This window comes from Castor canadensis, chromosome 1 (genome assembly GCF_047511655.1).
Source record: "Castor canadensis chromosome 1, mCasCan1.hap1v2, whole genome shotgun sequence".
In the NCBI taxonomy this organism is placed as follows: Eukaryota; Metazoa; Chordata; class Mammalia; order Rodentia; family Castoridae; genus Castor; species Castor canadensis.
In genome coordinates, this window is record NC_133386.1 from 171,558,843 (window position 1) to 171,630,931 (window position 72,089).

The window sequence follows — 72,089 nt, forward strand, 5'->3', positions numbered from 1 at the left end:
ATTAAGCTGTACTCCATAAATATGTACAATTATTATGTCAATAAAAAGAATTTGTGTTTCCAAAGCAACTATATCACTATCTCTAATGGTAAATATGCAGTACTAGTCACACATGAAAATTAACTGTTAATAAACAGGACAGAATCCGACAACAGAATTAACTTCTTCCTGGGTCATGCAGCCTTGGCTCTTTGTGGAAATGAGATGTCCACACACAGACCTCCTTTGAAGCCTGTGAAGAGGGTTGAAAAAGAATTGGAAAAGGCACAGAGTTCTCACTCTGTAATTCAGTGTTATTCAATTCTAGGTCCACAAATCATCCAAAGCCACATCACTTAACAGCTGTAAATGTAAATACCACAGCATCAAAATGGAAGCTCCATGAGGACAGGGCTTTTTGTTTTGTTTTGTTTTAACTTTTCAACATCTGTGCGCTTACTGCTGTATTCCAGACCCTAGATGGGAGCCTGAAGTTCAGCAGGTGCTCACATATTTACTGAAGGTATGACTGTGGAAAATATGGACCTGATTGTTTCACTCTTTTCTTCTCTCCACCCTGAGAGACTGAATATGAAGTAGGGAGTATTCAACTGACCAAAAAATGTCTTGGTTCTTTGATTGAAATTCAGCTCTGTCCCAGCTTTGGCTTCTTCCTGATCCTTGGATGCACGTGTATCCGGCAGATCCACTGAGATCCTGGATGGGTAAGCACTTGAATGGGCAAGCACTTTGAAACTATAAAGCCTCTGCACAGAGAAAAAGTTGAGTTGATTGTAAGTAGCAGAAGAGATGTCCGATTGTGACCCCGATGGCGTCATTCATGCTTATGGCTGCTGTGTGAGAGACCCTCCAAAGCCTGACTCTAGAACCTTTGCTTTGTCCTCTTCTAACAGAGAACTTGGAGATTCCCATTTCTCATGAGCAGTCACACTGGTGAGACCAGATCTGAGTTCTACCATGCATTGAGAAAGGTGACCCAGGAAGGTGACACCATTTTCTCTGTGTTTATTTTTAGTAGAACCATTATTACAACGCTACTAATATTAATAATAATATTATTCTTATAAGTACAAGGAAACACCCATTTGTCTTTGACTAAATCAGTCTTGCCTGAAGGCAGGGGAATGGATTCAATGACCTCTTGAGCCTGATCTCAGCCTTTTGGTTCTATTACCAACTTGTAAACTTTAACGTGTTCTGTTTTTATTCCCAAGAAGTTGTGGTTAGAACCTGCCACAAATATCTCACAGTATACCTCCCAATGGTCATTATCTTTCATAGCATGCCTTTTACTCAAGGCTGAAGATTTTCCAGGCTATGACAAGAGAAGGAAGCCAACAACCCAGGTGGGGACTATTTGGAGGAAAGGTTCCCAGAAGAAGCTGTGTGGATTGAGACTTGAAGCATGAGTAGCAGTGAGCCAGGGAAGGAGGAGTAATGTGCTCTGGGCATGTGTGGTAGCATGTGTTGTTGTTTGGTTTGCTCATTTGGGGTACTGCAATATTGTAAAACATGTATGTAGTCCCATCTAGTTTCCTGGCATACAACTCTTGAAATCCCTGGGATCTCCAAAGTGATGTGTCTAAAAGATACTTATGCTAATGAATTGACTGATGTCTGGCCACCTCTAAGTTCCTTGAGGATGGAGATTGGTAAATGGAAAAATCAACCCTGTGCTCACAGAGTTGGAACTCAGCCCTGCTCCCCACCTCTGGCTGGAAGTTGAGTTGATCATCACTAGCTAATGATTTAATCAATCATATGGAAGCAATGCAGCCTTCATAAACTCCCAAAAGGCCTGAACTCAGGACTTTCTGGAAGGTGAGCTCATCTACATTCGGGGAGAGTAGCCGACCCCAACTTCACAAGAATGGAACCCTATATGCTAGGATCCTTCCAGACCCCACCCTATGTAACTCTTCATTGGGCTGTTCATGTGCATCCTTTAAAATGTATTTTATAATAAACTGGTAAAAATAAGTGAGCATTTCTCTGAGTTCTGTAAGCTTCTCTAGACGACTAATCAATCCTCAAGGAGGCAGTTTGGGACACCCTGAAGTATAGTTAATTGGTCAGAACCACAGGTTCTGGTAGCTCACACCTACAATCCTAACTACGCAGCAGGCAGAGATCAGGAGGATGGTGGTTTGAAGACAGCCAAGACAAACAGTGTGCAAGACCCTATCTCAAAAATACTCAACACAAAGAAGGGCTGGCAGAGTGGCTCAAGCGGTAGAGTGCCTGCCTAGCAAGCATGAGGTCCTGAATTCAAACCCCAGTACTACCAAAAAAGAAATTCCCTGGCGCTTATAATTGGCCTTGGAAGTGGGGGGCTGTTTTGTGGAACTGAGCCTTCAGCTTATGGGATCTGTTGCTATCTCCGGGTAGACAGTGTCAGAATAATTAGAGGACATCCAGTTGGTGTCCACTGCTACATTGCTTGCTTGGTGTATGGGGACAATCCTACACACATTTGGGCACAAATGTGTTCTGTGTTATGAGTCTGACAAACTGTATGTTATTTTACACAGGCACTAAAAGGAGACAATATTGGGAAGGCAAGGTGATACATGGAGAGAAGGATGGAGAAATAGCAGATGCCAGGTTTCAAAGGGCCTTCTATAAATTATGTTATGAAGGGTGAGCTTTACTCAAGGAGCATGGGAGTCAGGGAATGGTGTTAAACAAACAGACTGACATAGGAAGGTCTCTGGGATCTCCTCTCCTCTTGTCTGTGGCTCTGGGGACAGCTTCTTAAGGACTGTTGGGCAGATGTTCATGAGATATACATAAGAAGAGAGTGGTCTGGTGTGGCTTTTTTTTTTCTTTTTCAGTGCTGGGGATTGAACCCAAGACCTCACACATGCTAGGCAATACTCTACCACTGAGTTCCATCCCCAGCCCTAGATCTGTCTTCTCAATATTATTTTATGGTGCCAGATAGTACATAGCTTTTTTCTTCTCTTTTTTAAAAATTACTGCGACTTAAAGGGGTTTTAGTGTGATATTTCCATACATGTATATAATGTAGTTTGATCAAATTTGCCCCCTATTATTCTTTCTCATCCTTCCTCCCTCCCTTTTGAACAATTTTAATGATTTTCATTATTCTATTTCTATATATATTTATGAAGTACTTCAATCTTATTTGAACATTTTCCTATTGAATAATATACTAAAGTTCCCTTCAAGTTTTCATCATATATTTTTGTGGCCCTATGGGGGAAGTGTCTAGAAATGGAGTGTTGAGCCGAAGGATATGAACATTTTACATGTTGATAGATATTAGCAAATTGCTCTCCATAAAGATTATATAAATATGCCTTCCAATAAACAGAGTACCCATTTCCTAGACCTGAACCCCCATGAACGTTACTAGTTTTCTTGGTGAATTTAACACTACGAACCCCTTCTCCCTCAGCTAGCAATGTGGACACTGACTAGCTTCATCTCACTGCTCTTTGTCTGGCAAACCCAGTCTTTTATGGAACCAGTAGACTGAGAAATAATTTCTTGATTAAATGATGGGAACCAGGCCCTGGGGTATTTGGAAAACTTGCCATGAGGGCTAAATGGAATATCTACAAATATAAAATTTAGAAGCAATGGAGTAGTTGCTTTAATTACTTGAAGCAAGTGGCATTATACCTGGCACAATAAGTGATTACTATTGATTTTGTTGGTATAGAAAGTTCTGGCACACAGATCTTAGTTGTGTTTGAGGGCATAGCGGTGGGAGAGAAAAGGAAGATGTTACGAAGTTGAGGTGTTTTGAAAAGCATGTCTGTCCTTGTCAAGATCTGTCTGGACTCAGGTCCTGGTCATATGACCAGATGTTATAGGCCTTTGGTGTTACAAAATGCAAAACAACTGGTAACCAAATAGTATTTCCATGGAAAAAGCCAATGGCTTGTTGCTGTGTGCAGGTGAGATAGTGAGCACTCAGAAAGGGGAGGGCAACCAGAGTAGAGAGGGCAAGAAGAGGGCCTCAGCAGCTTCTGAAATTTAGAACAAAGGAAAGTTCTAGAACCCAGTTATTGACAACACAGTTACCACCTATGACATGTCTGGGATGAAGGGATGAATTAGGAGCATGAGATTGGGGTTGGTCCCCAATTCAACTGGCTGCACTTGAAAAATCCCCATAAGCAAGGTTTGGAGTCAAGTCAAAATGACTGTGAGGAGATTAGATCAATGGAAATTGGGTAGAACTGATGGCTAAGTTCTGGGGAAAGAGGAGGCAGAACTCAAAATTACAGGATTAATAAGTAAAATAACCAAGAAAAATAGTCTTTTACATGTATAATCTAATTTTGTCCCCATTCATAGCTCTCTAGAGTTAGTACTGTTAAGATCCCCACTTGAAAAAAAGGAAGCAGAAATCAATGAAGTCAAGTCACTCAACCAAGGTCACAAAGCCACAAGTAGCTGATCTGGAACACAAACAGGCCTTTCTAGTTATAAACAAAAATGCACTGTGTAGCTTCTACTTCAGCATGACTGGGTTTGACTTGAAGGTAGAGACTAGTATCCCAATTTGCTAGGATCAAAATGGAATGATTTTCACCCTGCTGCAAGATGACATGAAAACCCAGGACTTCCATTGTTTAACTGACATTCTGTGATGTTTGGGTACATTTGTCTGTATCAGATGAGTCTATCACACTCCCACCTTATAACTCTTTTCCACCATTTTTTGAAGATGTGGAGCCATTGAGGGCCAGCTCTGGGGGGTTCGGACATGGATGTATGCTGGAGGAAGGGCAAGGAGATCATGCAGTAGGACTTGGGGAGAGTCTTTATCTTTTGTTTTTTAAAATCCTAGTTGGGTACCCAGTGCCCTGGTGGAGCCTCTAGACCTCCTGGAAGTCTTTGAGGTTGTGATTTATGATCTTATAAAGTAGACTGTCCTTGGCCTTCATGTCGCCATTCCAGCCTGTAATTATCTTTGCCACAAGTGGCTACCTGGCTTTGTTCTGCAGTTAGATGCGCCTTCCTTGGTCCCTCTGTGTTCCTGAGTCACTCTCAAGCTCACATGTGCTCAGCCAGCCTGGTGATTCACCTGCCATCACCTTGGAGGGCAGAGCAGGTCGGGAAGGAGGAGGCGCTGCCATCAGGAGAGCTCCTCTCTCTTCTTCCTAGGCACTGGTGAAGAACAGTGTCTGAGAACTGTGGAGCAGAGTATACTGCTGGAAGGGACTTAGGAGCTGGGCTTTGCTCACAGTGTCACCCCATCGAAAACTTTGCAGCCCAGGTTATCAGGGATAGTATGCACAGATAAAGAGTTAGGTTCTCAGGTTAAGACAACCTGGGTTTTAGACCTTGCTCTGCCAGTTAACTAGATGTACAACTAGCTCAATTTCCTAACCTCTCTGAGCCTTGATTTTCTTAAGTATAAAGTAAGGATAAAAATAGTAACTGCATCAGAGGGCTTTTCAAAGAATTTCATACAAACATGCAACTATAGTGCTGAGCAAACCTTAAGCACTCCATGAATGGTGGTGGTGGAGGTGATGATGACAATGGCAACGATGAAGATGATGTTTCTTGGACCAACTTATACCCATTTTACAGATGGGAGAACTGCACCACATGTTGCCTGAGGTGACATAAGTAGTAAATAGTAGAGCTGGGGCAGGAACTCTTTCTGTGTAATACAGGAATTACTCTCTATATTGGTCTGTTGTGGGCTGAAAAAAACAATCTGCCCAAACTCTAATGGTAACGTTTGCTCAGATGGAGTCTATGTTTTCTGCTCAATCTGAAGCTGGAGTAACTTAATAAGATCATGTAAATATTAACTCAGGGTTCTGGGAAACCCAACTAAGTTTCAGGATAAGCCATCTCCCAGCAAGCAAGGGCTTGCCTGATAATTCCCCTTCCTTCCAAGACACTGATCAGATTGCCCAGTGCATAGTAAAATACTGATTTCCTTCTATTTGGAGAGGAGAAAGCTGTCAGTCCCTGCTGAGGCTGGGGGAGAGGATGTTATTTGTGCATGACCAGATGCTCTGAGGTTAGGCAGAGCTCGTTTCCATCTGTCCTTCCCAGCAATAACTTGGAAAAGTTACCTAATGTCTCTCAGCTTCAATTTCTGCATCCTCAAAATGGGACATTATGATACTACTTTGTAGGGACTTTGTGAGGAGCAAATGAGAACAGGTAAATAAAATACTTAGTGGGTAAAAGTAATAATGCAGAGCAGGGGAGATTGAGGGTTTAGTTTACATCACTTGCAAGCAGTCTCTAGTTTTCTACCATTTAGAGACCCCAAGAAGACTATGTCTGTTGTGACCACTCGATCCTTGGCATATCAGCCTCCAAAAGAGAGATGAGTGCTCAGCTGGCATTAACCAGCTCATAGGTTCTTTGATTCAGCTGGGACACTTACTTTTCATACTGCTTAGTCCATGTTCCAAAGTAATCAGTCACTGCAACCAATCATGGTGCACTAGTGACCCCCAAATACACATTATGTCTTTACTCCTAGCAGCAGTCCTTGAAGCGGTATTATTTTATTACCATTTGCAGATGAGAAATAGGGGCTCTGAGATGGTAGGTTATTACCCAAAGACACCTAGGTATCAGAGATCAGATTGGAGTTTGTGGTATGCTGCTGGGTTGACCAACTTCTATGAGTTCCCTGGGAACATGGGGTTTCCTGGGATGTGGACCATCAGGTGACAAAATGGGGGAAAGACCAGGGTGAGTTGGCTACTTTCATGTAGCCTTCCTGACGAGGCTTACCAGGGACTCTGAGAAGGGATGGAAGTGAGAGAAGAGGTACAGAGAGAGAACAGCAGAGACAGCACTGTATGGTTTTTGCAAAGCCTCTTGGCTTCCCCCTCTTGTGTTTTCAGATGTCCTCCCCTTTCCTGCAGTTACCATGTTGCCTTCCATGGGTTTGACTCCCAGTGAGAATTGTCTATGCCTGAAGGTATCTTACCCTGAAGCTTGAGCAGAGCTCTCATGATACCAAGAGTAGCCACGTGTAACTGTGAACTTGACCCCCTGACCCCTGTCTACCATGCACTAAGTTCATGACCTCTGGAAAGTCATGAAGCCCAATGGAGTCTTCATTCCAGTCATCTTGTCTGCATTTCATGTCTGAAGGACATGGTGGGGTCTAATGAAAGATATGGAGAGATGCAGAGGAAACAATTTTAAAGCACAGTAAACTCATGGAGTCTGTGACTGTTGTTGCTGTTTCTACTCACCAGGGCCCCAGCTTCAGCGTTTCAACCTTGAAGTGATGCTATCAGATTAAATTCATGAGGATGGTTGGAATCCCCTGATATCTGGTGTAGTTATCTGAGTCTTTTCTGGGACAGTACCTGAAGGACATGAAGAAGACTTGTCCAGATCAGCCAGGTTGGCTGAAAAAAGCAGTGCCCCAAAGCATCCTCACATGGCAGACCAGGAAACATACTATCACCTGCTTCATTAGAACTTATATTCCAGGATGGCAGAAATTATTCTTTTTCTCTCCTATGACTGAAGCCCCACTGCTTAGCATAGCTCCTGACGTGGTAGAAGTTCCATGAACATTTGATGAATGTTGAATGTTGAACAGTTCCAAGTCTAAAGGGTCTGGGGAGATACAGTTCAGCAGAAGGCACTTGGAGGATGAATGGAAGAATGGCTCTGGGTGATGGCTGGGGCGTCATCTTTACCTGGTCCAAGTGGTGGGATAAGCTGGGAGCAGAAAAGCACATGATGCTTGAATAGAGGTGACTTGGGTGCACCATGCCTGGGATGTGCCCTCTGAGGTAGGGTTGGAGACCAGCGGGTGGAGGTTTGTAGATGTTGTTCCCTGAGGCAGTTTGGAGTGTCTTTAAGCCATTTCTACCCAAATTTCAATCATTTTATTGTTACCATTTTTGCTATGTCTCTGTAGTTGCCTGTATTATTTACGTAACGATTTTTCTTAAGTGGACTCACTCTTTTACTTTGTTTTCTTACCAAACCCACATAATTGTTCAAATAAAAATCACTGTTTGTACTTAAAATCATCTTGTGTGCTGCCTGAGGAGGGTGTTCTTCCTTCTGAGAAACACAACTCCTGGAAATGGGGAACTGGAAAAGATTTTTTTGAATAAGGGAATGATCTAGTTGCTTTTGATATGTGAGGAAGTACAGAATTTGTGTGTGTGTGTGTGTGTGTGTGTGTGTGTCTAAAATTTGGATGCAATTGTGAGCAAAGTGGTAAGACATTTTGCCAAAATGAGTATGGGGGGCATTTCATAATCTCTGGGGTCACCATTATTATAAACCATGGAGGGAGAGACTGCTCTCTGGGCCTCCTTCTTTCTCTTTGTCACTTTAGTCACTTTCTCAACAGCTCTGTCCTGTGCTTGCTAACAGCTCTGAGGGACAGAGAGAAGGTGTATTTAGAGGAATGACTAGGTCCACTTCAATGAGGCTGTGGGCTGTGCAGTGACCCATGGAGCACTGGATGCCTGGCAATTATGTCCCTACTAGCATGGTGCTATGCCTTTCCAGGCTTGTCTTACCTAGTTCTTCAAAGAATGTTACTCTTAGCCAAGACCCAAGTTCACAGAGCTCTGGCCCATCCCCTAACAAGCAGCATATTTTCCCTAGCTGTGTCTTCAGTCTCCAAGTTAAGGTGACCTGCCAAGCTAGAAAGAAAAATGGATTAGCAAAAATCAGGTATTTGCCAAGGGCATCCCTCCCCCATTATAACCACACACAATTGTGAGATCTAAGATTAGACTCCCAGAGGTTTTCTGCCCTGGTGGTTCTGGAAACTCCTGGAGAACCACAGACCGATGAATCTAAGGACCATGAACCTGGAGTAGACTTTGACATGATTTGAAATTGGTGGAAAAAAATCCATCAATATTGGATTTCCATGTTAATGAAAAAAGTCCATAGAAAGCTAGGCATTCCCTTCTCTTACGTTCACCCTGTCAGTGTGGCTCCTGTCCCCTCGCCTCCTTATCCCATTCTTTTCAGGAGACCAGAGCTCAACGACTTTGTGTTTTTCACAGTAAGGAAGTAAGCAGACTGGATTGGTGCCTTTCATAGCAGGGCTATCCTCCTAAGAGATTTTTTTCAGCTGCACTGACTCTGCAGATTTGGGTTTGGCTTGCAGAAGAGTTCCTTATTTCAGTTTTACTACACCCACCTACACAATACTTTTTGGTTCTCAGAATTTCAGAGCTATTTACCTCTAACCTTAAATTAGGACTCTCATAAAATTTTCCTGGGGCACTGTCACGAAAGAAGCTAAGTCTCAGAATAGGACTATTTGGCCTGCAGTCCTTGTCCATAAAGAGAAATTGACTAATTCCAAACCCTGAACTGATACGTGGGTGCTAAGAATGGGGGTGGGGAGAGAGAGGAGAAAAATCATAAATGTGCCATGATACAAGTGGGGAGATTTCATCTGGGTTTCCCCCAAATATGAAATTATTCAGAAAGAATTCTAAGGGCTTCTTTCCTGACATTCCACTAATGTACAGGTGCATATGTTTTGCATGGACCGAATGGATAACTTATTTATGCAAATTACTTTTTTGCATAGTCCCAGTGGATGTGCTTGTCAACTCTTTGATATTGTTTTCAGGAGGTTTCTTTCTAGATGCAGTCTCTTTAAGGCATGAGCAGTACAGCGTTCATAATTTCTATCAGGTGGACATTTAGGGGTAGCAATGTGATTGGTTCCTTGAGACACTCTCAGTTGCCTGTGTAAGGAATGAGAATGGACTCCCATTGGGTAGTGATGCCCCACCATTCCCAACTGGGTTTCCCCAAGACCCTCAGTGTTCAGATTTAACTCCTTCATCCTCACAGCAGCTCTCTGCTCCGTTCCTTATTTTTGAATCCAGATGTCTGCGGACTTCTCACGTGGTATTTAGCCTGCTCATTGCTACTAAATCTCCTGAGTAGCAGGGTGACCTTTGTGTCAAAAGACCCTCATGACTTCCCAGGAAGGACCAAGTCACAACTTTTCCACTGGGTTTCCCCTCAATTTTTATTCTGAGCATTTAGCTTTTTAAATATTTGATATTGAATAGCAGTGAATGAAGACCGGCCTATACAATCTACACCAGTTTGCATATTTTATACTTTTTTTCTACTTTCCAATCTCACTCAAACACATTTCCAGTTGTCCTCCTGAGCTGATCTTGATTTTCCATATCTATGTAAGATATTTACAACACAATCTCATCAAGCTGCTGAGCTTCTCTGTTCTGGAGAGGACTGAAGTTGAGAGATGTTGTGTTGGAATGACACTGGCAGGTCTAAGCTCTACTTTCTTGCTTTTCTGGGTGACCTTGGAAACATTACCTTATCAAGGCTTATGAGGCTCAGTTTCCTCATCTGTAAAGTGAAAATGGTAACAGCACCTTTCTGATGGAGTTTTGTGAGGTTTACATGAGGTAATGCAAATTAAATTTCTAGTCCAGTGACTGGGACCACAGTAAACTTAATAATTAAATAATCATGATTCTCTCCCTTTTTTTCTATGACTCTCCAGCTTCTCCCACTTTTTCTTAGAATTGTGAAAGTTTAGATCTCTGCTAAGAGAAGCTGTTGGGGTTCAAGCTACACATTTAATGGAGGGGAAAGTAATGATTTCCCAAGAGCCCACCAAGCCCCAGCCTTTCTTTTAGTCCTCCACATAACTTCTCATTCAGATCCCAAATAGCTCATTGGCAACTTTAGTGTTCCCATAAACAGATGGGATAATCTGAGACCTACAGCTTAAGAAAATATGGCAAAATATGGCAAATAGTCCTAGTTCATTTGGCTCCAAAAGCTACATACTTTCTCCCACATCAAGCTGTTTCAGAGAAAGCTGAGCCATTTGGCTGTTTTAACACTTAAGTACCCTAGTCTTCCAACACCAATGGTTGTTCCAAATCATATGCATCTGGATGGAATCTGAGGAGTCCCATGGTCCCTGAGCAAAAAAGACCAGGTCAGCTCCATTAAAATGTCATCTTAGAGGGCAGTAATCAAGCTTCCTAGTTTATCAATACAAGAGCTGACACAAATATGACCAGAAGGTGACAAACATGAAACAGATAATCTTCTTTGCTGTCACCTCACCCTTGAGGTATGTGTTGATTGGTAGAAGTGAGGACGCACTCAGGAGACTGGATTCTGATTCACAAAGTTGACTCTGGTGTCTATTGGCTTAGAGCAAGGACACAGTAGGGAGGGCTTTGCAGCAGAGAAGGCTGGGTAACTGTGGGCCAGGGAAGGGAACCAAGCTACCCAGGCCCTTGCTACCTTACCTCCAACCCATATACAGTAGCAATTTTTAAACTGTTTTACCTTTCGGTGTTCCATGGTAGTGCATTTTTATTAAAAAAACAAACGAACAAAAAAGTATAAAAACAACAATTGGGCTGGAGATGAAGCTCGGTGGTAGAGCACTTGCTTAGCATGTGTAAGGCCCTGGGTTCAATCCTCAGTCACACAAAAACAAACAAAACAAAGTCCCTTCTCTCTACTAATTATACAACATGGTGACTGCAGTTAATAATAATGTATTGTGTACTTGAAAATTGCTACGAGAATAGATTATAAGTGTTCACACTACCACAAACAATCAGTATGTGAGGTAAAGCATATGTTAATTAGTTTGATTTAGCCATTCCACATGACCATATATCAAAGCACCATGTTATACACCATAAATAGACATAATTTCAACTTGTCAATTAAGAAAAGAGTTACATCACAGGGTATTACTATTGCTATAATTATAAGAAAGACGAAAATACTGCTCACAGGAAGTTCTCTGGAAGTGGTCAACTTTTGCCTGGTCTTCTCTCCATTTTTAAGACTGAGAAATGAACCTTTTCGAAGAGGCTGATGGAAATACTGTGGAGAAGCTCAGAGGTTTGATTCAAGGACAAAGTACTTATCTCAGCTGTGGAGTTGGCAGTAAGTCAGGACAGTGTATAAAGCTATTTGTGAAGAAAGACAAGGCCAGGAAGAGAATAGTAAGTGTGTGAGGCAGAAAGAATAAAGCAGGTGAAAGAGAGTAGAGAGGCAAAAGTGTAGGGGTTCTGAGAGTCAATAAAATATGAAGAGGGAGTTCAGAAAATTCTTCTTTGTTGCTTAGGTAGGGTTAGAGATATATTCGGATGCTAATTGTTTGTGTGTGAGTGTGTGTGTACCCAGTGGGTCATTTTTGCAGGAATGGTAGGCCCCTGAGGTTGTCTTCTAACTAGGCAATTCAGTGATGTGTATAGTTGGAAGGGCTTTTGCTCTGGATGTAGGCACACAGATGTGATGGCAAAAGACACAGAGTGCCCTATCTCTATGCAAATCTGTTAGGACAGCTCTCAAAAGGAATTCACTTACCACTTACAGAGCCCATGAAACTTCTCAGAGGAAGATCCCCTGGAATCTAATCTCATCCAAAATCTAAGAATTTTACAAATGTGGTCTTAAGAGGGCATAGGTAAGAGGCAAGATATTTTATGAACCCTAGCTCCTTATTTGACTATAGACAGGGAAATAGGTGATAATTCACTTCTATTTGACTCTCCCTCCCCTGTGAATTTTATAGGACCAGAGAGATTCGTGTTCCTGTCAGGCCTACATTAACATTCCTGTGTGCCTCTCAGCAGATAGTTGTCACAGCCTCCCCTGGAAGTAGTTCCATGTCATTAGGAGGGGATGATAGACAGACATATACATACACATTTGCTTTCAAAAATAAATACAGGCCTTGAGTTAAAAGGTACTAGGTAAAGCAAATGAGCATCTTTCTTGCAAAGCAAGTATGTAACTGCCATTGACTTTGTAGCCACAGCCAGTGTTGGTGCTAAGACTCAGATGGCTTAGAGCTTAATACTTGGTTTGGAGAGAGTCTTTGTCTTGGCTTTGATTTGGCAATCCCTAGGGTCCTTTGGCTTTGTGAAGCAGATCTTCTAATAGACAAACCAACCAACTCAAAGACTCCAGACCACTGCAGACAGCCTGTTGAAGTCTGTTTTGTCCTCTTTTTCTCTGTAGGAACCAGCATAAGGGCTTGACTCCAATATCCAAGTCTCTGCACATGTCTGAGGCAGTGACAGGGTTTTGACCTGTAGAGGAGACTAGAAAGGTTTCTATGCAGAATTACTTGGGTTTTTAGACTTGGTGATAGTTCTTGGTATTATCTTAAATATGATCTGTCTAATTACTATATTCACTTCTCCATGTCCTTATTGGTCTCCTAGAGAAATTTGGTGGCATTTACCAAATGATGAAGGTTGTGATGATAATGCGACTCTTGCCTGATTCTTCTTGAAGAACTTACAATGTATCCATATGTGGTATCTGCTATGTTTGAGATTTTCATAGTTACACTTTTAAATGTGTTACCATGAAGAATTTACTTGATATATCTGAGACTCTTGCAATAAAAGTCTTCATCATCAAATCCAATTTTCAGTATCAGCAGATAAAAATCAGCAAGTCCACCCCACCCTATTATCTATCTATCTATCTATCTATCTATCTATCTATCTATCTAATTTGATGCCAGCACTGTCTTGTTGAAGTTGATCATAAGAAAAAAGACCTCATACTCCAAAGGGAGTTCTCTAACTGACACAAAATAAATAATCTGCTTTTTTTTTTTTCTTTTCAGGGAAAGGAAATCTTGTCTTTGCTTCTTTTCCTCTAGGAGGTTCAACTAAGACCCAAGTGAAGAAAATAATCAGTATTTAAAGTACCAGACACATAATTAGGTACTTCAGGTACATAAAACTGCATAGATAAAGTGGCTTCTGAGTAGGAGGTAACATTTTTCTGTCCCCTCACCTCCTCAACAGTGCCCTGAAAGAACTTTTCTCAGGAGTGCTTTAGTGGAACTGTCCTGCCATGTAGCTGACCAGAAGGTGTGGAGAGAGCAAATTGGAAGTAGAACCAGAACTCTTCAGCTAGTGATTAAAAGGCAGCTGGGCCTAGTCCAGGGACCACATCACTTTTGGGTTGCATCTGAAGTTCACTACCTCAGGACCACATACCCCTTGCCCCTATTTCACCCTGCTGTGTCAGGTTAATTTCAGGCAAAAGTGTAAAGAAGGAGAAGTTTGCTTTCCTGCAGTCTTCCTGGCACTAATAACCTCCCTCCCTCAACACACACCTACAAATACCCTATGGTGGGTGGAGTTGAGCTACTTGGGCTATTCCTGATTCATCTTTTAAGCAAAACACCAGCAGGCTGTTCCCCCAGGGCTCTGCTCTCAGATCTGGAGCTGATAAACTAATTGGGGCTAATGTGATAATGGGCAATGATGACAGTTACTGTTTTTATCAGGCCCAGGGCATACATTTGCATGTTACGAGGGCCCTTGGCAAGTATACAAGGTGGAACTGGAGAGGAGGGCAGGAATGTTTGGTGGAGGGTAGAGAGGCAAATGGGCTTTACTAAGCTGCTAAACGTCACTACCCAAATCTTCAAGATCTTCTTTAAGACCAACCCAATTTCCAAGACACTACCATGTTCACCCTTACCCTCCCAGCCAGGTCTTTTACACTTTCAAACCCCTGTGCATTTCCGTTGCATGAATCAAGAAACTAAACAAGAAAGGAAACATCCAATTATACTCACTCACCCACCTTTGCCCTGTGCAGTGACCATTTGCTTTGTGTTTTAGTCACAGCCACCTTTGCTCCTAGGCCAACTTTGCCTTTTACACAAGGAACTTCTTGGTTTTGACCACAAAATCTTTATTTCTTTGTCAAAACTCAATTTCCCTTCCCTTTCCCACAAAGAGGAGGCCCTGTGAGTTCAAGAAAGCTGGCATGGCTTTGCTCATGCAAGATCCATGGTGTCTGGGGAGACCCAAGAGAGAAAGCTAATGGTTAGGGGTGGCATTTCTCCTTGCCACCCCAAATGTTCCTCCTTCTGGTGAAGGAACATTTGGAACCAAGAGAGACAAGAACAGAAAACTTCCTGTATGTTCTTGGCTCAGGGTGAGGGGGACATGGGTATTTGAAATCTGTACATTCTCCTCAACACAGTTTCAGCATCTTGGCCTCTTCTTCTGTAGCTCCTATAGGAAGTATCCGTAAACAGTCTAAAAGACCATGTAAGTGTTCAAAGGAAGTGAAGAACCTGGATACCCCAGCCAATCAGCTGTTGCATTGTTGAGAGCCAACTGCTGGACCTGGACATCTCATAGTCAACCCTTCCTCACAGGACTCTCCCTTTCAAACTTTCTCCCAACGTTCTTCCCTGGGAGAAATTGCCTTTTCAAAGTCCGGAGGTCTTTGAAATTGCCAGAGGTCACTATCAAAGAGGCAGCCATGATGATTGGGGAGAGAACTGGTTGGGAGCTTTCAAACCTGGTACCTGCACAGTCAGGGCTAAGATTTTGATGCCAAGGTAGAGTGGAGTAAATACAAGCTAGAAAATGACCTTGATGTTCAAGAGGACCCCATGCCCCTCTATCGTCATCTCTACCAGATTTGGACTTCCTCTCACTTTGCTTTTACCTTCTGCTTTCCCAAGGATGTTCTTGGGGAGCATGGTGCTTCTCACCTGAAACTGCCTCTAAGCCGAAAAGAACAGTCACTACCAAATCAATTCCTCATCCATTAACAGGTTGTCTCTGTTCTGGAGACACAAGCATAACCTGGTTAGACCTGTTTTGTTTGAACACTAACGTGTGAGTTGGCCAAATGCAAATGAGCCAATGTTTGTAATCCTTTATTTTATTTTTTTAAAGGGCTGGGCAGCCAATCAGAAGAGGGGGAAGTGACTTAGGGAATTCCCGGTTGGTGGCTTATTGCTTAACATCCTACAAAATGATTTTAAATTATTGTCATATGCATTTATCTTCACTCTGATGAGGGCTCAGATGTGATAGCACTGTAGTTCCCCATCCCCGTAGGAGCTGGCGTGATAGCTACCTGCTACCTCCTCTCCATTAGCCAGCGCTATTGGATTTCCCACCCAGAATCTTTAGGTAAATGAGGTAAGTCCTTATTTTTAAATCTTTTTTGACTCTGGAATTCAAACACCTGCGTGGAAAGAGAAGCCTGTCTTAAATCAGACAGATGAGAATAAAACAGACTCCCGGAGGCAGCTGGCAGGAAGTAAAGCTGGTTTTACCTGGGTTTACCTCACTGGGTATTATATTGTTAGAATTTTATTGGGGGAGGGGAGTGCAGCTGGACTGCTTTGGAGTTGATCTGTGATTTTCCTGCATTTTTTGGACTTCTAAACACTGGGAATATTAAAGCTCCCTGATTTTCCTCTGTTCTTGAGGCAAAGCCAGTTCCTGGGTTGGATTCTTTTGAAACAAAAAGCAGATAGGGATAGGTGACTCTGATATCACTCCATGAAGAGCTGGTTGGCTAAGGAGCTGAAGGGCTCAGAGCACACCATCTCACTTTCTAGAGATGTCTTCTGCAGGCAATTTTTCTGACTCATGAGTTAAAGCGAAAGGCCAATTCATCTTCAGTATGTTCCAGTTGTTGGAAACTGACTGATAAGCAAAAAATCCATATCACAGGGGTCAGTCAGCCAAGGTAGGCAGGGGTGAGCTGGGGAGAGTTGAGCCTTTAAAAATGACTGTCCAGAAAACCAAAATCAATTTAGGTAAAGGATTTTACTATCTCACAAGGGGACAAAATAACCCTTTGTTTCTCTTTATATCCCTTTGTGAGCTGCTATGACCAGACAGGCAGACATGACTCACCAGCAACAAATGCCTTTGGTATAGGGACTCTTGATTTTGTTTGTACATGGTGAAGAAGTGTTGGTTCCAGTGTGGATGGAACTGGGATTAGTGGGGAATTAATAATAGACCAAGGTGGAGATGTTGCATTTCCAAGATCTGTCTTTGCTGATAGAGCATACCCAAAGTTCTATTTGGGAATGATGTGTTTTTAAGGTGAAGTGTACAATGCTGTGAGTCTAAGTTCACGGGTCTCGCTGTGGTAGTCTGCACTGACCTCAGTAACGGGGAGAAAGTGAGTGAAGGTTTGGATCCTGAAAGCTTTATGTTGGAAATTCTAGTTCAGGCATTGGTTCTGTGGGTGCAGATGTGAGGAGGCATTTAAAGAGATTCTAAAGTGTGGAAAGGAGAAGTTGGGGATCATGAATAGCTATGTGCTACCTTGATAAGGTCAAGAGACGTGTCAATTCCAACAGCAGGCATGACAACATGTTATTTGGAAGATTTTCATGGTTAAGAAGTGCTATCAGAAAAGGCTCTTAAGAGATTTTAAGAATGATTGTTATAGCTGCCATTGAAGTTTGAAGAAGGTTCCACTTGTCCTTTTTTGTGACAAATATATATACTGATATATCTATATCTATAAATCTATATACATATCTCATAGAGACAATCCTCTGTGCTTACAAACTGTTTGACAGAGGTTTTCTGAAAGAAAACAACTTTGAGGGAATGGCTGTGCTCAAAGTTCTCTCTCATCACTGTTCAAGATGGTCCTCAGTCAGGACTTTTTAAGGGTGGCTGTGGGTTCGACAGTGTGTTTGGTCCAGGTCTCATTTGCACAAAAGTTCTCAAATTCAATTAGATTCTTTTGTGCTAAAAATTACCTATTTGTTAAATTCATACAAACTTTTTAATTTTTTTATATTACTTAACATATTAATATATTGTGATCGCTCATGAAGTGCCTTGAATCTTTCTCGACATCTGACAAGCCCTGCATTGACACTCATGATTCCCTGTTTGAGGGTATCTGAAAGTACGTCCATTTACTGACCATTCATGATTCTCTTTCAGTCTCCCTTTGACTCCATGAGGGCCTGGCACACAATGAAAACGGAGGTGTGTACTCAATTCATTCAGTCAGCTAGTTGGAAACTGGGAAGAACTCATATTAGGTTTCAGGACAGAACGTGAATGCTTTGGGCCAAAGTTCCTTTCTCAGCAAGTGGAGTTTAGCTTTCTGGAATCTTGCAAAGTCCTATTTCCGTCTTACCTCTTCCCATGCCTCCCCACATTCAGGGATTTGAGCACTGCGTAGTGTTTATTGGACTCTTTTGTGTTTCTGAAAGCCCTGTGTGAGAACCCTGTTTCATGTTAGAGCACCATGCAGTCATAGAGGCTCACACACATTTGGAAGTGTCGTCTTCCTCGCATACCTGTGTCCTTTCAAACAGATGTGACTTTGGGTAAGTTGAATACCAGGAATACCATAGCAGAACCTGCCACACACTTGAGAGAAAATGCCATGGTTTAAAGGAAGCAAATACAATCTCTAAATCTGAATTTTGGTTACCCCATTTTGCTGCCGTTTAAGCCCATTTCTCTCGTTAAGTTTGCTCTCTAGTAGAGAGGAAGCTAGTCTTTTCTGTTGTGGGTGGGCCCTGGTTGCATTGCATGGTGTCTGGAGACCACACACCTTCACCCTGCCTTTGTTCCTGGGTAACTGAGCATGGTGCAGTGACTTTCAGCTAGGATAAGCTGAGTCTGAGGTGGAGCTGCTCTCCGAAGACAAGAGGCAGGAGGCTGCCTCATCTTGCCAGGTTCTCTTAACTCTGTTTCTGAATAACTGAAGGGAGAGGGTGGAAAATTCACTTTATTTGACATTTTCACATTTAACTTTTTATAAAATGATTTTAAATGGTATGATTTATTCTAAGGAGCAGGAAATTGTGCTCTTATTAAAATTGTTATGTTTCTTTAACTTGGAAGGTTTTAAAGGGCCAGTCTGTTAAGCTGTGTAGAAAATCAGTGGTGTTCTGGGGTGAATGGTTCCCCTTATTAACTGTGTCAAGAGGGACCTATTTTCTAGTCAAATGGCATTGAGGTCAGGAAGACAGGATGGTGCTAGAGTAGAAATTTCCTCGGAACTTTTAGAGTTGTTTGATAAAACAAAACTGGATTTTAAGGGGAACAAAGATATTTAAGAATCTCCCCTAAAAAAGGCCAGATTCTGTCTTTGGAGTGATCAGAACACAGTATAGGGAAGGCAAAGAGTGGGACAGTGTTTGGGATGCAGTCAGGAGACGTGGCAAAGCTTGTGCTCCAAAGCACCACACTCCACCTCTCTGAATTTTAGTTTCCTCCTCTAGACAAACCTGACCATCTTTAAGAGTCATTTCAACCCTCAGATTCTGTGGCCATGGTGACCAAGGTGGGGTTAGAGTGGGAGAGGGGACTGTTGTGCCTGAAAGGTTCAGTAGGCTAGCTGAGAAATGGGCAGCAGATGTCCTTCAAGGATGAGACAGGAAAGAAGATCTTATGTTGCTTCCTCAGGCTCTTCAAAACTTTGGCTACACTTAGTGAAGGAACCCTGGAGGCTTCATAGTGGTGTTACCGTCTACTTCCATGTTACCTCTCATCTTTATCAGTTTGCTTTGTGCACTCAAAGCTGGTAAGAGTGTGGAAGTGGATGAAGCAGGCTGCTGTGACCACGGGGAGCAGCAAATGTATGTGAGCAGTACTATAATGGTGTCTTCCATGAACACCAGTCTCCCACTGAACAGTGAGTGTTTGCCACCCTGGCATCCACTGTTCAAACAGGTTATCACGAGCTTGTAGCACTGATTGTCCATGAACTACTGGGAAGATGGGAAGGATATGGACTCCATTCTAGAGAAAGTCCCAGTGGGCAATTGTATGGGCAACAGGGCTGCCCAGCCACTGGGCAGCCAAACTGGAGCCCTTGGTATTCCCTGAGGGCCTCAGCTCTGTATCTAGAGCAACCATTGCAACAGGGTCAAGCAAGTCCTATTTAAGAATGTTCCTAGGGTATTAATTGACCTTGTTTTAAAAGCGACACCCTGTAAAATAGTCCTTCTGAAAATGATTTCACTACCCCCAACCACATTCTGAGCCCTTATTCTGATTCATTGGATTCACATTCTCGCTCTTTCTCCAATCTTCCCCCATACCCCGGCCCTCAAAGCCTCCTTCCCTTACTTAGCAAACTTCCTCCAGAACCGTTGAGCTTTTCTTGGACTAGGAAGAGGGTCTTCTACTTCTGTGTATGACAATATGGTTTGGCGAATATGGCCATCTGGTAGAGATTATTCCAGAATCGTTCTTAAGAGCCTTTTAAAAACTTCCTTCGGTAGAGCTGAGGATATGTTCTAGAGGTGCGTGGAGTCTGAAAGGAAAAAGCTATTTTCATGATGACTACTGACAAGACTTGTTTTGTCTTTGCAGTGGCCTGTAAATTTGGCCGTAAATTTGTCCTGTGCCTCAATCTTGTCTACTTAGAAATCAGAGGGAAGCTAGTCATGTCCTACCATCTAAGTCCCCACTGGCCAGAGGCTGTGGGTAGAGGAATACTGATTTAAAGCAGACTTTGGCTGCTGTGTGTCTGAAGGGACAGGAGGCAACCAGTTTGGGGGACCTGGGGACAGCTGGAATGTGGTACAAAACATTGGATCTTGAGTTAGAATACCTGGGTTCAAATTGGGCTCTGTCACTGGGTAGTAGAGTGACTTTGGGTGAATTATGCAAGTTCTCACATCTAAGTTTTCTCATCTGGAAAATGGGGTTAATAACATCTACTGCTCTGGGGTGTTGTAAGGAGTAAATTAAGCAAAGACTATGAAAGTACCTGGACAAATGCTTGTGAGTAAATAGTAGTATGCAGACTAGAAGTCAAGGACAAATATTCAGTCTGAATGTTTCCAGTGAGTCTCCATTGGATTGGAGTGGATGAGTATTAAATTCTAGGATTTTTTTATCATTTTGAGCAACTCTGATTCTGCACCATAACTTTGGGAAAGAAATGCAGTATGTGGGGATGATGGGTGGTGGGGAAATGGAACAACCCATGTTAAAGGGGACCTCCAAATTGTGCCTCTTTTTGAGATGGCTGCAAACTACAACCCATGGAAGTCTTGGGGAAGACCTGGGTCAGGCATGCAGATGTTCCTATCCCTGTGCCTTGATGCCTTGGCATGTTGGGGCCTCCAGAAGACACAGTCTCCCTCTATGCACTTTACACTGTTGCCCACTTCTAAAATTTTGGAGGGTGTCTGCAGATTTCTCCTGACAGTTGCTACTGAAGCAGCATGCTAGAAGCCTTGGGGGGAAAAAATCTACTTACTTATTTTGCCTGGACATTGTGGGGTTGGCCTCTTGGTAAATTGCTCAAATGTGTGCACCTTGGCTGCATGGAAGTGGTTTCTAGGGGCTGTGTTGAGTAAGTTGTTCTTGCTTTTAGTGAAAACAACCAGAGTTCTTAGACTATTGTCCACAAATCTCTTAGTATTCCTGGGGAGAAATTCAGGCGGATAGGAAAAAATTACATTAGTGTTTTCCATAACCTTTAACTAGATATGCAGCTACCCATAACTTCTCATGGATATTAGCAGTAACTGTGACTAGTCCCAAGAGAAGTCACAAACATTATAGTGTGATATTACAGTTGGTGCAGATGTTTCAAAATATCATCTGACATCACAGAAGTTATTAGACATGTACTAGATAGTGTTATTTAACGTGTTAACAAAGAAGTGCATATGTTGTTATGCTATCACACATGTGTTTTTAGAAAGTATTTTGATAACTGAGAAGGGTTTCAAAGATCTCAACAGGTTGCAGAATGGGTTCATGGTACATAAAGTTTAAGAAGCTCTAACTGACATCACTCACTTTCACATGGTTCATGAAATGACAGAGCAGTATTAGCTGAGAGACAGTGCCAAAACAGGGGAATATGTTCTTCCTGCCTATGAGTTGCCTTGGAGTTGTGGATGGACCTTGACATAATAAAAATGACAATGGCAATGATAATAATAATAATAATAGCTAACATTCATTGAATGCCTGCTGTAGGCTGGGTGGTCACAGGCATATTCGATGTCATATTTTGTCTTATCTTCCCAACTACCTGGGGCAGAGATGAGAAAAACCTTGCTGCCCTCAGTGGGTGTGGTTCAGCCTGGTTCAGGTAAATGTAGGTTGGGACTGACCCCCCAGAGAAAGCCAGCATTATGAGTGTACACCTTGTGCAGTTCATCGGGCCTGTGCTAAGACTGTTTGGTTCGGTTATCTGCTTTCGCTGTCTTGAAATCCTTAGTAAGTTCTGAGCCAGGGGCTCCGTGTTTTCCTGTTGCACCAAGTCCTGCAGTATTATGTGACTGTCCTGCCTCTGGATGGAGTGAAACGGTTTGAATGTATGACAATCGCTGATGCTGGGTGTCTGGGACACTGCTGTGGAGAGCCCCCTGCATGTTCTTATCTGGCCCACCCAGGGGGAAAGATGTCAGCCCTTGTTAAGAGCTGACAAGTTTTTTTGTTTATCTGAAACAGCTTTCCCCTCTAAAGCATCAGCTGGAGGGTATTAGATTCCTCAGAAAGCTCTCGGGTAGCTTGCCTTCCTGATGGATTTTCATGTTTGGTTTACGAGAGTGCTTGCTGCATAGACCAGTGAGTTAGGAAAAGCAGAACAGTCTGTTTGTGAAGGGAAAATGAGACCTGAAGTGTGGAGAGTCTATGTTCTAGAAGACCCTGAAAAGGGGGCTCAGCCTTCTTGCATGCTGTCATTTAATGACAGTATCTGAACAAAGAAAACTCTTTTTCTAAAGAGGAGGGTCCTCTAATTTGCAAGGAAATTGGAAATCATTTGCTTTGGAAGCGGCAAAGAATGGAATAAGTCTTAGAAGGCTCTGTCTGTATTTTAGGGCTAAGTTTTGACAGTCTGTTGCAAAGTCTTGGACAGAGCCTTGGACACAGTGATGGCAGAAGAGGAGGAGGACTTTGCTGGATTTCTTTGTTTGACAGACTTCAGGCTTTCCGGATGTGTCAACGTGGTGTTCCCAGCACAAGCAGGTCTGCCCTCAGGACCCACATGACGGCTCCTCCAAAGAAGCCATAATTTCCCTTAAATTTTTCAGCAATTTTTCCTGTTGTTATTACTGCTCTTTTATCATGGTTAATAAGTATGAGATGGCTTCAGGCAGCCACTTCAACCCCTGAGTCAGTCTGGGGCTTTCAACAGGAAGCCAGACTGAAGTTTTTCGTTTTGCTTTGTTTGGGGGCTGGGGATGGAATCCAGGGCCTTGCACATGTTAAACACGGGCTCTGTCGCAGAGCTACATCCCCAGCAACCCAGAGTCAAGTTTCATCGTTGAGTTTGAGGGACCATGAACTGGTACTTCTGTAGCATCTGGACAGCTGTGCCGCAAAGGAGAGCTTCCATATTACAACACTATGATTGATAGGTCTTTTACTCACAGTTAGGGAAAATTTATGGGAGCCATTCTTAACTGACTTTCACATTAAAAATATGAAGTCCTAAAAAGATATCTTTCTCTTCTTTAGAAACACAAGGCTCTATTTTCAAAGTCACAAAGAATTATCTGTCTTTCCTATCCTTCCTCAAATACACTTATTATAACACATCCAGTCCACTTGCTAGATCCGGGTCTTAATGTAAGTTGTTTGATTTCTCTGTGTCTCCTCATCTATAAAGTGGAGATATTAGTGCTGAGGTTTGACGTTCTCGAGAGAACTAAATGAGATAATTCATGTAAAGCTTAGCTCAATTCATAGCATGTAATAAACACTCAATGAACACAAACTATCCCACCATCATAGTACTTCTTGTTTTTTAATTATACAGTCAGTGAGATTCCAAATTGGTGGCTGTTGATCTTTCCTTGACTTGAGTACCTTGGTGTTTTCCTGGTAGGAAACTTGACTCTCAAATGGTCAAACCATTGTCCTGGTCTATCCCAACCAGTCCCTCGCTTCAATCCCCACCCCTTACCGCCCTCCACCCTTCCCACATTCCTGCTCATTTGGTCTTATTTATTTTTCAGTCAACTAAGGGAGTTGTTAAATATTTTCTATTTCTGATGCCTGATTTGGTTCGAGGCACTCCACTGCCTGCCCTACTCATGACAAGAATGCTTGGGAGTGCTCAGCCAGCCATGTCCCTCCCCTGTTAGATCACCCTGTTCTAATGCTCCTGGTGAAGCCATGTTTAGCAGTCAATCTCCAATGCTCTACCCTCCCTCCTTACCAAGTGAAGCCAGTGATCTGGTGGTAATGGGCCCGATGGCTGAGAGAAAACTGGGGGACGGTGATTTTCTGGGGGAACACTGCAGGTTGCCTATGACTATGCATTTTTCTCCAGCTTAACCAGAGATATTAAGAAGCTTCCTCTGACTGTATGTGTTGATGGTCAGGCAATGATGCCGTTGACTAATTAGTGTGGCCATGATCTCCATTTGGACGATTTGTTTAGCAATTTGTAGCCCTTTTTGGTCTTAGCTCATCATGTGATGTTGACAAACTAATAAGAAATGAGAATGCCATGGTGCCTGGATTAGGGTAGAAATCACGCCTTGTACCTTTCAGGCCCTCTCTACCTGGGTCCTTGCACCGCAAGTCCCTTGGCAAACTATGAGTGAGTCTTCACAGGTAGGTATGGTGAGCTTTATCTTCAAGATGAGAAATCTATGGTCCAAGAATTGGGGGTTTTCAAATTTGGCTTTTTGCCCAGGGTTGGATGTAGGACGTCTGGGGAGAGGCTAGACTGAGATCGGGGGTGTGTGCTGAGTCTGCTTAGGAGGTAATGCATAGACCACACCTACTCCCTGAAGCATACTGACTTTTGGAAATCAACCATTTGGAAGAGTATGGTTTGGGTTTCGGTCACCTCCCAGTGGCCCCTTGTCTGCCCTTGTTAATCTGATTCTTGATCTGAAACCCGGCTGGCTGGAGGCTGGCGATATCACTCTCCAGACCTCGGACACCCCTCAGTGCCCTCGCTGAGTCAGCCAATGGAAAAGTACAAGGTCTTCTGGCTTCTTGGCCATGCCGGCTCCCGCCAGCCTATTTGGTATCTCTTTTTATTCGAGGGAGTGGGAGGGTAGCATCCAAACTGAAAATGCAGGTTTTTTCTTTGGTTTTTATAGGAAAAACAAATTGGCATGACCGCTCAGTCAAACCAGCTCAGGCTGTTTGGGCAGATGCCTTTCTTTGCTTTTTTCTGTTTATTTTCCAACAAATCAATGCTTAACTGCGTTGTTATCGGAGCAGAGCAACAGGTGCAAAAAAATAACTCTGCTGCCAACTCAAATGAAAAGGTAGGGCTTATCCCCTCTGGGAGGTATTCAGAAGATAACAGAAGCCCCTGCCAGCAACTGAATTAACAGCTCTGTTTACGGTGGGTTTTGTGTTAACAACCTGCTCCTGACTCTCCTCCACATAAACACACCATTGTCTTGGGCAGAGACGTTCAGCCATCCAGACAACCAACTGCTTTATTCCGCCCCAGAGGAGATTGGTTTTGGCTGAGGTTGCTTTGTGAAATCCAGAGGCTTTATCCTGTCTGCCAACTCCATGTCCTGGCAGGGGTTTTCTGTAAAGGCAAGGACGTGGGGTTGCCGGATGGAAGAGGATCAGTTGTGCTTTTAAACCTGGTAGAAATTCTTTTCATGGTTGCTTATCCCCAAATGCCAGAGTTGGTTGCCTGGCTTTCTCTGCTCTTGTCCCATTCCATTCCCAAGGAGGTGGGGAATGAGCTCAGCCAAGTTTGGAAAGAGTTGCTATTGTTTTGGAAGTGTGTCCTGGCTAATTGTCCATCAGGACAGGGCAGCGTCTATGTTTTGTTCACTACTGTGTCTCTAGCACCTAGCATGGTGATGAGTGTCTATTAGACATTTGATAAATGTATATATATTTGGTAAATATATATAGACACACATATATATGATGAATAAATATTTGTAACAGCTGGACAAGCGTTTCTCAGAGATAGTTTCTTTGCTGAATATCAATTTCTTAGGTAGGAAGCCTAACATCTGGGTAGTTTAGTAAGCTGTGGAAGGACTAAGGTCAGAGTGAGATGAGGTTAGGGATGGTTAGGGATATCCAGCCAACCACTCTCTTGCTGGATAACCATAACAGAAACCCTTTACAAATGCTATGCTCAGTGGTCTGATTGTTTAAGCCTTCAGAGATGCATACTTGACAGTAACCACACATGGCCTGAATGTGACAATTTGTTGGTACTGAGCATTAGGAAGCATTTTATTGAAAATTGGCAAGTAATATGGTTAATAGGTTCTTCACAGACAGATTGGAGTTTCAATTCTCCTGACTGAATTTTTCGTCTCTGACTTTAGGAGGATTTTCTTGCTGTTATGGGCATTTCCTTCAAGGCTGACATTTCTTGCTGTTAGCTGTCTTGGGGTGAGACATTGAAGAGAGGCAAGTAGGAGAGTCTCTAGACCAGAAATTCCCAACTGTGAGAGCACTCAAGGATTCAAAGGGAGGTTCTGACTGGAGTTGTGAGTGGATCCCAGGCTTCTTCAGACCTTGAGAAACAGGTGCATGGCCTCCATGTAGGAAACTAAGCATCTCTGGAGACCCCAGGGGACCAGGCTCCCCAAGTCTGTGCCTTAAGAAGGACCTATGATAGCCCAAGGTTGTAATAAGAAGCAAGGGCAGTATTTTTGCTACATCTTCTTCACTCTCCTTTTGATCATTTGGTTTAAGAATAGAGAATCTTAAAAGGCTCTCCGACCTTTTAAGATTCAAAGCTAGTCCTCATTGTCATAGTTTGTCATATCTGGATAAAAGGCCCTGTGGGTTATTTAAGGCAATCTTGAGTTTTGATCAACTTTGGTGCCTGCCACTGTCAGTGTGTGCCATCTTGTCTGGGTCTGGCACCAAGAATGATAAAGATCAGTATAATATGTATATTTCCTAATGGCTTACAGTCAATAAGGTGGATCCATAATGGAACCAGACGTGTCTTCCCATTAGTGCATTATGGGTCCTAAACATTCTTGAAACCTCAGGAATAATACTTCAGATGTCGCCCCCAGGAACATGAAATGCGTTTCCAAACACATTATGAAGGAAGGAAATGACCTGTGATGTAATTCTCAGGAGATCAAATACATTCCCCAAGCTCGAGTCACATTTTGATTCTTTTGTAAAGACACAAATTACTTCCCATCTTGTATTCAGCTATGTTTCACATGGATGTGGATTTTCTTTTCTCCTAGCTGAGAGGAGGCTTTTGACATGCCATTCATATTGAAGCAGGAAGTTGATGAGCTCTTGCACCATCCTTAGGGCAAATGCTGTGAATTCACCTGCCAATAACTTTGATTAAGGACCAAGGATGGACTGGCTGTTGCTGTCACCATAAAAACAATTATATAAAAGGCCTAATTGCTCTCCTGGCTTGAGGAGTAAAAATGTCCCATGGCAGCCAGTTCTGTGACAATTTGGGGATAATATAGTAGAATGAAGAAGGGATCTGGGAAGAAGGCACAACATGGTCTTGACTCTTAGTCTCCCAGGGCTGGGGACAGGAAATGCAGGCATCAGCTCAGCTTAAGTTTCCAGTGTCCCGTCAACCTTGTGACAGGACCAAGCCATATTCTTCAGCCTGAAGTCTAATTCAGGAAAAGCACATATAATTATTGGCCACTTTATTTCCCAAATTAAAAATTAAAACAGCTTGATTGAGTCATGGGTGAGCCTGTACATTATTTAGGCTTATAGGTTGCCTATGTATTTGTGAATAAGCTTGATAGGGGTGTAAGGCAGCAGATGGTACAGGGAGATGTTGGGATCATGCAAGGAATGGCAGTGGGGGTGAGGGTGGGTTGAGGACAGCTTTTCTCTCTGGCAAAGCACTTCCTTCTTTGTAGAAATCAGCTAAGCTTCCAGGGCTTGTTCCCAGACATTCTGGGTCTGAATTCTCTCTTAGCTCCGATTCTTGCTAAGCTGTGTGACTTTGAATAAGTTACCTAACCTCTTTGAGCTTCAGCTAGGCCATCTGTTAAATGACACAGTTCCTCAGAGAATTTTGTGAGCATTGACTGAGATAATGCATTTTAAAACTATTAGCACAGAGCTGGGATATTTGAAGTGTTTAATAAACTTTAGGTACTATAGTATGATTATAATTTTTTTTTTTCAGCATTTGGTCCTTGGTCTTAGTAGCTCCACCACTGGGCAAAAGAAAGGTCTGCTTCCAGCTGAGCAGGCCCAAGTTGGGCTGCATTTGTCCATTGCTCCTGGAAAGAGAAGCTCTTTGAGTGGTTGTTGTCTTTTAAGGAGTCTGGAGACTGGGCAGAGCCTCCCAGCTTTTGGGATGTAGAGGCTACCACCCTGCTAGAATCCCAGAGGGCGTCTCCTTCTTCCTCTTCTGAGCTTATTAACCAAATCCCTGATCCTATTATTTGCAAAAATTGAGAATTCCTGTGCCAGAGGACCCTGTTAGGAATCCTGGGCTACACACTACCAACCTCTCATTTCCCACACGCTGCTCTCCCTGTCCACACAGCAGCCCTGGAGCATGGGAACGTGGAGCCCATGGTACCTCCTGGGCTTTGGGGTGCGCTTGCAGTCTTGGGACTGTGTCTGGTGAGAGGAAGGGAGGAGGCAGGATGGCTTGCAGTCTCTTGGACCAGAACTGTGCTTAGAGGGGACGAGCATGGCTTCTGTGAACAAAGGCTGAGACTGGAGAGAATTGCACATTTGATGAAGGTGTAAAGTTATACTTGAAGTGAACTTGGCCATCAGTTTCTTTCTGGGAGTTTCAAAAACAAAAAAGAAGAAGAAGAGCTACAATTATTATTATTATTATTAAAACAAGTAACATTTATCAAGTACTTACTATGCATCAGAAACTTTTCCAAACATCTTAACAGCATCATTTCATTTTCATAGGAAAACAACCATTTTCATGTCCTACTCATTTCATGAATGAGGAAACCGATGTCCACAGAAGTTATAGAACTTGTCCAAACTTGCCTTTTGCACAGAGCCCAGGGCTCCCTGACCCTTACACTCTCCCATCACTGTGAAGTCTACCTCTACCCCAAGATTTTCCCCAAAGTCAACCAGCCCAGCTTAGAGAGGCTGGCTTCTTGTTCTATCACAAGAATCAACACTGACATGTCATCTGCCATATGTGCGGTTGTAAGCCACGCCCTTTACAAGCATTTCCACTTGATCCTCACGCCAATTTCATGTTTTTCCATTTTTTGAGTTTCATATGAGGAAACTGAAGCTGTAGAAGGGACAGAACTTTTCCATAGTCAACACAGCCACCGAGGGACATCACTGGAATTTCAGCCTTCACCAGCTGTGTCATCAGCCCTTATGCTTTTCAGAGCTGCTCTGGAGACACACAGAGAGACAAGGCTGAGTTGGATATCCTTGCATATGTCCTGTAGGCTCAGATCTGATGACATCCAGTCTCTAGGGCTGAGTCTCACCCTCTCCTAGCCAAAATGTGAGATTCTTATACCTCAGGGTGAGGTCAAGTGAAAGTGAAAGTCCCTTTCATCTGCCACGGTCCATCCAACTTCTGGGTGGTGGTGGCTGGGCTGGTGTTCCTTTTGGAGATAAGCAAGTCTGTGATGAAGGAGTGGGCACAGGGACCGTGGTTGTGTCTACTGTGGCTGCGACAAAAGTGCCTAAACCCTCAGCAGCTTGGGGCACTGTGGGTGATGATGTTCACCCCAACCGTCCATTGGAACAGTGAGAGACACAGGGGTCGTCTCTCCTGCCAGGATTCAGGCTTGGCTACTCAGTACAGCTCTTCCTTGTTACAAGAATCCATTCCAGATTGGCCAGTCTCAAGTGGCCTATGATTTTTAAGGGATCTGCTGTTCATCGTTTGCAGTGGACTCACTGTTGCCCTGGCTGAAAGCCTGGTGTGAGGTACCTGTCTGTACTTTATTCTGTTGGCGAGCATGACTGTGCACCCCTCTATACACAAAGATCCCAGTGGTGATTCTGATGAGCTTGTGCACAGAAGTATGTCGTAGCAGGCTAATGTGAAAGTCTTGACCATCGATGGGGACACAGAGCCAAATCCTCTTCCCTCTGACTGTTCCTACCCTTGAAGGGGACAGAAGAGACTATAGATCTTAAAATATATATCTTAAAATCCCTGCTTAATCCACATTTTATTTCACTCTTTGGGTTTGAAATATAACTTAGGGTTTTTTTAATATGCATTTTTTAATATTCCACATGACAATTTGCACTGTATTTCCAGAATATATACCACCTAGGGACAGAGGCAGCTCCTAACCCTCCCCTGATTAGGCAAGTGCTCTGTGTGTGACAGGCACTGTGCTGCAGGCTCAGAAGTCCCTATTGTGTTTAATCCTCAGCAAACCTGTGCGGTAGGAACTAATGCTGTCTGTTTCCCAGGAAAGGAAATAGCAGCTTAAAAGGACAGCCCACGATTGCCACACCAGCAAGAGCAAAGCCCCAGCTGTATGCCTCAACAGGCTTTGCTCTTAACCACTCTTCTCAGACACGGGTGATTTTGCTCTAGGGACATTTGAGGGGATGGATGCCACTGCTTCTAGTGGGTAGAGGCTCTAGATGCAGCTAAACGCCCCAGAGTGCATAGATAGCCCCACAACAGAGATTTTTCCAGGTCCTCCTGCACTCCCATGTTTATGGCAGCACCATTCACAGATCTGGAATCAACCGAAGAATCCATCAACAGATGAATAATAGGTAAAGAAACTGTGGTACCAATGCACAATGGAATATTACTCAGCAATAAAAAAGAATGAAATTCTGTCATTTGTGGTAATGTGGATGGAACTGTAAGACATTGTGTTAAGTGATAAGCCAGACAGCAAAAGACAAGTATTGCATGACCTTATTCATTTGTGGAAGATAGAAATGTTGATCTAATAGAAGAAGAGAGTAGAGTAGTGCCCACTAGAGAGTAGGAAGGTAGGGAGAAGCAGGTGGGACAGAGAAAAGATGGAAGATAGGTACCAATCTACAGTTAAGAAGAATTAGTTCAAGTGTTTTAAGGTACAGAAGAGTAAATACAATCTACAACAATTTGTTATATAATTAAAAACAACTAAAAAAGAAGAGTTCAAAATTTCCCAACATATGGAAATGATAAATGTTTGAAAAATATGGAAACAGTAATTATCCTGACTTGGTCATTAGATATGGTATATGTGTGTGAATTATCACACTGTACCCATAAATATGTACAAACAGTAGGTGTTAATATTTTTTAACACATAGAGTTATTTAGCCTCAAAGTTGAGTTGTGGGAACATGGAGAGATTCTGTTTCTAACTCACTGAGGCTGAGGATTAATTCCCCTGTGTCCACCCCAGCCCCTCAGATCTCCTGTCTGAGCTGAGGACAGAGAGAAGCGAGTCCTTTTCCCAACTTGCTAGTGACAGAGTGCAGTCCTTCTTAGTCTCTGAATGAAGACCCAGTCCTGGGGGCAGTAAAATGTGTTAAAGCCCACCCTTGAAAACTTCTCTTTAAAACAAGGAAAGTACAGTGATTTTTAGGGCAGGCATGTGTGCCAGGCACTGGACTAGACACCTTTAAACACACCATATTATTTATCCTGCAAAACAGTCCTCAGGCTTAAAGGAAATCAGCATTACTGCCCCCTTCACGCCCCTTACCACCATTTAAACCAGTGGAGAAACTGAGGCTCAGAAAGGCAACAGATGTGAGGTTACATATCTGAGAAACACAGCCTGGAACGTCACCTAGGGCCTCTTGGATTTCAGACTCTAGTTCACATGTTTGATACAAATTTTTTTTTTTTTAAGGAAAGCTTATGGGGAAGGTAAGTAGAGAGCTGAAAACCAAGCATTAAATAATCCTCCTCCTTTTTAATTAAAAGGGTTGCTTTTTATATCCCATAAAGCAATCACTATACACCATGGAAAGTCTATATTAGTATATGGGGGTGTGGGTGCGTTGGTTTAAGAGAGATTTTTTACAGTTCTCAAGGTACATTTATGGTCCATTATCTCATTTGATCTCCTCAACCGTCCTGGGAGGCTGCTGAAGGACAAATGTCCTCATTTTATACTCCAAAAACTGGGCCTCATGGGGGTAGGCCTTGGTCAAAGGCCTTGGTTCACCTAGCCACCCTAAGGCCTTCTCCCTGAGAGTCCCTGCAAGTCCCACCCCCACCTCCTCTGTTCACAAGCCTGGGGAATACAGTGAACTCTGACTCACCAAGGGTTAAGCCACATAAGCTCTTTTATGAGTGGTAACCATTTAATAGGCCCTGTAAAAAGGGCCCCTCACCATGCTGGCTGCTTTCCCCTGGAAAGGGGGTGCCAGCAGGGAGCAGTGCTTTGGGGGGCAGGTAGCAATGGGGCAACTAAGACCCTCTAATTCTAAGTGCTTCTTTGTGATTTGGAATTAGTTCTGGGTGCTTCCAGAAGATTCTGGTGAGAAATGACTCCTGCCTGAGGAAAGGGGCTTCTGAGTCTTTGGCCATAAGCTGAATATTGAGATATTATTGTTATTATTATTATTGTCTGCTAAGTTATCTATATACTCAACCTCATGTGATTTGAGTTTGGTGATATTCCCATTTTACAGGTGGGAAAAATGAGGATCAGAAAGGTTTTGGAACTCAAGGTCATCCACAGTAAGCAGGGGAACTGGAATTGGAGTCTACATCTTCCTGATTCCACTGTGGGGAACTTAGTTCCTGAAACACATTGTCTTCTGGTAGTTAGGAAGCAAACCCCTGAGCTGGCTGAGGAGGTGGCTTATACTTGGCTAGGGTCAGGTATGAAAATGGCCACTTTGAAACAGCCCTGCAGGTGAATCCTCATAAAAGAATTTCAGGGAAGCCTTTCCCTGCCTGTCCTCCTGGAGCCTGGAGGGCCTGCCCGTCCCTCCCAGCAAACAGGCTGGGCTCTGAGCTTCAGCCCTCTCAGGGTTAAACAGTAACTTTTCCACTGCTTGTGGCTGAGCAAATGCTGGCCAGGAAGGAGCCCAGCCTTGAGCAAACAAGAGTCAGGGCTCTCTCCCCTCCCTCCCCTAGCTACCTCTTCTGGGGACTTGAAGGTTGTCTTTTGCCTTGAAGTCCACAGACTGATTTCTTAGCTTTAGGGCAATTGCTCTGGAAAGCTGGCTGGGAAAATGCCTAGTTATCATAAAAAAGAAAGGGGTGTGTTGGGGGGAGGTGGGGGGGGCGTTGACCAGAGTAGGCTTTTCTTCCCCGAAGGTGAGAATCAAAGAAGTTTCCAGAAGGGAACTTCAGAATCAGTTTAGTCACCTGCTTTGCATTTTCAGATGGGGAAGCTGAGGCTCAGTGGTGTTTCTGGTTCAGGTTATCCAGACAGCTAGTGACTTTCCTCATTGTCACACCTGTCCTACTTAATTGTGCCCTGCTTTGTGCCAGGTGCTCAAGGTATAGAAACTCATTTGATCACCAACTGATGTCAGGCTGGATCTGATTATTTGCATTTTGCAAAGGAGGAACCCGGTTCAGAGAGGTTAAGCAACCCGCGTGAGTTAGGACTAACCTCAGCAAGTAAGTGACAGAGCTTGGAGTGAGCCTCAGCAATCCTAGTCTCGAAAAGCCTCTCAATCTGGTATCAGGACAGAGACTCCAGCTCTCCTGTTTTCCCACACAGGGACCTCTTCGCTGTCACGATGGCCCTTGTTCATACCCTGTCTTTCCTTCTTCGCCTTCCACTTAAGTTGTATTCAAGGCTAATTTTTCACCAAGCAACAATGATGACAGAGTGAATGATCATCATAAATGTTCTTGTCTGGCCTGGTTCAACCCTTAGTCACCTCTCTGTCTCTGGTACCCAGAATAGCGCCCAGCCCTTCAATGAGCTGATGAATATGTGTTGAATAAATGAATCTAGAAGTTCACTTTATGCCTTTCCAGGTCCCCACCCCCAGGTATTACACAGAACCAGGGAAACAATGCTCAATTAGGAAGGGTGCTGGGTGTCCAGGCTAGAATTAGCCTATAGGACAATTCTAGTCTATGGACATTGGTTACACAAGAGGATGAAAAATTTCTCTAAAACAGGCAGGAAAATTTCCATGATCTTCAGGTGCTGACTCCTGTCCCCACCTCAACATTTTATAAAGAGCAAGTGACTTTTTACAGCCTCTGGGTAATGTTCACTAAGTTTCTAGAAAAAGCCTGCCCTTCCTTCAAATGATCGCACACACCCCTGAGGCTCTGATCTGAAAGGCGGTGGGTGCCCAGCACGGGGGTAGACATGTCATAAATGTTGGAGGATTGAAGGGAGTATTCCTACAGTGTAAAAAATTAAAATTCCTACATTGTTAAAAAATTCCAGACAGGCACAGGGAAGAAAGCTTTTTTACTGGGTCCTTTGAGAAAATGACTCCTGAAGACCAAAAAAGTCACCTTGATGTCAGGTTCAAAGCTGGTTGAAATCTTCAGATCTCTAGCAGAAGAAAAGCCCATGAAAACTTTCATCAAAAAGGAAAAAAAATTTCAAAATAAAAACATAAAGGAAAGTGTAATCATCTTTGCCAGAACAGGGAGGTATTGTGAGGGAAACAAAATCATATTGCAAAACCAAAATATTTATGAAATTATCCTAAAATAAGACCGAGGCCCTTAGATGACCAGCCCATTCCTTGGCACTGAGGGGGCATTATTGGGTCCCCAGGTGTGGGGCCACCTGAGCATGTGGGAATTCGTGAACATCTGATTTCAGTAAGTTCCCAGATAGGTGCTGGGTCTGAAATTTCATTGATCCAAATTCCACTTTAAAGAAAATCTCCCTGGCATTTTCACTTTTGTAAAATACTTGGACGCTGGCCAGACTTGCCCTGGAGCAGGTATTGCATTTTCTTCTGCTTCATTCCTGATCAGGGATTATTCATTTATGAATGGGTGGCTGTAAAAACTTGCCTCATGCATATGAAAGTCAAACCTGGAAATTTTTAATTGCCATGAGGTTTGCTTTTACTGAAAAGACTGTGGCCATGAGCAGAACATATTTTTCCCCCCTAAATTAACACCATGATCTGTGCTCTTCGGTGACGTTTGTCCATGAGGCGCTGACTGACCAGCTGTCTGATCCTTTGCAGACCATGATTCTGGAAGGAAGTGGTGTAATGAATCTCAACCCAGGCAACAACCTCCTACACCAGCAGTCAGCCTGGACGGACAGCTACCCCACGTGCAATGGTAAGGGCTTCGTGGGTGTGGGCGTCACTGCCTGTGTGCAGTTGAAAAATACAGACTTTATTCAGCAGAGGACCTGGGGAGCAGAGGGGAATGGAAGAACCTTCCCACCTCTTTTTCACTGCTGGGATTCAAACCCAGGGCTTTGTGCATGCTAAGTACACACTCTACCGCTGAGCTTTACCCTCAGCCCTGAGGGTACTCTCTCTTAATGCTGGAACTCTGTAGATTTTCTACAGTCTGCTCCTGAAGTACAAGGTTCCAGGTTGGCAGCCATGCACTCAGGGTGGTAGAAGAGGAAGGGAAGACCTTTGGCTGGGATTTCAAGATAGGGTGATAGGGTGCAGAGGGTTGGAGATACAGCTCGCTCAGTGGTAGTGTGTTTGTCTTGCATGTGAGAGACCCTGGGTTCAGTTTCCAGTATTGTGGGAATAATACTGGTCTAACAAAAATTTAGTCCCCATTTTTACAGTACTGGGGTTCAAACTCGGTCTCACACTTGCTAAGCAGTTGCACTACTACTTAAGACAGAGCCATGCCCCAGTTCTTTTTTGCTTTGATTATTTTTCAGGTAGGGTCTGATGTGTTCTTTTTTTCCCCCCCTGTATTTTTTAACCCATGGCCAGCCTCAGGCTATGATCCTCTTACCTGCAGTCTCCCTTGTAGTTGGGATCACAGGCAGGTACTACCACATTCAGTTTATCAATTGAAATGTGGTCTCATTAACTTTTTACCTGTGCTGACCTGGAATTATGATCCTCACAATCTCTGCCTTCCAAGTAACTGGGATTGTAAGCCTAAAACACTGCCTCTGGCACAAAGTGTATTTCTTTAAAATTAAATGGCTGAGTACTTTGGGCTGGACTCATAGCTCAGTGGTAGCGGGCTTGCCCAGTATACCAAGGGACTTAACCTCCAGTATCAAACCTACACACAGAAAGGTAGGATAGGGGAGAGATGTGTGTGCATATTGCCAGCACTTGTGTGTATCTACAGAACATGCAAGCGTGGAGGTTAAGGAGGTTCTAGCAGCTTAAACTGTCCAGCTCATCTTCTGGTGGCCTTCCTATGTAAGGGGAGAGTGTGATCAGGGGACCAGGTGCTGCCCTTAATGCTTTGATCTAGAACATACAGATTCAAAGAGAGAGGGAAGACCTGGTGGCAAGGCTTGCAGAGAGTTTGAAAATCAGGCCAGTGGCTTGCTGCAGAAGCTGAAGGAAGAAAAAAAGTTGTTGCTAAACCAGGGCTCCACAACCCACTGTGAAGGCGTTTGCTGCACTGAGTTTCAGATGCTCTGGGACTGATCCCAGCCCACACCTGCTGCTACTCCCCCCATCAGAAACTGCTGCTCTTGTTTGCCTTGAAACACAGACATGTCCTGTGAGGGAGCAGAGCCTAAAAAGCAGGAGTCAGGAGAATAATGGAAGGGTTATTTCTCCCATGAGAGGCTGATGGAGGAAGTGTGAACAGGTGCCCTTACCTTATTCCATCACCTGTCCCAGCAAGCAGCTCCCTTTCTGGGCAGTTCCAGAGTTTGTAGTGGGTCCTAGCAGGACACTTCTAAATTGAGTAGGAAATCTTGGGCATCCAGGTCCCAGGACTTTGGTGAAGGCACTGCTCCTCCTACTTGTTTGGAAGGAAGCAGGACTAATGCCTTTTAGCAGGGAGTATAACTTGGGTGCTACTTTTACTTCTTAAGCTCTACAAACCCTAAAGAAGATTCCCCCCCCCACTCTTTAGCAAGTCTGAAAGAGACAGGGAGGTCAGCTGAATGACAGAGAAGGTCAGAACTCATCGGATTTTGAGTGTTTCTACTGAAACATGGGAATCTGATGAGTTCTTTATGGAGATATCTTTTCTCAGCCAGCGTCAGGCAAAAGCCCACATATCTCCCAAGTTTGAACAGAATGCAATATCAGAAACTACCTTTTCTTCAAAAAGAAAACTTTTTTAGCGGTACTGGGATTTGAACTCCAGGCCTCACACTTGCTAAGGCAGGAGCTTTATCACTCAAGTCACACACCCAGCCCTTTTGTACTTTAGTTATTTTTCAGAAGTCTCATGCTTTTTGCCCATGGTTGTCCTCAGTCCACCATCCTACCACTTATGCCTCCAGAGTAGTTTGGATTACAGGCATATGCTACCAAGCCTGACCCAGAAACTACCTTCAACAGAAATCATATTGAGTGTGCAGAAGGGAGTCTTCTAGGCCTGTCTTTGGATTATTGAAAGTTATTGCCTTTTGTTGGCAAATTCAGAGCTGCACTATTAGAGCAACACAATAATTTTAGGGAAAAAAAAAATCAAAGGCTTAGGGAGCCCTAAAAATATATCCCATTTTTAAATAGCTGTATTCATGAAACATGGATACCTCTAATCTAAGCTCTGTGCATTTGCATATCTGGGAATATTTCTGTACAACTAAATTTTTGGACTAGATATTTCTAATCTGTACCCTCTACCCCCATTACTGGCCACCTCTTTAGGGCCCATGCTGAGGGTCTAGGGCCATGTCTGTTTGGCCATGACGTATGAGGTACGAAGCCCATCCAGTGAGTGGTATACATTACCAATGACGGCCACCTTTGTACCCTCAGGATCTTGATCTGCTCTTGTTGCTTCTGAGGATGAACTTTGAGAGGTGGGCTAGAAATGTTCCCCCTTCAGCTCTCCTCTGGCGGTGTTGAGGACCAGGTCATGGGTGCTATGGGTGTTGAGCCTTGGGCCCTGTATCACCCTGTCGCTCCACAGCACAAGCCCCGTCAACATCACAGTGAAGCTTGTTAGGAAGGCCTCACCCCAGAACTGCTGAATCACAGTCTGTGCTTGAGCAGTATTCCCTGGTGACTCGTGAGAAGTACTGACTAGCATGACCTTGAAGCAAGTTAGGGCAGTTTCTTCAAAAATGCCTTTTCCTCCGTATCTTGAGTTTGTGTCACGTTCAGTTGTATTGCCTTTGCTTCAGCTTGGTGGCCTGCAATGCTTCTTCCACTTAGACCTGCCCCTCACCTTTCTTAGAGAGCTCCACCTTGACCTCTGCTTTCAAGGGACTGACTATAAGATCTCTCAGTCCTATAACCTGGTCCCATGGGCTGGCTCTCTCCCCCAAGCCCCATGACTTTGGGCAGACTATGTGATGCTCTTTTAAGTGAGCATAGAGAATCACATATTGCAGATGGTTAGCACATAACAGGGCCTATAGTATTTATTGACTTTATGAACTTCCCTTCTTCACTGGTATCTAAATTAACCATCTTGAGAGTGCCCACAATGCTTCCATATTTCTTCAGAAAAAAATTCTGTTGAATAAATTCGTACCAGCCTCCACTGTGGCATGGTTTCTGAGGCGTCTTTATATGAAGATGAGCAAGACAGAGTCTATGACCTTGAGTGTACAATTTACAAAGGAGATGAAGCCAGGACTTAGAGATCTGTAAATAAGCAGAACACGACAGAGGCCACTGGGACAAATCCCAAGCATGTCCCTGGAGACCCAAACATGAAACGTTCGAAGTATGTAGGGGAAGTAATGATGGTCAGAAGAGTGGTCAGAATTTGAAAGGGAGGTAAGAATTCCACAAGAGCAGGAGGGCATAAAGAACAGCACAGAAAAAGAAACAAGAGTCAGATCACTTAAAAAATAGCAAAGACCCTAATGTCTAGCCCAGCAGATTTATATCTAATTTCAGTGGGTAATGGGGAGCCACTAAGGTAAGTGAGAAGAGAAGTGACATCATAGCCGCTAGTGACCAGCCAGGGGCAGTGGGATGTCAGTTAGCAGATGAATAGTCTGGACCATTTTAGGGAGATGCGAAGGCATCAGAGAGAAAAGAACTTTAATTTCTCTTCATTTTTGGTTGAATTTGGGGCATATATGTATGTATATTTATAGGGATGTGGGGGTGTAATGAAGGAAGGGGAGAAAGAGAAAGAGAGAGTGCCGCAGGCCCTCTATATCTGAGGGTTTCTTCATCTGTAGATTCAACCAGCCACAGATCAGAAATATAGCCAGGTCTACAATGGTTGTGTGTGCACTATACAAGTACAGATTTTTTTTTTTTTTCTTGCCTTCATTTCTAAAATAATACAGTGTAACCACTATTTCCATAGCATTTGCATTCTATTAAGATTGCAAGTCATCTAGAGGTGATTTAAAGTATATGAGAAGATTTGTGTGGGTTATACACAAATACTACACTATTTTATACAGAGGAATTGAACGTCCTCAGATTTTGGTATCACAGGGCTCCTGAATCGGTCTCCTCATGGATGACTACATTTGGGTGTGGGTAATAAGCTAAGGAGTTGCTGAATCTACAGCAATGCTTAGCATTCATGCTACTTTAGTTTGGGGGAGGGTGGTGAGCTCAGAGCACTTTGGATCTTGTGTCTTTATTGCATGCTCGGGGATGAGAGTGGCCTTGCCACAGCTGGGTAAAAAACCACATTATCAGCCTCTTCTCCAGTGCCCACCTCGTGTTTCAGAACCCATGGTGCTACATACAGACCATGGTTGTGTTCCCCATGACATCTGATAGCCAGTAATGCCTTCCCGTTTCTGAGACTATGCCTAGGAAGAACTGGGCAACTCATGGGGCCCCCTTCTGTTTTGCAGTTTCCAGCGGGTTTTTTGGAGGTCAGTGGCATGAGATCCACCCTCAGTACTGGACCAAATACCAGGTGTGGGAGTGGCTCCAGCACCTCTTGGACACCAACCAGCTGGATGCCAGCTGCATCCCCTTCCAGGAGTTCGACATCAACGGCGAGCACTTGTGCAGCATGAGCCTCCAGGAGTTCACACGGGCGGCGGGCTCAGCCGGCCAGCTCCTCTACAGTAACTTGCAGCATCTTAAGTGGAATGGTGAGAGGCGACCACGACACACACAGGCTCTGCGCTGGCCAGGCTCCTTGTCAGGGAAGATAAAGGATGGTCTCACCTCCAAATGACCATCTCTCAAGACAAGGAAGTAGAAGGGAGGTGAGAGGATGGAGCATAGCCTAGGGTAGGAAGTGTGTCCGATGGAATTTAGCTCTCTCTTGTGGCTATATTCATTTTCAGGGCTGGCTGGATATATATATATATAATTTTCTACTCCAAGAGAAACTTCTTTTATGGTTGCCAACAGGGTTCAATAACTAATTCCCAATCATTTGCTTAGCCACTTAACAAACAACAGACCTTCTAGACCTTGGATTTCTTTCCCTTTTTTTCTTTTGGGTTTTGAGACAGGATCTTCTTAAAGGCCCAGGCTGGCCTCAAACTCTTGATCTTTTGATTCAGCCTTCTAATTGCTGGGATTACAAATGTGCACCACCACACAGGGTCTAGCCCTAGGATCTTAAAACGGGGCGGGGGAGGTGTCTTAGGTAGTAAGAGGGGGGTGTCTTAGGTAGTAAGAAGATACATGAAATTAGATCTGTGTGGTTGTGTGGGGGAGAAGGCTCACAAATTTTTGGCAAGTCTTTTTTTCTTTTTTTTTTTTTTTGCAACAGTGGGGCTTGAACTCAGAGCCTATACCTTGAACCACTCCTCCAACAGTTTTTTGTGATAGGTTTTTTTTTTTTTTTGACATAGGATATCACAAATTGATTGTCCAGGCTGGCTTTGAATCACAATCCTCCGATCTCTGCCTCCTGAGTAGCTAGGATTACAGGTGTGAGACACTCTGGCACCCAGCTTGGCAAATTCTTAGAAGTTCCATAGAGAGGGAGGGAGGGAGGGAGAGAAGGAGGGAGGGAGAGAGAGAGAGAGAAGAAAGAAAAGAAAGAAAGAAAGAGAGAATGAAAGAAAAAGAATGAAAAGGCTGGAACCAATGGTTTGGACACATGTAGGATATTTTCTTCAGTGACTTTTAGAATTAAGGCTGTTCTAAAACCTCACGTGTCTCTCCCAAGGCCTTACCTGGCACACAGTCCACCCTTCCAAATGCTGTCTATTGTAGATAATTTAGCCACACTCACACACTCTACACTGACCTGTGGAACCCAGCTGGGAAGACACTCATCTTGCAGAATGACCTTGACACTGGCATAAGGTTCTTGTGATGGTTGTAAAAAGCTAGCTCCCTGAGTCTTGGAAAGCAGGAATGTTTAAAGGTAGTGAGCTAGCCTATTCCCATTGGAAAAGACATTTATGTCTCAGCAGAGCGTTTATGTTTGAGCAAGTAACTCTGGCTTAGGAAATGTAAGCTCCAGGGCTGTGAACCAGAGTCTGACCCTGACAGCTGCTGTCAACACTGAGGACATAGGAGTCTGGCAGTGGAGTGGCAGCTGTGGTGGCCATTTTGGATGACCTCATTCAGTGCCTTGGCACTCCTTTCTTCCTACCTTTCTCACAGCAGCGGTTGCTCATTTTTCTTTTACTAGAACCAAACCAAACAAGACTCTATAAATAACCCCCAGGAACCTTCAGAAAGAACAGACTTACATTTGAAGAATTAAAAATATTTACCTCCGTACCTCCAATTAAGTCCACTCTTTTAAAGCTTTGCCCTGATTGAAGCCTGAGGCAGAGGCTTGGGAGATGCAGTGGCCATCTTTGACCTTCATGTCTAGTTTGGTCTCACCACATGCTGCTGTTGCCTCTGAGTGCCTAAAGACCAGATTTCTCACCCTTGTTTTGTTGTTTGCTTCTATTTTGAGCTTTACTTATACTAGGTGCTGTAAATGAGTTGTTTCATTTAATGACCTGATGACAAAATAAATATCGTACCGATTATATAGATGGGAAATCTGAAGGTTACAGAGGTCAGAGGCATGACCTCTGTGCCTGAAATGCTCATACTCTGGGGAGGAAAAAAATTCTAGATTCATTCACATGTATATATGTGTAATTTTACAGTCAATATAAACACGGATATGTGGTATGCACTGCTTGTATGAGTGCTGACGGCATTAATAAGAGAAGATTTAATGCATTTTATCCAGATGTTTCTTAGAGACTGGATCTAATCAAGATGGTTTTGATTAAATTTAAGATCAACAGAGAATCTAGCTAATCAAATTAAAATGATTTTCTCTTTCTGTTTTCATTTCATATCATGTCTTAGTATGGGAAAACGCCACAGAGGTCATCTAGGGACTCTATTTTAATCCCCTAAACTTACAAGTGAGGAAACTGAGACCAGAATGGTGACCAATAACTAGTAATGGAAAAATTGGTATTCTGACATTTGACATTTTATGTCCACTATACTGAATATCTTCCTTCTACTGTGCCAAATAATTACAGCTGATGGGAGTTCCCTAGACTACTGATTCTCTGAGGCCAGGGTCGGTCTCCAGGTTTGAGTGTGAAGAGGCTGAGAGGGAAGACCCTCCCGTAAGTGACATGGGAGGCACGTGAGATGGCAGAAGTTTAAGCAGCTCCATCGTTACAAGTTTTGGTTCCATCTGGGCCCTCTCTGACTTTCCCAATCTGTCCTTCACAGGCCAGTGCAGCAGTGACTTGTTCCAATCCACACACAATGTCATTGTCAAGACTGAACAAACTGGTGAGTATGACAGATGAAGGGAGCCAACTTGGCCAGGCAAAGCCTTGGGGAGAACAACTGGGAGGGAGCACAGGAGAGAGTGTGGGAGCAGGTTTTGGCAGGACACTCAGGGAGGCCACTTTTCCTGCCTGTCTCTGATGGGCCACCCTACCATGAACCTCTTCCCTTGCCCTTGGGATCAGTGACCACCAAACACGTCTGACGCAAAACTGCCAGTGAGCTCCTCACACTTCTCTCCTTCCTCCTACTGTTCAGGGTATCATCCAGAACCCAGGTGAGTAGCTGAGAAAAAGACTAGGGGGATTGAACATGGTCAAGTTAACAAAAGCAAGAGAAGAGAAGAGGGAGAGCCAGTGTCTCCTCTTCTCTCCTCCTTGATGGGCGTATGTGTCACAAGAAGGAGGGAGGTGCTGACTTGGAGCTGCAGTTAGCATAGTTTCTGGGGCTCCAGAAGCTTCCAGAGGGATGTCTCAAAGCAGCTATGGAACCCAACTCCTGCTTTGCAGGTATTTTCACATGAAAGGTTCTATCCTGGGCTTTGAACATATAGTCTATACTCTCATGGCATCTACATTCATTTTTGTTCCCCTTCCTCTGTCCTAAATCTCTTTTGTGGAAGCTGTTCCTAAAGTTCACATCCATGATAAAACTGTTCAAGTGCCATTGCTCCTGGGTTACTCCCTAGGTCCACATCAGGCAGATTGTGGGCTGACCAAGTTTACCACAGGTCTCCCTGAGGGTTGCGTGCCAGTCACCAAGGACAGAATTTGACCTGGGGGTGATTTGTGAGTCATTTGGCACCAAAATTAGCCCATGCAGTTATTTACTCTTTTATAAGGGGGCTGGTCTACCATTATTAAAGAAAAAACAATAGCTGCTAAGCATGTTAATTAGGTCTTCCTGGCCCTGCCCTTCTCTCTGGAGACTGGGGGATGGGTTACCTGGATACTCTGTGCTTTATAGGTCTACCTTAGTCCTGGAGTCAGCCTTGGTTAAGAGGATGGCCTTGACCTTGCAGATAGCCCCATTGGAGGAGCCAGAATGATATTGGAGAGGTCCCAAAGAACTTGATAATCCTCCTTGAGCATCCAGACATTCTCGTGTTGCCAGTTCAGAACAACTGAGCTGAAGGGCGGAGAAGGTCCACCCTGGGAGGAGGGGAGAAGAGGCCATGGAGGGGCCAACACCCCCAAACCTCTTTGGTTTGGTTTGTTTTCAGAGACAACAACAGGTGTACGAGGTGACCCAACAAAGAGGGTGTAACCCCAAGAGATTGGGCTTGGGGTGCCCAAACACGTATCTATTAGTTAAAATACCAGCTAAATCCCTATGTCGTAAACAGGAGGACTTAGACAGTGAGTCAGGTTTTAAACAATTTATGCTATAAAAACAAAATGAAACTCGACCAGTGGTTTACCACCCCAGCCCTCAAACTCAGAACCTGGGAAGGAGGGGAGCTGAGGGCAGCCTGGATCTGGGGTAAAAGGAAGATAGGAAGTTTCTGGGTAGGGGAACAAGGTGAGAAATTTTTGATCTCTTGGCTTAGAAATAAGCATAAGAAAATGCTTATGTTGGAGACTAGCCCAGATCTGGGGGTTACGTGGGAGTTGGACTTCATTTAGGGTAGGTGGAGGGGAGTTTCCTTCAAATCTGAAATGTGAAGAGTCAGTCAGAGTGAGATGTGCTTACATAGCATGCAGGAGAAAGAGCAGTGAGTGAGAGAACGAGCACTTCTTTCCCAGAGATGAGGCAATGCGCCCCACTCATAAAAGCTATTCATGTGATTTGGTAACACTCTCTTCGTTCTCCTTGGTTTTGTTTTGAGAATTTTATGCCACCCCCTTAAACTAATTGGAGAAACCCTAAAAGAAGGGGACTGTCACTCAACTTGAAGGGAGACACTGATGTCCTCAAGCAGTGAGGACACTGATAAGACTGACAAGACCTTTTTTGAATAAAACATTATCAATTCTTCCAGGATGATCTTTACGGAAAAGATGCACATTCATCATTTATGATGTATTTATTTGTCTCTTCACTAGAGGGTAAAAATATTCTGGTGATTAAATAGTAGGAGGTAAGAAAAGACAGTGTTAGGATGGAAAAATTCATAGGAAACCAAAGTGTTGGTCTAGGACAGGTTTCCACTGTTGCAACCTCTTGCTGCCCTGAAAATGCAACAGGCCTGGCTCACAGGATAGGACTGTAACTTAGCCATTTCCTCCATGACTTTGAAAGAAAAACTGGGTAACATTTTTATAAAGTAAACTGCGGCTCAAGTAGACACTTGTCCCTGCTCTTGGAGGGCCTCTTTCTACCCCCATGCATCTTTGAGAGGCAGGTTCTTCACCCTGGAGATAAGGAACCTTGACTTTTCTCATCTTCTGCTCTTTGTAGACCCTTCCATCATGAATACCTGGAAAGAAGAAAACTATTTATACGACACCAACTATGGTAGCACAGTAGGTAACTAACTCCCCAGCTCTGAAGATCCTTTTACAATGTTTTAACTGACAGTCATAGTGTTGTGTGGTAAGAAAGGGGCTCTTCATGCCCTTTATCTGTTCATTGCTACAGATTTATTGGACAGCAAATCTTTCTGCCGGGCCCAGATCTCCATGACAACCACTGGCCACCTTCCTGTCGGTAAGTTGCCCTGACACTGGAGGCTGGATGTGCCTAGTACAAGTGTGTACTGAGAATTAATGAGAATTCCCATCATGCTACTTTTCACTTGCTTGGAGTTTTTCTCATTAAAAGCCTAGGGAAGGAATTGAGTTGCCATTTATATGAATAAGTGTGCTTTTGAACAAATATTTATATACCAAAGAGATATGATATACACTAAAGATGGTCATCTTTGGGATTCCTCTAGGGGAAATGTTTATTTTCTGTGAAAGAGTTACTCTCTTCTGACAATAAAAGTTGTTCATGTTTTCTTCTCTTTTCAACAACAGCAACAAAAATTGCTCTTGGAACATGCCTGATAAAATTGGGAGAAAGCTATATTTAATTTTCAACTTCATTCAAACTTTAATTTCAAACTACATTTGACTTTCAAGAAAGACTGTGCAACAGTGGAATCCAGAGGTCTTTGAGCCTGTGGTGATGGTCTTTGAATGGAGGAATAGCCAGTGGATCTTTCTGGAACCCCTTTCTGGATCTCAGTTTTTACATCGACTCCTGATGGTTCCCTATACTCTCTAGTCAGTCAGAGCACCTGCACTGTATGAATTATGTTCACGAAAGCTGTATTTGGTTAAGATTGGATGTGACTGAGGGTCATCATGTCTCTTAGTCAAGGTTACACCAAGTGACAGGGTTGGCACATTGGAAGTCTGGGAAAGGGCTTTCAGATAATAGGTACCGTGTAGTCAAATACAAGATTTTGTGTTGTCCCTTAACGTGGTGCCAACTTCTAGACCTCTTTAGGAGGTCTAGGAGCCAGGGAAGTGTTCTCTAGGAATTAGATTTAGGCAACTTCAGAACTGGGCTTTAATCAGTCTTGTGAAAGAAAGCATGGAATTAAACAACAACCCTTCTTCTCTTTTTTGCTTTTGTTGAGTGTGTGTTCCTGAGAACTGGAATAATGAAAACTTTTGGTTTGAGGTTTTGTTTGGGTCAAGCCCCTTGAATGAGACAGGGCTAGGAGCCAGTGTAAATGCTTCTGGAACTGGGCTTGAGACCTGAGGCCAATTCATTTCTCTACATCCCCCTTCCTCCAGCAGCCCTTCGTTTATGTGTCACTCCAAGTCGTTTGTTGAAACTCGGAAGCAGAGCAAACACTGGAAAGGCCATGCAGTGTTTCTGCCACTCTGGAGGCACAGCCCATCTGGGTAAAATTCCTGTGGCAATCGTTACCACCCAGTCAAGACTCAGGACTCCAGGGCCGAGGAAACCCATGTCACCCTGTGATTTCCTCTGGAGCTTCCTAAGGTGTCACTTCCCAGTCTTTCCTGTTGGGTCTTTGACTTATGGCAAAAGATTCCAACTAAGAATAAAGCTGAACTAGTCACTTCCTGAGGCTCAGGGGTTGTTAGGTCTGTAGGTTCCTGGGAAACATAAAAGCCATCATCAGGGTTCTACTGCCTCACAGCAAGGTCTCTTTCCCTTTTGTGTGACTTGACCTAATCCTTCTAGAATGTCAGAATCTACTGGGGTTTCAGGGATCAATTTCTGCTTGTTCATTTGCAGTAACAGGGGATTGCTAGCTCCTGAGTCCACCTATTGTATTTCCAGACAGTCCTGAAAATGAGTTTAATGGATATGCTCACCTTGACCTCCCTTTGTTCTCCTTTTCCTGTCTCCCATTCACTCCTGTGATTGTAACAGACTAGAAAGTGTGATCGACCATCAGAATTATTCCCTAAAGAATCAATTCAAGGTCTGCAGTTAGAGTAACGTGCCCGTCAGTAGTATATTAATTACAGACTTGTATGGGCCAGTTCCTTTCCAAGTAGTTTAGTCTCTACTGGATGGGACCAGAATGTCCCAAAAGACCTTTGCCATCTGCCTGAGTCTTTGCATTTAAAGCTCCCATAAAATTGAATGCAGGTAAATATCTTTCTATGTTTTAATGCAAGTTCAAGCCAAGCTAAGGCGAGGCTCCCTGTAAACTGATGGCCTCTGTGATAGCACAGGTGGGGAAGCAGGCTTTGTTTTGATTTCCCTGTCATCAGACTATTTCATAAAATGGCCGCTGCCAGTGTTCAGATCTGCTCCACAGTCCTGAGCCAGTCATGCCAACTCAGGCTTGATGTGTTTATCTACTGACTTGTTGAGCCGCAAGCTAGGGTGGCACGGTCTATTAGAACGCTGAAATTTGTATATCCCGTAAAGAAATGGCTCACAGCTGAATCATATGCAAATGCTTCTAATCTTTGTTTCTTGTGAAGTAACTTAGCTGCAGTCAGGATCTCTCTCTCACACTTGTATCATAAACTTGTGGCTTCTTACTGCACTTGCCTGGACCCCACAGACCTTGGTCCTGAGGTCTAGGAAGGGGAGTAAGTGAAAGGCAGGCTGGACTACCTCCCCAGAGCCAGCCATTATTTTAAACAATGACTCACTCAACCACATGGCTAACTTCAACGGGCTTGCTTTTATTTCTGTGGCAGTGGGGAGGACAGGGGAGGAGAGGCTGGTTGTATTAAAGTGAGGTTGTGGATCAAAAGAGTTTAGTACTAGGGCAGGGATTTTGTGGCTTGCTCCTGCACATTGGAACATGAAGAGGGGACAGGAAAAAATTAGATTTTTCTTTTTGCCTTTGACTGCTTATTCTTCATGTAATGATGAGAACATTTTTATTGGCGGACATCGTCTCTCTTTTTTTAATCTTTCCTAAACTGGGTGGGCAAAAGACTGACATCTCAAAGAGAAAATTTCCCCATGGTTCACCTAATCCAGGGGTTTTTAGTCTATAGTTGATGAACTCCTAAATGGGCCTTGAACCCCTGAAATTATTGACAAAATTTCACAAGTGTACATATTCGTGCATTTTTTGGGGAAGAGTATCCAAGGTTTTCATCTTATTCACAAAGGTGCCTTAACCCCAATGTACTTGATTCTGCATTAGGGTGGAACGGACAAACAATGGTTGAAGCCAAAATGCTGAAAGACATGTGGGTCTTTCTGAATTCAACCCTGGCTCTGAAATAATGGCCCTGTCCTCTCCTGGACACCATTTAAGAATGAGATTTGCTTGTGGCCTGCTGGGTAAATGCCACTCTTTGTCTGCAGAACAACGTGGCCCTGTCAGGGTGATGTATCACTTGGAAACCGGGGTGGGTGCCAGGCCTGTTGCAATATTGTCATATCCTGATGGGATGTGGAAACCTTTCTCTGCAGCAATCCAGTGAAGACTCCTTGCATTTCCCATGAATTTGTCCTTCCAGATTTCAGAGAAACCCAAGTAAGGTGCAGGCCCTCCTGGAGACAATGCCAGGAGAGAAAGTCTTAACCAGAAGGAGGAGGTATTCTCATTCAGCTCTATTCAATTCCTCTTCTCCATGGCACCACAGCTTTTGGAGAGCATGCTGGGAGCTGAGTGATGGGATAGCTGAGTGGGTCCATGCACTTTGGGAAATACAGAATCATTCTACTGAGGAAGGCATTATAGAAGTGAACCAACTCTTGGCAGGAAAGACTGGAGAAATCTGTTAGTTACAAAAGGTGACAGGCCCCCATCTTTGGAAACAGCACAGAATAGTGGTTATGAGTAAAAGCCTCTGATGGTGTTTACATCCAGATCCCACTTTCAAGCTGTGTAACTGTAGACAAGTCATTTGACCTCTCTGTTTTTTCAGATCCTTTACAACTATAAACTATGGATCCTAATAGGACCTACCTCACAGGGTTATTGTAAGAACACATAAGATTATTCATGTAAAGTGCTTAGCACAGTACCTGATGCACAGCAAATACAAAATGCAAGAGCTATTCTTCTTAACTATTTTTATTGTGTTGTGAATAAGGGACCACTCTCCACACTCTAATACGTGCTGTGGACCCCACCCTTGGCATGCAGCTTACTCGGTCTAGAACACCCTCGAAAGCCTCACATGGGTCAGTGAACTCTAGGTTAGGAAGCCCTGATATAGTGTCCGTGGAAAAGATAAGTTTTACTGGCCTAATTTCTTTAAAGGATTGACTTGTGTTTAGTTTTAATATTCTGTTTTTAAATTGACTGATTTTTGACTATGGGATTTTTTTGTAAGATCTGTTTTGTCCTTCAAACACCCAAAGTGTTCTCTGACACACACACACATACACACACACTCCCCAGCTAGATCATTTGGTTTTCTTTTTCTTTTTAACTGACAGTAATTGAACATTTTTTTGGAGACAAGGTCTCACTATGTAGCCCAAGCTGGCTTCAAACTTGCAATCCTCCTACCTCAGCCTCCCAAGTTCCAGGATTACAGGCATGAACCACTATGCAGGGCTAGTAATTGAATTTACTTATGGGGTACAGTGTGATAATTTGATACACATGCATGATATGTAATGATAAAATCGGAGCTATTAGCATTTCTATCTCCTTAAAAATTGAGCATTTCTTGGGAGCTTTTGAAATCTATAATAAATTGCTGTGAACTACAGTTACCCTACTGTGCTGTAGCACAGTGGAACTTCTTCCCGCCATGTCAGGGCTCTACTCTCTGCTTCTGTAAGATTCAACTTTTTGGCCTTCCACTTATGCCCGAGAACACACAGTGATTGGTTTTTAAAGAAGGAGTTTTACTTCACAGAGCTGCCTCTGTCATCACCTCTTTGGGGTTAGAGAAAGGGTTGCCATAATGAGTCATTTGTTAAACTAATCTGTGTTTCCATAGTCCACTGTGGCCCTCTGTGCTGTGCTCAGGCCACTCAATGGCCCCTTTGTCAGGGTGATTAAAATGTAACTTTGCATGCCAAAAAATGGCACTCCTCTGGCTTAAAAGCCATCTTTCTTTGTTATGAATGTTTACATTTTCATATTATGTTAAAAAAAAAAAAAAAACCTTTCTAATGACCTAAATCTTTCATTGGCTTTCTAGCTCTCTCAGAATGAAGTCCTTTGAAAGTGCTATGAGGCATTCAACACCAGAACCTCAGCTCCTACCTGCTCTGAGTACATATCAAACACACATTGACCTCAGGGCTTTTGCACTTACTGTCCTCCTCAATGGGAGGTGCTTCCACAAGCTCTCTGTATGGCTATTTCCCCCATATCCTACAGGTACCTTTATAAAATAGGTCTGTGACAACATTGTAGTAAACTGCAAATTATTCCACATCTATATTTCTATCACAATTTCTTATCCTGCATTATTTTTCTCCATAGCATTTACCTTCTGTTTTGTTTGGTTCACTACCATATAGCCAAACAGTGTCAACGAACAGTAGGTGGATGCATGAGAGCATGAAAATGAAAACTGTAGGAAACAGGTAAACTGAGAAGCTCTCACGTTTCTCCTTAGCAGAGTCACCGGATATGAAAAAGGAGCAAGACCACCCTGCAAAGCCCCACACCAAGAAACACAGTAAGTTGCCTGGCTGTTCTGAGGCAAACATTGCCTCTGCCTTCTCTCTCTTTCTTTATTCTGTGACTGGGTTGGGGGAGAAAATAGAGGCCTCATTTTATGGCAAAAGAACCCCTTTTGCAACTCCTTCTCCAAGTGGGACCCCTAGCTCTTCCCTCTTCATGTGTTGTATTTGTTCTACATTCAACCAGGACCCCAGGTGAATAAGATATTGCAGGCCATTTCCCTTTATCCCAGAAAAAAGGGTGGGAGGAGGAGCAAGATGGCAAGCAGCAGCTGAAATCCATCATTCTTTCTATGGCTGAATGCTAACCTCCTACATTTGCAGAGTTCTTGGTTCAAGAAATGATGGTTTATTCTGACAATTCAACACAGCTCTTTGGGACTCGAACTTCCCCCAGTAATAAAATCTTATGAACATTTATGAAATGTCAGAGACCTAGAATTGGGGGGCGGCCAAAGGGAGAAATCAGGATGATATACTAATCTAGAAGTGATAGGGAATTGGATGTCTTTCTTATCTGCTATTCTAGGTCATCCCATAAAAGTGAATTAATGAGTGGTGTGCAGGAGGGGATGTGACACAAATCCAGTAGGAATAAAATTGAATTTGGTTGTTAATTCCAGCAGTTGTTTCATTGTCAAATTGGTGTCCCCATCCCATCCTTATCTGACATCCCTCCACACATATGTAGCATAGGAGTTAAGACTGTACAGCCTAACTGACTTAAATTTGGTCACAGCACAGTTGCTGGGTTGGAGCAATGTAGTTGGGTGAGGAAAAGTTGCTCTGTGAGGAAGGCAAGAAGTTGAAACGAAGCCTAAGCAATTGGTGAACAATAATTAGAAGGAACTCCTCCTGGCCTAAGACTTAGTCCTTAGCCTTGGCTTTGCCAATGATTGACTGTGTGACCTTGGTCAAGTCACTTCAATTCTCCATGCCTCAGTTTCTTGATTTGTAAAATTAAAAAATTGTGCACATCGTTCATTCTCCAATGCCTGTTGAGTGTCTGCTATTTGGGGATTCTGATCTCTCTATCCTGGTGAGTAGAGGAGAATTGAGTATCTCAAGGAAAAAGTAACTCAATGCCCCCACTGCCCTTCTTAGCTGTGGTTTAGGTGATTAGTAAGTCCATTTTCCTGCTTTTCATCAGACCCGAGAGGGACTCACTTATGGGAATTCATCCGCGACATCCTCCTGCACCCAGACAAGAACCCAGGGCTGATCAAGTGGGAAGACCGCTCCGAAGGCATCTTTAGGTTCTTGAAGTCCGAGGCCGTGGCTCAGCTGTGGGGGAAAAAGAAGAACAACAGTAGCATGACCTACGAGAAGCTCAGCCGGGCCATGAGGTGAGCTGTATCACGTCTCCCCGAAAGGCAAGGCCACACAGCCGGCTGTGTGCTCAGGTGTCAGTAACGACCACCTTATGGGGATTTCCTTTCTTACAGATACTACTACAAACGAGAAATCCTGGAACGCGTGGATGGACGGAGGCTGGTTTATAAATTTGGAAAGAATGCTCGCGGGTGGAGAGAAAATGAGAACTGAAGATGCTATCCCTTGGGACATAGACCAAAGCACGCACGAAATGAGTAGCCACCAACCAGGAACTCCCGGGCATAAATATTCCAAAGACTACTTTTCGCTGATATTTATGTACCATAAAGGGAAAAAAATGATCTACTTCTAATGGAAAGAAAGAACACTACAGTTGATAAAAAAAAAATTATTTTGTTACTTTGAAGTATGTCCTGTATGGGGAACAAACGTACACAGTTTTCTGTGAAATACGACGCTGTGTGTGGTTGTGATTTGTTTTGCCTCTATTGTGAAGCTCAAGAAAAACAGAGCTTGTAGCCTCATGCTTCTTGCTAAGAGAAAGGAAAAAGAAATCAAAGGGCATTAAATGTTTTCATATACAACATTGTTTAGAAAAAGTTGATGTGTCCTCCACACATAAGCATCCAAATGACCTTTCAAAAGGTGGACATGGTTGCTCAGATTGATGAGATCACAGGAAGGATGCTGGAAAGTTGAACCTGATCTTTAGGAACCAGTGAGTAGAGAATGGGAACTTCCCAAATTCAGGTGGTCTGTAATCACTGCATAATCAGGTGACTGGGAATGTTTAAATCTGTGAGAAGAATAATGGTGGGGGGTTTTATGCTCATTCAGAGTGATTTTCCTGTTCCCCCCTTCCCTTGGATGGTTGGTAAAAAAAAAAAAAGTCTTCAATTGCCACACCTGCTCACTTCTAGTTATTTAATAGAGAGTCTATCCTTGATTATTTTTATTCCAACTATTTAAAAATAAGTGGGGAAAAGCAGGTAGTGGCATGGGGATTGACTGGCAAGTTTGCTCTTGCATCTCTTGTAGTTCGAGGTTTCTTGGTTGGCACAATTGACACTTTTGGTTGGATTATTCTCTGTGGGGAGAGGTGCCCTGTGCACTGTAAGATGTGTGGCAGTATCCATGACTTCCACCCACTAGATACCATCAGCACTCCCAACCATAACAAATAGAAATGTCTGCAGACATCATATGATCAAGGACAGAATTGCCCTTGATTGAGAACCACCGATTTGGCCAGTCAAGATGAAGATGCTGATTTCGCCTCATAAGATTTGTAAGGTCTTTCAGTTCTTAGAGCAAGATCATAAAGTCCACTCGTATTTTAAAATATTAGGGACAATGGGAATGGGTTGAAATACATTGCAGAAGGAAATGCTGAGAGATGGCTTTGTATGTGTGTGTATGCGTATATAGAGAGAGGCAGAGAGAAAAAGAGAGAGAGAGAGAGAGAGATCTCCAGGGAAAATCCTCTTTCTCAGGTGTTAGTTCTTACAAACCTCCCTCTTTTGGATCGTCTCTTTACTGTCTCATCTGAACTCATCTCATTTGAATACATTTGTATTCAGAGAAATTTTTTAAAAAGGAAAGAGAAAGGAAGAGGAAGGATGGAAAAGACAAGAGAAACAAGAACAGCTCAGGAGCAAAGCACTGGAAGCTTCTTCTTCAATACTGGAATTGTTCTGGAATACCTGAAGACTTACCACTGGGCCACACAAGTCAGGAGGAACATGAGTCTGTAGACACTTTAAAAATACAACTGAGCTATTCCTGTATAAAAGACAGACCTTGCTTTCGAAGGCTAAAGAACCATGGGGTCTTACCAGCCTTGACTCTACATTATACAGAGTGAATGAAATCTCCAGTATTTGAAGTGGTGTAACTCATGAATATTTGAGTGTGTCTGAATTGTGTGAAGTTATTATGGGGCATCTGCCAGTTTTCTCTCTGCTGTTCTGTGCCTAGCTTGGCTTATTCATTGTCCAGGGTTTCTAGATCTTTCTCTGAGTTCACCTTTCCTCAAACATGTAAATTTCTCACATTTCTCCAATTTGACTTTGGCTTTTCCTGCAGCCTCCTTTCCAATGAAGAGCAATCCTTGAATCTAGAGAGTACCAATGAGCACAGTTGTGCAGATAAGCAGTGGATTGCATTATCTGTGGAAAGTGACAGTTTTTTGGCACCCAATGTCTGTTTGAATAGCTGGAGTATTAAGTTCCAGGCAAATCTCCATTGTCTTGGCTTGACTTTGCTGCACTTTCTATGTGCTGTTCGTGATTTGGAGAACTCCGGGTAATTGGGCCATACCAACTTGGGGTGTGACCAGAATACTTGCCCCCCACAGTGTTGACAGGAAGAGTTAAGTCTTACAGAGTCCCCTTTCTTTTGGGGACACAGCTTCTCACTTGAGAAACTCACAGGTCTCTACACCCAGTTTCCTTGAACCTTTCTTAAGATAAAGGCTCAGGCCTTTACCTGATTTTCACTGAGAACCTAAGTCTGGAAATGTATAGCCAAGACTTCACAAGACCCAGGTCGTCTGAGGCTCCTATTTGACTTGACAAAACTTGAGTAAGTTCCTGGATCTTAGGAACAATGTACCACCGGGCAGGGCACACAAGGTCATGGGTTTTCCTTCAATTTCTTGTCTTGCTAGATTATAAACTCTTTGAGGGCAGGGACTTATCACTATTATTTTCCTGGTTCCTGACATGTGACAGGTACACATTGAATATTTGTGGAATTAATGAATGAGTATCTGTTGGGATATGGGAGACCGTATTCATAATTGGAACACGAATCACTTCTTCATGTGACAACCAAAACTTCAAGGACACATTATCTATTACGAACATTTTACTGTGACACTCTTTATTTTGCTTTCCTACCTGTGCTGAAATGAAACCCAGATAGGATGTTGAGTTCCATCAGTCAATGTATGTTGGACAAGGATTCCGTTGCCTTATTTGGAACTGTGAGACTTACCTGGTACAAGGTGCCAGTAATGAACCCTTGGCCTATTTTAATCAATGAAGAGTATGAATGTGTTTATATGATGGCGATTGCTATTTAAGCATAAAACCGTTCTAAGTTTTAGTATTTGGGGATTGGTTTATATTTTTATTTTTTTCTTTTTGAAAAATATGGAGGGATCTTTTGATAAGCTTAGTTATGCATGTTAGATTTTAGTTTTGCAAGTGTGTTGTTTTTCAGATGTAGAAAATGTAAGAAAAGGTGAAACAGTAAGAGGGAAAAGCATTTATATTCTTCTATAATTTCAAACAAGCATTTGTTGAGTGCCTACTGTGTGCACAGCACAGCAGGGAACCATAGATGTGAGGAATCTCTGTAATATTGATATGTACTCACTGTCTGGATGAAAGATTATCATAGCCATGGTAATATACAATTACCCTCACATTTGGTTCTCAGGATTCAGTTTCTGGAATAAGACATAGACCACATGAAAAAACAAACCTGTTGGAACTATGTCTTGTCAACCTTTGTTATGTGCAGGCCTTCGCAAGTTTAGCTAAATTGGAATTTTATCATTCTATAGTTATCTTTATAAATCTTACTTTTCTTGCCATCTGGCTTCTGCATTGACAATTTGTGGGAACCAGCCCTACTGCCACTATTGTTCTAAAAACCAGAAATCTTTCCCCTTAAACTATGTTAAATTCAAACTGAGTATTTCTGTTTTATGAAAGAATCAGATTTTTCAAAATATTATTTTTTTTGTTTGTTTCATGGTCCCAGAAAACACTAATAAAACCACAGAGACCGGCCGATAACTGTGTGCTTTATTCATTAACAAGCCATCCAAACTGAAAATGTACTTAGTGTATGGTACCAGAACAGACACAGCTTGAATATTTGGTTATCAGTGAGCATCTACATGTCATATACCACCCCAGGCACTGAGTTATGGCAGAGAAAGAAAAGAGACAAAGATACTCATGCTCAGACAGTTTTTGCTCTTTCAGGTAGAAATGGATAAGGATAAAACTGCTAACAAACCAATCAAATTTAGCATATCAGATTGCAGTAAAGAAATGTGGAGCAGGAGTAAGGAATGAGGAGGGCTGGAGTTTGGGAGTGTGTATTGCAAACATTTTAGTAAAGCGTTGAAGGTTGTAAAGGAAGGAGTTGTACGGAAAACTGGAAAAGTGATCCAAACCAGACATGACTCAGGTATTGAAGAGGTGGCATTTCACCTTTGGGCCCAATCAGTATGCCCGTAGTACTCCTGCATCTCAAACTTGGCCAACTTTGAATACAGTCCATTTTTATTTCCTTAAGAAGAGATTTCCTCACTAACTGTCATGGGCACTCTTTACTTGTGTGAATGCATTTTATTAATTTCTCATAAATCACAGAGAACTTGTAAAGGGACTGCTTAGAAGCAATGAACCCTCCTGAATTTTTACTCTGGAATTATCTATCTGAAACTACAGACCCTAGCCACTTGTGGCTAAGTGTAAATTAGTGACAACCACATACATTAAAACACTTGGCTCCTTCATCACTCTTCAGGTGCTGAATGGCTGAGTATAGCTAGCTAGTGGTTACTGCGTTGAGCATGTCTATCACTAAAGGAAGTCTATCGGGCCATACTGAACTAGGATCTGACCTGGATGGTGGGGTTAAGGGCAACAGGGTAGTGAGCAAAACTAACCAGCAGACAAACAATTCAGTGACCCTGAGAAACGAACAGTGACCCTGAATTGTCGTGAACAATAACAACAAAATAAAGATCCGAAGCAAATTTCCTGTGTTTACTGAAAGGATGACAGTGTCTTTGAGTACAAACAAGCCTAAAGTTTCCAGGGAGGCTTGGAGTGGGAGGATTTCATTATCCTTGTCTCTAAACCCCGCACATACCGTCCAGTTATTAATATGGATATCCTACATCTGTGGCTTTCTGGTTGGGGATGTAGGCAGTGAGGGGAGATGGCTGACATGGGAGAGAAATGAAAGGTCCCCAAATGAGAATGGCTGCCATTTTCACTGTCTGCTACCAATGGTAGGGACCATTGTCTTCCTTCTTTCAAGAACCTTTTTGTACCCTTAGGCCCTCTCCTTCCTTATGACTCAGTTCTCTCCCATTGGTGACCACACTCTGGCCTCTGTTCCCATCAGGGCAGGGACCATACCTTATTGAAGGTCATGGTCAAGGGCTGGAGGCATGGCTCAAGTGGTAGAGCATCATGCCTAGAGAGCATGAAGCCCTGAGTTCAAACCCCAGTACTGCCGTAAGAAAGAAAGAAAGAAAGAGAGAGAAAGAAACACTGATTATCTAACCCCAGAAATGACGGTTCCCAATTGCTGTTGCCCACTACCTGATGGCTTATTTGTTGAGATCATTTTTTGCCCAGGTGGACCTCAAAACACAATCCTCCTCATCTCTGCTTCCCCAGTAGCTAGGATTACAAGTGTGAGCCACTGTGTTCAACTTTCATTTTATAGATGAGGAAATGAAGGCTTAGAGAAGTAAAGAACTTGCCTGAACTGCCCTTGCTGTTGTGTGGCAGAGCTGAGATTTGAACCTCTGTCTAGCTGACTCCAGAGTTGAAGTCTTAGTCATGATGCTCTATTATGTTTGAAAGCATTGTGAAAATAATTACTCACTGAACAAAGTAAGGGACTTATTTCTGAATGTCTGGTGCCCCTGTAGAGAGGCATTTGAGCCTGAGAATACAATGATATCCAGACAACATGGTTTCTTTAAGTCACTCACCCTGGGTTAAGGTCTTACTTGACCGTTCCTTGACAGGGAGTAAGATTCATGGAAAATTTGGTGTCTGGTTTGCCTTGAAATCATGGTCCCGTGATGCTTAGAGTTGAACAACTATTTGGCACAAACTCCTATCATAAGAGTCAAACTTGAGTTTGCTCTGCTGTGAACTAGGAAAGGAAACCAGTTTTCTCATTCACAAAGCTTTCCAGTCAGATGAGCATCAACTTGTCCCTATTCCCTAGCCCACTACCATCACACAAGGGTGTTCCATCTCCAACATAAACACACTGTCAGGCAAGATCCCTTTCATGTTGATGGCATGAATCTTCCTATGAGTCTCCCCTCTGGGATGCAGTGAGTCAGGAACATTGCACATCCTAGATGTCAGGGAAGGAACAGAGGGCAACCACAGGGACCAAGACAGGACAGGTCAGAGCCACTTAGAAATGATGAGTGCAGAGGTCCCAACACTTTTGAGGATGAAACATAAGAGAGTATGATGTCTGGTATAAGAGCCCAGTCATCATTAGCTCTTTGCCTTTTTCCCGGCTTTATTGGGTGTGTGTGCTCTGCCTTCTCTCTCGTTTTCTGTCTCTTTCCCACTTCCTGTTTCTTTCCCATCCCCTTCCATCTTCTTGCTCATGAATCCCTTTCAGACTCCTTCTCCCTCCAAACTCACCTTTCCAGGTTGCTGATAGAGCCACAGAGAGGACAGACCAGGATCAGGAATGGCGCCACCTCTCTGAAAGCCTTAGTGGTGACAATAACAAATGGTATTTACCCAAGAGTTATTAACACATCAACTGTTCTCTCCTTCACTGTTTAGTCATGTCATTCAGCTCTAATGGACTTTTCCAATGGCAAACAGAAGAGGAGAAGGAAAACAATCTGTATTCACCCTAGATAGAGTCGGTGACCCCTGCCAAAGCTTTAAAAACAGAAGCCATTGCTTAAGCTTGACCCAAGGACACGTCTCACCTGAATGGTGTTATGTAGGACTCTGAGCCCACGCTGGACTCCCCACTAATGTTTCTTGTACAAAGAGGGCAAAAAATAAAGGACGTAGCTTCATGGAACAAAAAAAAAACACAAAAAGCTCTTCGCTTATTCAACAACTTTCAGTTAGGTATTGGTGACAACCAAGGTGTGCTCAGTGCACCAGATAGACTGAAGACAAAGTCAAGTGATTGGTTCAAGTTCACATGGTAAACCAGGCCAGTGTCAGAGCCTACTATTCTGCCTTGGTTGATAGCCATTCTTTCCTTAGGAAGGACATTGCTTCAATTTGCCAAGACAGGAAAACAGGCTAACTGAGTAAAACACACAGGCCTTTGAGTTGGAGCAATCTCAGGTCCAATTCTCATGACTTCACTTATAAGCTGGGTGACCCTGGATGAGTGATTCAACCTCTCTAAACCTCAGCTTCTTAACAAACAAGTGGGGACTTCTAAATTGGAGTGTAGACTTTGTAGGGAGATTGCCAAGATAAAGTGTGGTGAATAGCAGGTAACCACTGGTGTGTGTGTGTATGGGAGGCTGGTAATAGGACATTCGTCCTGAGTTGCAGTCATGGCTCCAGTTTAACTAGTCATTGGCCCTTTGCAAGTTTCTTAACCTCTCTTGCCCTCATTTCTTCATCTGCAAATTGTCAGTTTGAGCTAAATCATCTCTGAGGTCTTCCTGAATAAAAAGTGCCAGGAGTTTATGAAGATAAGTTTGAATAAAGTTCGACATGCTTTAAATGTTTATGATTTGGCCAGACTATTGAACAACAACAACATAAGAGCTTCCTCCATCTCCCTGGAATGGATTGTGGTGCTAAAGTGAACACAGAGTTGTCTCCACTGGGATCATAGTGCTGTAGGGGTAGGAAGGGAGAGGATGCAAAATAGCAGAGTCTGGATCCCTGGACACACACAGCCAGTTCCAGGGATGCTGCTCCCAGGGACATGGCTCCCAGGTATAGTGACAGCTGACGTTTATTTAGAATTTACTCTGTGTCAGGCAGAGTACCATGCTTGACTTGTGTGATTTCACTTATGCCTGTGAGGTAGGCATTACCATTATGTCCACCTTTCTTTCGGGATGACGAGTCTGAAGTTCAAAATGATTACAGTCTTCCCAGGTGGCAGAATTAGGATTCAAACCTCAGTCCCAAGCATTGCCATTTCTTTCAGCTGAATTCCTGAGAGCTAAAGAAAGCACAACCTGTGGTTTGAAGAGCCATATGAAGTTCTTTCTTTCTTAGAAAAAAAGAAATAGAAATTTGCCAAAAATACAAAAATAAACAGGCCCTTGCGGCATCCAGCATAATTTGAAATTCAAAGCTAAGGTGGGATGTTGCCTGTTTTTGGGTCTGATGGTTCCAGCAATGGTGATGCTGGTGATGGCATGGCAGACGGAAGTCCCAGGGAGCACTAGCAGCAGTAATATAATCCCTGCCCCTGAGCAGTGCTGGTCTCAGGTCGTGTATGGGACATGAGGGAGGCAGAGTAAGGGTTCAGGATGTCAAAGAAACGAAAGGTCATCTCTGGATGAAAAATCAGGAAAAGCTTCCTCAAAGTGGGGGATTTAGTAACCATTACATTGGGGGGAAGTAAGTCAAGTGTGGTAGGCTATGTCTTTAATCTCAGCTACTCAGGAGGCAGAGGCAGGAGGATCCTGAGTTGAAGCCAGCCTGGGAAAAGTTAACAAGACCCTATCTCAAGAATAAAGTATACAAACAAAAGGGCTGGGGTGGTGGAATGACTCAATGGATTCTATCCCAGTACCACACAAAAGAGAAGGAAGAATTTTCATTTTTAATATTATAACTTTAAAAAGTAATAGCATTAGGAAAAAATCAAGAAATATAGTAAAAATACAAAGAAAGTTAAAATATCATCACTCAAAATAACCAGGATATACATTGGTGGAGACCTTTCTAGGTTTCTGGAATAATGAAAAGACAGATGTATTGAGGTCTGGGAACTGCAAAGGCAGAGGATGTAATAGAAGCAAGACTTCACAATAAAACTTTGTATCTGCTCATGTATGAAAACAGAAAAATGAGAACTGTTGACTAGTCCAGAATGGGGGAGGAGGGATAAAGGAGAATGATGGAGGCAGAATTCAATTACGATATATTGTAAGAACTTATGTAAATGTCACAATGCACCCCCAGTACAACAATAATGTGATAATAATAAAAAACCAACAAGCAAACAAAAAACTCCTTTGTATCTGAACCATACTAAGGTATTAGTTAGTCAATAAAAAAGTATAACATAGATGTGTAGAAGAAGCATCTTTATAAATATATGATCTTACATTATATTTAAAAACTAAAAACCATTCAATTTGACTTAAACTCATCTTGAAGAAAGAGAAATGAAAGAACTCATTGAATTAAAATAAATGCTTCTTTAACATAAGGAGTATTAGTTTTTCAAAGATACCTGTAAGGTCATAAAACAAATATTAGCACTGGAACAATTGTAGTTTTTAAGAATACACAACTACATTTTAAACAGGTTTGATTGACTCCTTCCGGTGAAAGATGATAAAATTAATTCTGGTGTTTTTTCCCCTTTCTCTTTCCCCACTTACCAGTTAGGGCTAGATTATTTAAAATTTTACATTACTGAGGTTTAAATATTTTGCTCCTTTTTGACAAAGTCAAGAGCAAAATCCCAAAGTTGTTTGGTCTTTATGTAAGTTTAAGGGTATTAAATGTTTACCACTAATCTGTGTGCATCTGTCATCTATTCTGTATTTTGATTCACTTCTTGATTGTGATTTCATAGTGGTTCCTCCCGAGTATACAGTCTTCTCTCTTTCTAGTACATCTCATTTTCCATTGGGATTCCATGGAGCTGTGAGCAAACCAGTTGTACCTTTAACTCCAGATATGGAGAACATGGCCCAGGCTAGGTAAATCTGTGTACTTTGCATCCTTGGTGACGGTTAGTCATGTGACCTCAGATGGTGCAATCAGAGTGAGTCTCAGGACTTTTTTGTGGAATGTTGGGACATAGAGCTCTTTTCCTCAAGATTGTGTGAAATGAAGATGTGAATCTAGAACTACTGCAACTGTTTTCTTTTCTTCCATAAGAGAAGGTAACCTGAGGATAAAGTCAACACACAAGGTGGGGACAGGAGAAACCAAATTTCAGAGAACTATTGTTGCATCCCTGATGATCTCATGACCACTTGGACCAGGTTGGACTATTTTAGATAGTATGAGTTTTCTGTTGATTGCAAAATGAAGAGTTCTAGTTCATACCATTGTAAAGGTAGCTGGTGACAGGGGCTTATAGGAATCACATCCTTTTAGAGGAAATAGGTTGAACAAAACTTCAGAGGCCAGAGGTTAGTTAGTGGCAGGGATAGGATTTAAACCAAGGTTTATCTGGTTTGAATTCTCACTTTTATCCCCAAACTACCTTTTATCACTTTTGTTGCAGGGTTAAAGTCTTTTTCTGATTTTTTTAGAGCAAAGATACAGGGACCTGAAAGGCTGAGTCATTCTCAAGCAAGGAGAAGAAGTAGGAAGACAATAGCTGGCCTCCCTATTTTCCACTTCTTCCACATCCATCCATACCATGTATTTCTGGCAACATAATCCACATAATACATAGCCCTGTTCAAGCCATCTCTGGGGTACAAAGTCTTCAAAAATCCCCTCTATCTAAAGGTCAAACTCTTCAGCTAAATTTCCCATTCTTACCTTTATAAAAATAAAATAAAATTGTGGGTGCCATGAAACCAAAACACTTCAAAATTTAAATTGCACTATGGAATTCCACTTCTAACTATGATACCAAAACAGCTAGAAAGGTTGAGGGCCATGGAGAGCTGCTAAGGCAACTAGGACTTGAGGGGACAAAATCCCAAGAAAAAGAGAATCATGAAGACAGAAGGACTGACAGACATTTCAAGTGACATTTTATCTCAGAGTATTTTTCAACTTTGGATTTGGAGCCAAGGCCCAGGCAGGAGGCAGCTACTAAGAGACAGGGAAATCTGCAGAGATTTTGCTAGTCTTATGTGGTTTAGAGACAAAAATATTTGAAGAGTCCAGTGAGAAAAAAGGGTTGGGTAACTGATCCCAACACCACATGAACAGCTTTAATATTTGACAGATTCTGAAGAGACTAACAAACTTCGACTCAGAAAATTAGAATGAGATTTTCCAGAGTGTCACAGTGCTAAAAGGAAAAGTGTTAGTATTTTGGAGCAAATATAGAAAAATCTCCAAAAAGCACTTGGTTCTTATTTGGAATTACAGGATAAACCAACATAGCACTTTCTATAACTGAAAATCTATTTCAAACCAGTTTAGTCCTTTTTGATGAAAGATGATATACTCCAGTCTATCTGCTTGGCAAAGGAAAGGGTATAACAGTTCAGGTAAAAATGACATTATTCAAAGCTTTGACACTTTTTCTCACACAATTCAGTCAAAAGTTACTGGGACAAAATGACTAAAACCAAGAGAAAAGTTAGAGAGAGAGTCATAAAGTTTCAGATAAAGACTTTAAAATAGTCAGGATTAACATGTTTGAGGAAAAATACATGAAAAACGGAGAAAAAAAAGATGAAAAGAAAAAATTTTATCAGGAAGTTGGATTCTAAAAGCAATAATCAAGTTAAAATTTTAAAGTGAAAACTCAGCAACTAAAAGTGAAAACAGTAGACATTGTATTTGACAGAATTCTAGGTACAGAGGAATCTAGAAATAATGACCTTTTAGGTCAATAGGTTAATCAAAATTCATCTAAAAAAGATGAAAAAACACTGAGGAGTATAATGGTCATGGGGCACAGTAAGTAGGTCTGAGAACTGTTTAATTAGAGTCTGAGAATTGAGGACAGAATGTGTAGAAGCAACAGTTGAATATATAACCGAGAAGAGTTTTCCAAAATGAATGAATCCCACAGGTTCAAACTCCAAGAAGAAAGAATCACAAGAAAACTACATCAAGGCTTTCATTATAAAACTGCTGAAAAGCTAAGACAAAGACAAGGGGACAAAGAGAAAATCTTAAAAATAGACATACAAAGACAAAAAAATGACTTCTTTTAAGAAACAATCAAGTCTGGCACCAGTGGCTCACGTCTGTAATCCTAGCTACTCAGGAGGCAGAGATCAGGAGGATTACGGTTTAAAGGCACCGGGTGCAAATTGTTCGTGAGACCCTATCTCGAAAAACTCTTCACAAAAATAGGGCTGGTGGAGTGGCTCAAGGTGAAGGCCCTGAGGTCAAGCCTCAGTAGGGCATAAAAAAACAAAAAAGAAAAAAGAAATGATCCACCTAGGTGTAGTGGCGCAATCAGGAGACTGAGGCAGGAGGATCATGAGTTCAGGGTCAGCGATCTGATCACAAAGCAGCAACAAAGAAACCCAAGAAGCCAGGGACACTGAAGTTTTAGAAAAAAAATGTCCAATTTAAAATTCTATACCCAGAAAAAAGATACTCTTCAAACATTAAGAACAAACCCCTCTTTAAAATGAAGAAAATTTTCTCTTCTTACTGTAAAACAGTTTACATTCTCTTTGAATATAAAAGAGAACAAATATGTAAATAAGAGTTTTCCATGTTCCCAACCCTTAAACATTTTTGATGTTTTATTCACCATCTTCCTGTTACTGGATGTATAGATTATATTATATTATTTTTGAATTATGAGTAACCTTATAAACATTTTGTTTACAAATTTTCAGATCATTGATTTTTTTTATTGACATAATATTTGTGCATGATCACAGGGTACAGTAAGACAATTGATACATGTACACAGTGTGTAATGATCAAATCAGGGCAACTGGGATATCCATCTCCTCAAACTTTGTCATTTTTATGTGCTGGGAACCTTTGGACTCGTCTTGTCTGGTCATTTGTCGTATAGTTACCTACATACCTATTGCGCTAAAACACAAGAATTCATTTCTCTAACTGTATTTTGGTAGCCAATATCTATCTTTTCTGTAACTTCCATCTTCTCTACCTTTCCTAGTCTCTAGTGACCAATATTCTGCACTCTTTTCTATAAAGAAAAATTTTAAGCTTTCACAACTAGTGAGAACATATGATATTTGTCTTTCTATGTCTGCCTTATTTCATGTAATAAGTCTGATGTCTTCCAGTTCTATCCATATTGTCACAAATTATAGAATTCATTCTTTTTATGATTGGATGTATCACCTCTCATATATATGCCAAATTTCCTTTTTCCATTCTTTGTTCAATGTAAAACCTTGGTTGATTTTACATCTTGGCATTTGCCAATTGTGCTATAATAAACATGGGAGTGCAGAATTTCTTTGATATTCTGATTTGATTTTCTTTGGATTTATACCCAGTAATAGGATTGCTGAATCATATAGTAATTCTGCTTTTCATTTTTTGAGGAACCTCCATATAGTTTTCCACAATAGCTGCACTAATTTATACTCCCATCAACAGTGTCAGAGAGCTCTTCCTCTGCATCATCACGTTGACTTTTTGCCTTTTGATAATAACCTTCCTAACTGGTGAGACAGCATCTCACTGTAGTTTTTATTTACATGTCCCTGAAAATTAGTGATGGTGAACATTTTGTTGGCCACCTGTATACCTTTTTTGGACCTGTATTAAATTGTTTATAGTAAGGATTTCATATTACATTTCCTTAAGTGCGTATAATGTGTGTATATATACATATTATATACATAATGTATATAGTATATTTTCATCCTTCTCTGTTGCTTTTTCTTATGCCCCTCTGTCTTCCCCCTTTTCCCTTCCCCTTCCACCTCCCTAGTAGTCCTTCTTTTATTTTCATGATCTTGGTTTGTTCTTGTTTTGTTTCTCCCTAGCTTCCACAAATGGCAGCATGTGATACTTGTCTTTGTAGGTCTAGTTCATTTCACTTACCATGATGATCTCCAATTCTATTCATTTCCAGCAAATGATATAATTCCATTCTTCTTAATGGCCAAGTAAAACTCCATTGTGCGTGTATACCACTTTTTCTTTATCCATTCATCTCTCGATGGGCATCTGGGCTTATCCCATAATTTGGCTATTGTGAATAGTGGCATGATAAACACCAGTATATAGTAAGCTGGCTTTGATTTTTTGGGGGGGTGTTATATCCAGAAGTGGTATGCTTGGATCATTTGGGAGTTCTGTTTTTTATTCTTTGAAGAACCTCTTTACTGTGGTTACCATAGTTTACATTCTCACTAGCAGTAGATAAGAGCTTTTCCCCCTCCCAATCTTGCCAGCATTTGTTGTCGGTTTTCTTGATGATAGCCATTCTAACTAACTAACTAGTTAGTTAGAATTAGAGGTGAGTTTCCTCTAACTGAGGTGAGATGGAATCTCAATTTAGTTTTGATTTGGGTTTCTCTGATAGCTAAGAGTATTGAACAGTTTCTCATGTCTTTATTGACCATTGTACTTCTTCATTTGAAAAATGTCTGCTCAGTTCATTCACCCATTAATTGATTGGATGAATTATCATTCTGGTGTTTAATTTTCAGAATTTTTAAATATTCTGGATATTAATTCAATGCTGGATGAAATCTGGCAAAGATTTTCTACCATTCTGTAAGCTGTCTCTTTACTCTGTTGATTGTTTCTTTTGCTGTGAAGATGGTTTTTAATTTGATAAACCCCATTTGCCAAGTCTTCTTTTATTTCCTGAGCTGTTGAAGACCTGTTCAGAAATTCCTTACCTATCCCATTTGTATGTCTTCTTTGAGAAATGTCCATTTGGAGCATTTGCTCACTGAATTTTTTTTTAGTTCCTTATGTATTTGGTTATTACTGCCTTGCCAGGTGAATAGCTTGCAAATGTTCTTTCCTGTTCTTCAGGTTGTATCTTTACTCTTTTGATTGTTCCCTTTGGGGTGGTGGAGAAACTTCTTAGTTCAATAGAATCCCATTTGTCTGTTTGCTTTTGTTGCCTGTGCATTTGGGTTTTATCCAATGTTTTTGTTTGCACCAATGTCCTAAAGTGTCTTCCCTTTGTTTTCACATAGTAGTTTTACAGTTTCAGGTCTTACACTGAGGTCTTTGATTCAATTTGTGTTGATTGTTTTTTTTATATGGTGAGAGGTAGGGGCTTAGTTTCATTCTTCTCCATATGGATATCCAGTTTTCCTACCACCTTTTACTGAAAATTCCGTCCTTTCTCCAGAGTGTGTTCTTGATGTCTTTGTTAAAACTCAGTTGAATGTAAATACATGGATTTATTTCTGGGACCTACATTCTGTTCTGCTAACCCATGTGTTGATGCTCTCTCTTAACAGATTTTGATTTAAAGTCTGCTTATGTGAAGTAAACATAACCAGTCCAGCTTACCTTTGGTTTGTTTGTGAGGAATACATTTTCCTATCTCCTCACTTTCAATCTATGAGTGTCTTAGCCATTGATAAGTGGCTAACTTATCAATTTAGCCAGGCTATATATCTTGATTGAGGAGTTTAATCTACTTACACTCTTATTATTTTTTGGTTTGTATATATTTTTTGTTCCTTTGTGCCTCTCTTATTGTTTTGTCTTGTGATTTAGTGGTTTTCTATAGTGATAAAGTTTCATCCTTTTCTTTCTTTTCATTTGTGTCAATTTTACCGGTGAATTTTATTCTTTTGTGGGTTTTCTTGGTGGTAGTGATCACCCCTTAAGTATTTTAACACCTGCCTAGTGGTGATGAATTCCCTCAGATTTTGCTTGACTGGGAAAGATTTTATTTCTCCTTTATTTGTAAGGACAGTTTTGCTGCATAGAATATTCTTGGTTGGCAATTTTTCCCTTCAGGACTTTGAATATATGACCCTATTCTCTTCTTGCTTGTAGAGTTTCTGACAAAAAAAAAATCTCCTATTAGTGTACTAGAGATTTCCCTATATGTGACTTGATACTTTTGCTGTTTTAAGAATTCTGTTTTGTTTTTGACTTTGGAAAGTTTGACTGTAATATGACTTGGCTAGGTTTTTTTTTTTTTTTTTTTGGTTGAGTCTACATGTGATTCTTTTTGCTTCATGGATCTGGATATCCACATCTCTTTTAAGACTTAGGAAGTGTCTTCTCCTCTTCTCAAACTGTCATAATGAAATATTCTTTCACTTAGGTGTGCTTTAGATTTGAAGTCATTCAACTCCTTTGTGATTCTTTTTTCTTCTTGGTTTGATTGGGTTATTTGAAAGGATCTGTCTTCAAGTTCAGAAATTCTTTCTTCTGCTTGGTTTCTGCTATTGAAGTTCTTAATTGTATTTTTATTACATTTACTGAACTCTTTATCTCCAATATTTCTGATTGGTTCTTTTTTATGATTTCAATCTATTTGTTGAATTTCTCATTCAAATCATGAATTATTTTCTTCATTTCATTGAATTCCCTGTGTTCTCTTGAATTTCACTGAGTTTCTTTAGGATCATTGTTTCAAGTTCCTTTTCAGGCATTTTGTAGATTTTCTTTACGTTAGGGTTTGTTCCTGGAGAATTATTGTGTTCCTTTGAGAATGTTATTTGGAAGCTTTTTGATGCCTCTCCTCCCCTATTTATTTACATATGTATGCATGTATGTATTTGTTTATTAAAAACAGTCTTGCTATGTATCCCAGGCTGGTCTTGAACTCACTCTGTAGACAAAGCTGTCCTTGAGCTCAAGATCCTCCAGCCCCAGCATCCTGAGTGCTAGAATTACAGGTGTGGACTACCACCCTGGCTCTTTGTGCATCTTTGTCCCACATTAAGGTCTGGGCATGTTAACAGTAATAGTCACCTTTCCCAATATTATAGGGTTGGTTTTTTAGGAAAAACCTTTTGCATTTACCTGGGTTATAGAGTCCCATTTAGATAGGTGCTTTGGCTGTGGGTCACAGAGGTGTGATTTATTCAGCTGTGATAAATGTCAGTGGTGCTTGCTACTGCCTCAACAGCCTAGACTACAGGTATTTATGGAGGTTGTGGTATGACTTTCACTGGATGTGGGCTGCCAAGGGTGCATGACCACAGAGCCCTGGAATTAAGTGCTAGTGGTGCTAACAGCAGCCGTGGTGCCCAGAATATGAACCATGGAGGGGCATGACCTCCCTTGTAAGTTTAGCACTGAAGATATCATAGCCTCTGGTGGTGGCAGCTGTGATCCTAGGATTGCAGGCCATGGAGGAGACATATTAGGCTCTGCAGGAGAGCTCTCATCTGTAGTGGCAGCCATGATACCAGGTGAAAGGGAAGGGAGAAGAGGAGGTTCATCCCCTGGCTTAGGGGATGAACATGCCAATTCACTTGGAATAGGGGAGGACTGCAGTGCTGACCTGAGTTACCTGTTTTCTGAATTGTGGGGCACTTCATGGGCTTTGTGTGAAGTTCACAGTTGAATGACTAGGTGTAGTTGTGTACATGAGGTTGCAGTGTTTTGTGGGGATGTGGTGGAATGTTCGTAGGGCCCCAAGAATGGGTAGATGCAATATTTATTGATCCTTAGGGCAGGATGGACTTAGCAATGGCTCCATTTTCAAAATGGTACCGTACTATAGCAGCTTAGGCTCTGGGGGTTGGAAGGGTGGCTAACCAGAGTTCTTTCTCTGTAGTAAGCAATCATGTGGACCCAAGGCAGCAACTCAAACTGGATTCAGAGCCTGTGAGGACTCTGAGATTCTCCTACACTTAGGAGAACTGGTACCTGGTGATAATAGGGGGTTGGGTTTTCCCTGCTTACCTTTTCCTGACAGTGGAGTAAGCTTTATTCCTCTACTAGGATGTCTCCAGAGTCTCTGTGCTGTATGAGGTTCTTGCCACACCTTTGTTGACTTCCAGAGCATTTTCTCAGTCACTTTCTTTGATTACTAATTTTTTGCCTTGGTTATTTTCTGTGGCAGAGAAAAGCACTGGGCACCTCTATTCAGTCTTATTGGATCCTCTCCATTCCCTGATTATAATTTATTTATTTATTTCTTAGTAAGTATTTCTGAAAATGGAATTGAGGTCAAATTCCATTTGATATTTTTTAGAAGTTGCTATGATATCTTTTCTCCCAAAACATCTCCCCATGCCTCTACCTTCCTTCCTCCAGCCTCTGGTAACTACCATTTACTCTATGCCTCAGTGAGTTTAACTTGTTTAGATGTCACATCTGAATGAGATCATGTGGCATTGTCTTTTTGTGCGTGACTTATTTCCCTGTTCTCCAGGTTCATCCGTATCACCACAAATGATAGGATTTCCTCTTTTTAAAGGCTGAATGGTATTTCATTGTGCATACATACCATTTTCTTTGTTCATTCATTCACTGATGGACACTCAGGTTGATTCTGTATCTTGACTATTGTGGATAATGTTGCATGGGACGTGGAACTCTGGGTGGCACTTTGATATTATATCCTTTGAATATATACCCAGTAGTGGAAATGCTGAATCACACAGTTCTAGTTTTAATTTGTTTTAGGAACCATCATGCTGTTTTCCATAATGGCTGTACTAATTTACATTCCCACCAACAATATACAAGGGTTTCTTTTTCTTCACAACCTTGTAAATGCTTACTATCTTTCATCTTTCTTTTGGGAGGGGTGGGCTGGTGTTTTGAACTCAGGACTTTGTCCTTGCAAAATACTGCCTGAGTCACACCTCCAGCCCATTTTGCTTTGGTTATTTTGGAGATGGGGTCTTGAGGACTATTTGCCCAGGCTGGCCTTGAACTTCAATACTCCCAGTCTCAGCCTCCTAAGTAGCTAGAATTGTAGGCATGAGCCATACGAGCCCTGCTTCTTCCATCCTTTGGCAATAGCCATTCTAACAGGTGTGAGGTGATGTGTCATTGTTATTCTAGTTTACATTTCCCTGATGATTAGTGATATTGATTAGTTTTTCATATATGTGTCAGTCATTTGTATGTCTTTTTTTGAGAAATGTCTATTTAGTTCCTTTGCCCAACTAAAAAAAAATTGGATTGTTTGTTCTCTTACTATTGAGTTGTTTGAGTTCCTTATATAGTTTGGCTATTAATTCCTTATCAGATACATGGTTTTCAAATACTTACTCCTATTCTGTAGGCTGTTTTTTTCACTCTGGTGATTGTTTCCTTTGCTGTGCAGAGCTTTTTTGTGTGATATAATTCCATTTGCCTATTTTTGCTTTTGTTGCCTACACTTTGGGGGAAGCCAAGAAAATCACTGCTAAGATTAATGGGATCTTTTTACTAGTAATTTTACAGTTCAGGTCTTACATTTAAGTCTTTAAGCTACTTTGATGAGTTTTGCATGTGGTGTGAGACAAGGGACCAATTATGTTCTTCTGTATGTAGAGACTCAGTTTTCTCAGTGCCTTTTATTGAACGGACTCTCATTCCCCATTGTTTATCCTTGATATCTTTGTTGAAAATCAGTGGACCAGAAGTGTACAAGTTTATTTTGAGGTCTTCATTCTATTTGCCTATGTATCTGTTTTTATGTCAGTGCAATCCAGTTTTTATTTCTATATCTTGAAGTGAATTTTGAAATCAGATCGTTTGATACCTCTGGCTTTCTAATTTTGTTCTGAATTCTTTGGTTATTTGGAATCTATTGTGGTTCCAAATGAATTTTAGGATTGTTTTTTCCTATTTCTTTGAAAAATGCTACTGGAAATTTAATGAGGATTGCATTGAGTCTATAAATCCACCTTGGGTAGTATTGGCAATTTAACAATATTAATTCTTCCAATCCATGAACATGGACTATCTCCCCACTATTTTCATCTTCTTCAATTTCTTTCAACAGAACTGGGAGTGGTGTAACTCTCAGAGGATCTCCACATTGCTACATCAGAGTAAATACACTTCTTTCCAAGTACCCTGAGACCATAATAAAAGTTGGAATCTACCAGCAATCCCAATCCTGGGGATATACCCAAAGGAATGCGACACAGATTACTCCAGAGGCACTTGCACACACATTTTTATTGCAGTGCTATTCACAATAGCCAAGTTATAGAAGTAGCCAAGATGTCCCACTACTGAGGAATGGATTAAGAAAATGTGGTATTTATACACAATGGAATTTTACTCAGCCAGGAAGAAGCATGAAATCTTATCATTCACAAGTAAATGGATGGAACTGGAGAACATCACTCTGAGGGAGGTTAGCCAGGCTCAGAAAACCAAAAATTGTATGTTCTCCCTCACATGCAGACTTTAGATCTAGAGGAAATACAGCAATGTGGTAGAACTTGGGTCACATGATAAGGGGAAAGCACACATGGGAGGTATGGGGATAGGTAAGAAACCCAAAACATGATAGTATTTGATGTCCCCACTGCAGAGGAACTAATACAGAAACCTTAAAGCAGCAGAGGTCAATATGAGAAGGGGATCAGGAACTAGTAAAGAGGTCAGTTAGAGATGAATCAACTTAATATGTAACACATTCGTACGTGGAAGCAACGCTAGGAATCTCTCTGTATAGCTATCCTTATCTCAACTAGCAAAAAGGCTTTGTCTTTCTTATTATTGCTTATACTTTCTCTTCAACAAAATTAGAGATAAGGGCAGAGCAGATTCTGCCTGGAAGTGAGGGGAGCTGGGGGGGAGAAATGGCCCAAAAAATGTATGCACATATGAATAAATGAATAAAAAA

The 72,089-nt window shown here is 42.2% G+C and overlaps 1 protein-coding gene across 3 annotated transcripts; it reads left to right on the forward strand.

The window, feature by feature from the left end:
* Positions 1-15,798: 15,798 nt before the first annotated feature.
* Ehf (ETS homologous factor) lies at positions 15,799-55,558 on the forward strand. 3 transcript variants are annotated; one of them, XM_074044317.1, is made up of 9 exons: positions 15,799-15,956; positions 34,800-34,899; positions 39,512-39,757; positions 42,327-42,389; positions 44,787-44,855; positions 44,967-45,035; positions 50,351-50,413; positions 51,568-51,763; positions 51,863-55,558. In XM_074044317.1, exons 2-9 carry the CDS (start codon positions 34,803-34,805, stop codon positions 51,960-51,962), a joined length of 903 nt encoding a protein of 300 aa, XP_073900418.1. In that variant the 5' UTR covers positions 15,799-15,956; positions 34,800-34,802; the 3' UTR covers positions 51,963-55,558. The 3 variants fall into 3 exon arrangements, with proteins under 3 accessions (XP_073900418.1, XP_073900437.1, XP_073900429.1); XM_074044336.1 differs by having other exon boundaries at positions 50,354-50,413; XM_074044328.1 differs by having other exon boundaries at positions 15,805-15,947.
* Positions 55,559-72,089: the final 16,531 nt, after the last annotated feature.

What these genes read in the sequence shown, in the direction of transcription:
- Ehf (XM_074044317.1), top strand. Translation starts at nt 34,803, where the DNA reads ATGATTCTGGAAGGAAGTGGTGTAATGAATCTCAACCCAGGCAACAAC. An exon ending in GCAGCATCTTAAGTGGAATG is followed by an intron (nt 39,758 to 42,326) that starts GTGAGAGGCGAC and finishes TGTCCTTCACAG; the next exon opens with GCCAGTGCAGCAGTGACTTG. An exon ending in TGTCAAGACTGAACAAACTG is followed by an intron (nt 42,390 to 44,786) that starts GTGAGTATGACA and finishes TGCTCTTTGTAG; the next exon opens with ACCCTTCCATCATGAATACC.